A 72,089-nucleotide genomic window follows, 5' to 3' on the forward strand; every position below is an offset into this window, starting at 1 on the left:
CACCCTCCAAACATGTAAAAAGCTGGGATGTCATAGCATTTCCAAAACCACCAGCTAGACCAATTACAAACTCCAGTGAAATTCATGGAACTTTTTTTCATTTCACATATACAGCAGGTTTTGCAGAAAGAAAAAAGTGATGAGTAGAATGCTTGAATTATATAAATCACTTGTAATTACTTGGGAGCATGTTGCAGTCAATTTTTTTATTTCTTTTTTGTTGCCCACCATGCCATGTCAGACAGGTGTGAGAAAGATGTACATCAGCCTTAGTCCTGCCTAAATAGGAAAAAATCTAAGCCAAACCAGGCCAAGAACACTATTAATGGGAACATAAGTAACCCTAAGCCAGTTTCAAACTTTTAAGGTCTCTGCAGTAGGATTCAGCTTGAGTCCTATAGCACGTTCAGCGTAGGACCCAGGTCTGGGCACACACCGCTCTTTGAGTGCCACATCATAGAAAACAAAAAAGGGATGGATGGATAGCTTGAATTAATCACAGCCACTGGTAATTACTCGGAGCTGCAGTCTAGTCCATTGTTTTTTGCCCACCATGTACCTAAGACAAAAGGTTTATAAGGTCGGTCCAAAATTTAGTGAGAGAGCCACATGACTGGAGCATGTGGGCAGGGCCGGACTGGGAACCAAAACCGGCCCTGGCAAAGTGCTCGGCCGGCCCCCCCTCGGGGGGGGGGGGGGGCGAACGCTTTGCCAGGGCCGCTTTTCGGCCGATTTTGTTACAGGGCCGATTTTGCAGCTATGCTGCAAAAACGGCTCTATAACAAAAACGGCCCCCAGGGCCCCAAACCGGCCCCCACCCTTGCGGCCGACCGGGGGATCGCCCGGTGCCCGCAATGGCCAGTCCGGGCCTGCATGTGGGACAGGACCACGTTGAGAGCATGACAGCTGGGGCAGAATGATTCTTTGAGTGCCACATCATAGAAAACAAAAAAGGGATGGATGGATAGCTTGAATTAATCACAGCCACTGGTAATTACTCAGAGCTGCAGTCTAGTCCATTGTTTTTTGCCCACCATGTACCTAAGACAAAAGGTTTATAAGGTCGGTCCAAAATTTAGTGAGAGAGCCAAATGACTGGAGCATGTGGGCAGGGCCGGACTGGGAACCAAAACCGGCCCTGGCAAGGTGCTCGGCCGGCCCCCCCTCGGGGGGGGGGGCAAACGCTTTGCCAGGGCCGCTTTTCGGCCGATTTTGTTACAGGGCCGATTTTGCAGCTATGCTGCAAAAACGGCTCTATAACAAAAACGGCCCCCAGGGCCCCAAACCGGCCCCCACCCTTGCGGCCGACCGGGGGATCGCCCGGTGCCCGCAATGGCCAGTCTGGGCCTGCATGTGGGACAGGACCACGTTGAGAGCATGACAGCTGGGGCAGAATGATTTTGCTCCCGGATATATCCGGGCAATACAGTGTGGGGTCAGGTATGCTCTGTTCAGGATGTTGAACTGAATATATTTAAAGTGCAAGTTGTGGGAACTTTGAGTGGGTACTGCAATATTCATTGCCATTCCGAAACATGTAGTAGGTGTACCAAGTCCCCCGACCACTTTGCTCAAAGAGAGTGCCTAGACTGGTCCCAATGCTGGGGATGAACGTTGTAAATCCACCTGACCAGTTTAATACTGTCTTCCATAATATATAGTGCTTGGCCCACTGCATTTGTGGAGGGTTTCAAATGTTGGACCTGGAACAGGGTACACAGCAACTGATAGATTGGTTCATAGGTTAGAAAGTGGCCGTGAGGAATATCAAACTCATTCAGTTATGAGTGCCTGGAACAAGCGCAATTCCACACCAGTGAATAAGTCTGCCAGTGTGGAGATACCATGTTCAAACTACAACTCCAAGTGTGTGGAAAGGATACAATTGATGGGAGTCAGTAATCCAATGAGGGGGACTGCAGGGAAATATAGAGGCACATGAGAGAAGATTGCTGTTGAGCGGACGCGGTAACGCAGCACAGCATACAGTAATGGGTGGTAACCGGTCAGCAGGATTCTGAGGACAATATTATCGAGTTAAGTCATCCACTGCTACAATCCGCTATAGAGAAGCCAGTTTCCTTCAGTGAGTTACCAGCCAGCCAGCGGGCAATCCATTGAAGCTGAGCTACTAGATAATACTGTTCTAAATTCTGGAGTCCAACTTCTCCCACCTCGACCAAGGGGCACATTTACAAGCCCCTTGCGACACATTTGCGCTGCGGCTGCGTCACTTCTGTGACTCAGCGGAGGCGTAAACCATGCGCCATGTGCGCCTAATTTACAAAGTGACGCATCTAGGGAGATGCGTCACGTTCTAAAGCCCTGCGCCACATTAAACCTGCGCCAGGTTTAATGTATGCAGGGTGGGCGTTCCGTCAGAAAAAGCCTTGTAAAAGTGATGCAGTGAAATCTACAAGATTTCACGGAGTCACTTTTCCACCACCGCTGCGTCAAAACCCTGTGTCTGCTTGAAGCAAGCATAAGGCATGATGCAGCATGTTAGGTATGGGCAGTCCCTGAGCATTGCTGGAGTTGCGCTGATCTTGCAACACGACTGCAGCAATGCTCCGCCCTTACGCCACCAGTTGCGACAAACATCTGTCTATCTCTGCTACACGATGCACCGCATTGTAAATGCGACGCATCCGTGGTGGCGCAAGGGTAGAATTGCGTGTCACATCTTTACTGGGGCATTCCCTGCTGATTAGAAGGGATGCGACAGTCCTTGTAAATCTGCCCCCTAGAGTTTTAGAGTGGTGCGTGCCACTTCTCAGCAGGCCTTATTCCAAACTCTCTCTCTTTCTCTCAGGGGAAGACAAATGGACGGTTAACAAAAAAGTACAGTAAATGCTGGAGGGATGTATGATGTTACAACGCGATCATTTAGATCGCGATACATTGCATCGCTGTTTTTACAACGCAAGTTGGTACAACGACTTGTGCTGTAGGGAGCTGGACTTAGGAATAGTATGATTTACTATTCCAACTCCAGCCTACATACAGTAAGGAAGGGGTTGAAATAGCAAATCACACTATTCCTTAGTCTAGAGCGCCCTCCAGTGCAAGTCGGGGTAACGACTTCCGTTGTAAAAGCAGCGATGTAAAGGTATTGCGGTGTTTGTGCGCGTTGTTAAGGTTCTTTCCCTGCTGGAGAGGTACCAACTTGATCAGGGCAATCTAGCCCATAACAGGGGCAACATTGACCAGAATGTAAATTATGCTCTCAATGTCTGGAGGGCTCTTCCTAAATTGCAATCTCGAAGATCCGCAGGCAAGTGGTAAACATTGATTCCTAAATATTTTAACAGGATTAATTCTTACTTCGATCTGGAGTCTAGCTGCACCTGCAGAGATATAGCATCCCCCACTCAGAGAGGATTTGGACCAGTTAACAACTAGTCCTGAGTCATCCACAAATTCAGTTAGGAGACACGCTATATATTTATTTATTAAGTTTTATATGACGCGAACAAGACCACGAGGATATCATTGTGCCTTACAGTTTAAAGGAAGAAAGGACAAGGGGGTAGTATAAACATCAATTGGGAGACAAAAAAAAGAATATAATACAGTAAACAGGTGTACGCATGTGGGATAAATAAAGCAGAAGAGAAGATCCTTTATAGCTGGAGGTACCATGCTGATAAAAACAACGTCAAACAAACTAGGTATGTCTCCTCCCCTTACTGCAAGAATTTGCTCATTAGGAATCTTTTGGCTTCCAATTTGAACGCCATCGTCGAAGAGAGACTGCCTCCTTCAGTGGCAGAGAGTTCCATATCTTTGGGGCAGCACCGGAGAAGGTTCGGTGACTAGTTCTCTTTTGTTAAGGACGAGAGGTTTCAAGAGGAATGTTAAGGCGCTTCTTGATGCCCTCTCCCCACAAGACAGTTTAAGTTTTTGTGCCAGGTACATAGGAGTATTGAGGTGAAGGGCTTTGTGCGCCAGGACTGCAATCTTGATCTAAATTCAAAGGGTAGCCTGTTGAGAGATTTAAGGACTGGGAATATGTGCTTGTTTCTTTTGGCGCCTGTAACCAATCTAGCAGCGGGGTTCAATGAGGCCCTTAGTGGGGCCAAGGCGTATTTGGGAAGGTCACAGAGAGTAGCACTGCCATAGTCTAACCTTGGCAAGACAAGCGCTTGGACCACCTGCTTGAAATCACTTCTCCCAGGAAAGGTTTGATATTTCTGAGGGTTCTCATCAAATGGTTTGCTCTCTTACATACATTGCTGATATGAGTCTTCATATTCAGGTGCTTGTCTAAGGTGACTCCTAGCGACTTGGCTGAGTCAATGATGATTGGCGTGCAGTTGAAAACAGTGAGGTGAATCAGCCAGAGATCTAGATTGGGGATGTGGTTTGGGGGGGAGAGGGCGGGGGGGGAGATGAGCATTTTGGAGGTGTTGAGTAGGAGATGGTTCCCAGTTAACCAATTTTGAGTAAACGTGAGTATCTAGTTAAGTGAGATGATGCTTTCTGGGAATGAAATTTTCAGATAGAGTTGTGTGTCGTCGGCATACATGTGTAAGCGAATGTTCGTGAAGTTTAGTGCATTAGCTAGAGGTTCCAAGAAAAAGTTGAAGAGGATTGGTGAAAGTGCGGATCCTTGGGGGACCCCCCCATGTGTACTGGAGAGGGCTGAGAGAGAAAATAATTTGCCTTGGCTCTTTGTATTCGGTGACGAAGAAAGAATGAAAACCATTGAAGCACCCAATCTGAGAAACCCATTCTGTTTTGTAGGATGGATAGGAGGATGTCATGATTAACTGTGTTGAAAGCTGAGGAACGGTCAAGGAGGATCAGTAGGCAGGATTCATTTTTGTCTAGCATTTTCAAAATGTCATCCATAACGAGTGTGAGGGCCGATTCGGGGCTGTGTCCCTTCTGAAAACCAGATTGATGCTGGTCAAGAAGTTGGCAAGTCTCTATGTGACTGCAGAGTTGGGATTGCACACATTTTTCAAGGAGTGTCACTAGGGTGGGGATGTTGGAGATAGGACATAAATTATTAAGATCTGATTTGTCAGCATTGTTTTTTCTTAGAATAGGTGAGAACTGGGCGGCTTTTAGGCAGTCGGGGATCGAGCCTTGAGATAAGGAAGCATTCACAATCCTGGAGGCAAGATCTGTTTGAGCATCGCTGATGTATCAGAGATGTATAAGAGAATGTATTTGGCATATTGGATCATGGTGTTAATTCACCAAAATGCCAGGGGTAGCAGATGTGAAATCATATACCCTTTGAACTTAATGATGTCACAGGAAGTGACATTATATGACCTTTGACCTTTGACCCTGCATCATCCCAAGAAGTGATGTCACATAGCCTTAATCCTGAAAATAATTAGCGCTGCTGAATTTAGATATTTGCATGATTAATATTATATATTCTTCTAGGGGAGAACAAAGGGTGGGAGTTTCTCGTCCCTGAGTAAAGTTTCAAAAATATTTGCTATTGCATGTTAATGCACACTTTTCACATAACCTTGCTAAAAAGCCATAGGCTCTAAAAAAACACTCACTAAATATTCAAGCCCTTTCATGGTGTACCAAGGTACTGAAATCTGACAGTCCCCATGAGGTCATCCAATTATGTTTTAAAAATGTCCTAAGGGTGCCTCTTATGTCAAAAATGACCTCCTTTGTTGGACCAGCATTTGCCACGGTGGCACCTTTCACCCAAATATTACATACAACTTGCCAGTGCCAGAATTTTCCTAATACTGCTTCTCCTGCACTATGGAGCTCCGTAATGTCAACAGTTATGTCTAATATGCCAAAGGCCACATTTTGTCATGAATGGCCCTATGACCTTGTCCCATCACCAGCAATTTGCACAGGTGCCAACTATGCCAAGAATTTCCTCCAGGAGGCTAGCACTGCCATTGTTTCATGGGGGCTCCATGCCAAAATGTACCTACAGAAGGCCAGCATGTCAGGTCCAATAGCAGATCTGCAAGCATAACAACACATGCTCACTTATTCACGCTCATTCTATCATTAGCACTGACTTGCACTCATTCATTTTCACCTAGTCTCGTGCACTCACTCTCACCCTGAATCACTCATTCACACTCTCACTCACTATTACTCACTTATACTTACTTGCACATTTTGACATACACTAACACATCAACGATCTCACATACAAACATACATGCTCGTACATATACACGCTCTCTCACCAAAACTCACTCTCACCCACATGCACACCCAACATACATTAAAAACCATTTAAGTTTTCTCATCTAAGATTCCAGTGAAGGTCCAGGTCTTACTGCTCCACTTTTTATTACACCAATAGTGAATAACAAACTATTATTCACTACTAATGTAATACAAATGAACAGAAAACGAGGTTAGAGCCAGACTCTGACACCCCAGTGTTCTTGGCACTGATTTTGCCACATCCGAAGCCAGGGGTTGCGAGGCAGTGCCAGGGGTATCAAGTGGCAAGCTAGGGGTCGCTACAGCAACCCCTAAATGACATCCAAGTATTGGATCTGTGGAGTCTGCTCCTGATCTTAATATTGCATTGCCCTTCCATCCCCTGCACATTAATCATCAGGTGCTCCATCAAGATCTCCTAACATTGCTATATTACAGGTGTATATGTCCTGTACTTAACTTCCCCCAGTCTTCCTGCCAGGGAACTGCAAGCAGGCTATAGTATCAGCTCCTAGACCTTAGCTGTTCTCCCTGAGAACCATTTCACACTTAAGCAGTAAGGCTGGGGGGTGGGGGGGGGGGGTAATTACTGCCACTGGAAGTCAGGGACCTGACAGAACCACCCTATATTTCAAGCGTGGTTACAAATACCATCTTTGTGGCCTGGTTACAGGAAAATACATGTTTATTAATGAAGTTGGATTTGATAAACATTATAGCAGTGTGCAGGTGGTTTTCCTAGTCATTCCCAAAGCCATGCTTTGGAAAGTATGTCTTTTTTCCCTAAGGAAACCTTTCAATGAAACAACTACTACACTATATCCAATGAGATAGCATCTTGAATCTGTTCACTGTAGAGGCATGCTTATTCCATATTTAGCATGCCCCACGTTTACAGATTGTGCACCCTGGCCTTGAGGGCTCCCTGACATTTTTCATGGGTGGTTAAGTTAATGTAAAAAGTAGGCATTTCTGCTTGTCAAAAATGGTTTACTCTGACATGTGTTGTCTGCTATGGCAGTCCCGAAGCCTCGCTTTTAAAATCAAACATGCAGGACATGTGAGGGCACACTGCAGCCCAAATGTGCCATTTGGCATTTTTGCCACTGCTGCTTTTTGCAGTATATTACTGTGACCTTACTAAAGAAGCAGGTATGCCATCTAGAGTTAACTACATTTACAGTATTGTATAGAGAAGAGCAGGTGAGCTTGGTAGTCTTTACCAGACTCCCATAGCTAAAATCAATAATACAAGTACACCCAGTGAGAAACAATTTAGTGACCACACAAAAGGCACACTTTCCTACACCATGTTACACAGGTTTTTAAATCTGTCACTGACATTAACTTATAGCATTTGAAAAATAAATGATAAACACACTAAAGCTCATAGCGTCTTAAAGAAAGGTATTCATTTCTTAATTTGATTTTCATCACACTATCATTGTTTTCAGCTATGTAGCTAATAACTTATAAATATATGTAAGGTTGTGAATTGTCTTGGTCATTCAACATGAAAGCACATAGAAATAAATGAGCTGTTTATAAATTAATACAGTGCTGTGTTACCTTCCGGGAAGGTCTGTGGTGTATAAATCTATGTATGCATACATAGATAGAACACACACACACACACAAACATGTGGATAAATAAAAGATTTGACTGTCAAAATATGTACCTCTATCTTGGATGGCAGGCATGTGTGAAGAGTACTGCGTTGATATGGATGTGGTTCACCTAATGAGCTGGTGGAGTGGATTGGGGCAGATCCAAGGGCATGTGGGTGGCAGTTACTCATTCTGCTTGTGCATAGGAGAAGGGAAGGTGTGTCCAGCATTTTATCATTTTTTGACAAGGACAGCAAAAACACAAGGACCATCCCTGTTTACACCACTACAATTTTAAGTGCCTACATGCGTCTCACCCAATGAAGCTTTCAGCTGGGCAGAGAAACTTTGCAGGGCTTCAAGTCACTCGGAATTGCATGCAATGATCCCTTCAGTTAGGAACTGAATGGATGGGTCGGAAGGTTCTCTTTCCATACGTGATGTTGGCCTCTTTTCCTGGGTTTGGCTTAAAACTATCTTGGGTGAAAAAAAACAAGGCAGGCCTAGTGTAATGTTCTTTTATGTGTGCTGTGGGCAAGGTTCTTTGAAATGTGATCAAGGTACAGTACAGTGCCATCCCAGCCATCCTGCTAGGAATTCCCTCTCCCAGCTACACCCAAGTCGCATTGTGCACTGTCTGGGGCCAATACATATCCTTGATGAGGAAACTATTACCAGGCCCAGGCAGCTGGAAACTTCTAGAAATGCCTTAGAAACATTGGACAGGAAAATGCCATTTTCTAAAAGTGGCATTTTCAAAATATAATCTAAAATCTGACTTCACTGTTAAAGATGAACTCCATTACAATTGATTTGAGTGTAAGCAGCATTCTGCTTCCAATCTGAAGTTAGCACTTTTTAAATGTAATAAGGTAACCCCGTTTTAAGCTATTGGAGAGATAGCCCTCACAATAGTGAAAATCGACTTCAGGTTCAGAGCCTTGAATTGTCTCTCAAACCCCCTGCACTACTACTGCAGAACGTAGCCCTATTGCTATGCTGCGGGTCTAAGAACGAATGCAAAACATACATTGTTGGATTTTCAGCCATTGACAAAGCTGCAAGACGTCAGCTTCAGATCTGATGTGAGAGAGGAAGAGTTTTGTCTACCAGATCTTCATACCTGTAGTATTTGCCATCTAAAACACTTATCATTTTTAGGCTCTGTAGTGACTAGGTGTGGGAAGGCTCACTTGAAGTACCTTAGAGACAGGAAAGGACAATTTTGCTGAGAATTTGTGAGACATTGGAGAGAATGTGAAATGTGTGTCTAGCCCACAATCAAATCGTAAATTATTAACTTAACTATACAGACATAAAAGATACATAAAAAATAACAAAATACATGTATTAATTAAAATAACAATTACTTAAATAATCAATGTAGATAAATAGTTAACAAATGCATATTTAATTAATCTAAAAAAAAGAAAAGAAAAACAATAATTTAGTATTTGAATAACTTCAAATCCTATTCCCCAAGCCATTACTAAATTATAAATGACTAATTATATGCAAAAACATATAATTACATGTCAAAATTTACAAACTATACCTAAAACATTTAAAACAACTACATTAACACTAATACCTTCTAAAACTAATATAACTATAATATGTTATGTTAAAAGCACTTATAAAGCGCGCGTTCACCAGGCGGTTTCATGGCGCTAAAGCATAAAGAAGAGTTTGTGGAAGGCTGAGATTACCTGTTATAGGCATGAGCAAACAAAAAGGTCTTGAGCATCTTTCTAAACTGTCCATACGTTGGACTCAGTCTAATCTCTACCGGGAGAGAGTTCCAGAACTACGGGCCTATAACAGCAAAGCGAAGGCCACCTAGCTTTTTGCGCTTAAAGGAGGGGATAGTCAACCTGTTTTGATGACAAGAGCGTAAGGCCCGGTAGGGAATATATCTTTGAATGTTCGCTGAAACGAAAGCAGGACTGCTACCGGACAAAGCTTTAAAAATGGTACAACCCAGTTTAAAGACACACCTTTTGGCAATAGGAAGCCAATGTAGATTTCTCATTATAGGTGTCACATGCTGCCATTTCGGTTGAGAGAATATAAGTCTTGCGGCTTGGTTTTGAACCAGCTGAAGACATCTGAGTTGGTAAGCCGGGATGCCACAATAGAGAGAATTGGCATAATCCAGTCAGGAAATCACTAATGCTAAGACAACCAGGATCAAAGCCTCCCTAGACAAGAATCTGCTGATCTTCTTTATTCTCCAGAATTGGAAAAATCCCGTTGAGACTACTGAGCGTATCTGGACATTCATTGACAGATCGTTCGAGATCATGATGCCCAGACTTTTAGCTGAGTCTACCGGCTCCGGAGGGTTGCCTAGTGACACTGGCCAAAAATTAGTGTTCCAAGGATTGGAAGATCCACCTGTGAGGATCAACTCAGTGTTATAAGGGTTGAGCTTAAGTTGGTTATCATTCATCCAATCCCTATTAAAAACCATAGTCGATTGAAAGTGGATAATTGATTATGCTGACAAATCAATTTCAAACATCAATTGAAGATCGTCAGCATAATTAAAAGTTCCAACCCTTTGTTCTCTTAAGGATTGAATTAGCGGTAGCAGGTACAAATTAAACAGATGAGGAGATAAAGAGGAGCCCTGAGGAACTCCACAAGTCAATTCCCTCTTGTTGGAAGAAAAGTTGGCCAGCCGCACTGCTTGAAAGCGGTTGCTGAGAAAAGAAGAAAAACAACTTAATGCCAGCCCCTGAATCCCCGCACTTCTGACACAGTCGATCAGAATCTTATGATCGACCATGTCGAAGGCTGCTGATAAATCCAAGAGGACCAGGGCCTGGGGGTACCATTATCAGAGCCTTTTCTAAGTTCATCCATCACAGTAACTATGACTGGTTCCGTAGAATGGGCAGGTCTAAAACCTGCCTGATGGGAATCAAAGATCTTATGCTGTTCAATGAATGAACTCAGACATGTGCCTCCAGGACTTTGGCCAAGTAGGGCAAAAAGGAAATGGGGCGGTTATTACTCAATACAGCCGGATCCACTCCCGTTTTTTTAAAAATGGGAATAATTTCTGCATTTTTAAATTCAGCAGGAACAATCCCCGAGTTAAGTGAATTGTTAAGAAAAGAGAGAGGGTGATCAGGACAAGTGTAAAAAGCTTCTCGAAGGATGTGAGGGGGACAACAATCAGAAGGAGAGCCCGAGACAACTTTATTAATGCTAGAAAAACCTCATTTGAGATCAGAGGAATATGGTACAAATGGCTATCATTCTGACCATTGTTCGAGACGTACATAGGGGGACTAGAAGGAAGAATACTTGCTTTAATAACTGCAATTTTCCCAATAAAAAAGGAGTTTAGGGAGTCACAGAGAATCTGTGTTTGCGCTGGCTTTGGCATAATCTTGTCAGGCTTAAAAAGCTCATCCACAATGGAAAAAATGTCTTTAGATTTGTTAGAAGAGTTAAGAACTTTATCTGAAAAATAGACTTCCTTGGCTCGATTAATCTCCTTTTTATAATCTGTCATTTCATTTCTTATATTCATATTAAATTAATTAAAAAAATTATATACAACTGTAAACAATATTACATATAAAAATATGTCGTAAAACAATATTAAATATGTTAAAAAGGGATATTCTTAACTTCTATGTTTTGCCACTCCATATTTTTATAGTCACAATATTTAAGACTTAATATTCATATCACACAATATTTTGTAATCATTATTTTTGTTATTCACCATAGTAAATAGTGGATGAAGCCATTCCTCATTCTTCCCAATGCAAGCAAAAGACATATGGGACTATTTATCATATAGTTCTACATTTATATGACAAATCATTGCAGACTAATAAGAATTAAATTTAAATCTAGACCTTTCTCTCAAGGAGTATGTCACAGTTTGATACTTACATTGAATCACTGAGATTATTTCTCACTAACGTTTGTATCTTGTATCATCTCAATGCTGATTATACTCAGCTATTCCAAAAATAACCTCTCCTGAAGATCTGTCTTTTAATGCACACCCTTAAGTACCTTCAACTGTTTATGATGCAATAATCTTAATCCTACAAAAATTTATTTTTACTGATATCGCCTCCACATACAAAAATGCAAGGTGGATATTCTTGACTGCAAACTTTAGATTATCAAGTGTGCCAAAATAGACTGAATGTTTACATAAAGATTCTAGCTGGATACATGCAATTAAAGTCGGCAACTCTTAGAGAGACCAAATTTAATTTCAGAACAGGATTTCCAAGTCATTGTTCAATCTTAGGAAATGTAAAGTTTTTCCCAAGGAAATCTTTTCTGAAAGGTATACTTTAAAATTCATTGTACAACCCAAAATTGATTCAAGAAGTGGTAATTAGATCAGTAAGGGTGAGTAAGCAAATTAACTACTTTACTTCTATTTTTCTCAATGCACTACATTGGTTGCCTTGGAATCCAGAAACGTCTTGAAAATGGCCTTTCTAATCAATAAAGATTTTCAATCTAACCAACAAAGATTTTCACTCAAGTTCACCTCCTCCCCACCAACTGGAGGCATACACTCTATCCACAATTCAGAAATCCTTAGCCCTCAGAAAATGCAATACACATTAACTCCGTTCTTCTCAGTCTCGCACATGAGGATCTTGTCACATGCCATCTTCAAAATTGGGATCCTACCGTTATGTAGAACTTTCTTCATTACCCATTCTCTAAAAATTGGTAAAAGCAGCTTACATCATACCACAGATAAGTGTGTCTGAGCCAGCAATCTATAAGCCAATTTATCAGTAAAATGAAAATATCCAATGATTGTTAAAGAACTCATGTTACTCTACATAACCTTGTACAAAGTTTGAAATCTGTTTAACATCTTATGGTATAAGGAGTGCCGCTATGTGTTGTACATAATGCAAATTGAGATCCACCTCTTGTAATATGCTAAATATATTCTGCGCAGCAGCAACAAGAGTGGGGGCAAGTTGCCTGGTTCTTGGTAAGAAATAAGAAGTAGAAATTGTGTTTCAGTCATGCTCTATTCAAAATTCTTAATTCCACAAAGTCCAAAAAATGGTTTGAAAAATAAGTGCAGCAACGTCAGACCTCCTAGGTTGCATTGCATTTAAAATGCAAATTTTAACTTTTAAGACTCACATCTACTCTCAACTGTCTTTTTCTCTCCTCACCCTTCCCGGCAACTTCCCTCATCATTCCCTGTATATATTTACCTTAGGCCGTGCTTCAGATCTGATTGGCTGTTCTTCCTTCAGTTTGCTTGTCAGGCCTTCAAAGCAGAAGATGGCTGGATTTCCTCTTGCTCCCCATCTGCCTCAACAAGCGCCTAAATTATGACCATTTCAGTACTTGGACGTCTCAAAAAAATGAAATTACTTAGATATGCACTTTCATGATGATGGCTCCCAAAAAGTTTACAAAATCTTGGACAGCAATATTTGTGACCTCTCTTTGCTCTGGGTTTACTTGTTATATAATAAATATGCATGTTCAGGCAGACAAGAGCTGGTTACCAGTTTGCATCCATAAGTTGACCAGGATGCATTAAATTGTGTTGTGCTATTCTTGTGATGGCAATCATGTGCCCATATTCAAATATGGTTTAAGCAGGACGGTTTTACTACAGAGATGCTTGAGGCTAGCTGGTAATGTTTCACAACAAGACATCTGGCATACGTGCCTTCTGACTAGTATGTGTAGTCTAGTGCTGGTATTGGAAACAATTTACTCTGGGAAACCATAAATTGTTGGTCAAGTTCTGGCAGTGTAAAAAGGGGTGGAGTCACTAGGAGCAGAGTCATAAAATGTGGAGTCTGGCGCTCAACTCATATATCTACTTTTTTTTAAACTCTGCTGTAAAGTAGTTGTGAAGAAGGACAAACATGATAGTAAATCTGTCTTGATGAAATGGTCACAAACAGGCTGCACTGTAAAATATCCTGTTGTTAAGGCATCTGCTACAGAGATATTTGTGTACCCAGCAATTTTCAGGTGATAATAATAATGGTAAGATAACTTCAGTATTTAATGCACTTGATGGAGAGATCTGTGTTTTGTCTAGTCACAGTTTCGACTATTAAACTAGCACAGAGGGATTATCAACCTGCTGCTAAGCAAATGAGGGAATGCGTAGATCACAAATTTGTATCTTTTGTCCATAGATAAGTGGGCTAATGCTTTTGTCACAGAGATCATTGTTTTACTTGCAGTTTATAAATTGCAATCCTAATATAGAACAGTGACCTATGAATGGACACGGTCGAGCTGCATGCATCGGCTTAGAACCCTATTGTTTTTTTCTCAATTTGTCATCATTCTAAGATTGTTAAAAAATCTTATTAGTACGAACAACCCCAACCACTGCATTACGTTTTAAATCCTGACTTGTTTCTAGCAAGCATGCACTTTTAACATATACTGCCTGTCAGTAGGATATGTGACTCCTACATCTTGTAACCCTCTTTGTCTTATGTAATATTTTCTCTACGTTGAATTGCACACTTGCATGATTTATTGTCTCTGTATAATATGTGTGTGTGATGTAAAATACGCTGAAATCCTACATTGGGGTGATTTGAGCTGTACAAGAACTTCATAAAAATATATTAGTGAGTAGTATTTCTATCATTATGTGCATCATGCAGGTGCTTTTGACATTCTTACAGCACATACATATCTCTTACAAACATGGGTTTAATTCAGTCAAAAACCTGCCTACAAATCATCATTCCTCTTAAGTGCCTGTGAACTGATAATAACCTTACTCACAGCCAGGATGTTACTTGAGCAAAAAGAGGGCTGATGGTCCTTAAAATCAGGCCTTAGCTTTGGGTCCAGCTTGAAGTGAGAGTTAGAAAGGCCGCTCTCTCCAAATGGAAAGCAGACTTAGGGGTCCATTATGATGTCGGGCGGATTTCCACCGCCAGGCTGGCGGTGGCTACTGCCAGCCCGGCGGAGGAAATCCGCCCGACATCATCAGCACAATTCCCCTCCGCCATATTAGGATGGCGGAGGGGACCGTGGCGGTGCGAAACACCGCCCGCCTGTTTTCCGCCCCGGTCGCCTAGCGGCCAGGGCGGAAAACCTGTAACATGGTGGCGGTGTCTTGTAGACAACGCCCGCCATATTACAATGTGCTTTTCACTATGCATTTCCGTGGCGGCAAGGCATGCGGAGACTACCTGCGGGGGCCCGTTGCGGGCCCCCTGGGAGTCCGTGGCTTGGGGGGTTGCACATGGGGGGTACCTATGGTACCCCCCTCATTTCAGAGTGCAACATGGCAGGCACCGCGCGGTGCCTGTCATGTTGCACTTTGAAAAGCAAAACTTGCACTTTTCACATAGCAGCGGGCGGAGATTTCTGCTCCGCCCGCCGCAATTGCAACCATACAGGATGCGCCTGCCTGTGTGGCGGGCGCATCCTAATGCCCTGATCGGGACCCCCGCCCTTATGGCGGGCGGTCGGGTCCCGATGTGATGGCGGGCGGACTAAGTCCGCCCGTCATCATAATGGACCCCTATGTGTGGCGCTGATAAATGTTTCCCACTGTCGGGAAAATTGCACCAGGAAAAATTGAGCATATTTCACTGGGACTGTCTCAGCTTCCAGACCTAGATCAATAATAGCCGTGGGATCCGGGATCCTACCAGATCCAGCTCATTGTCCTGGCCTGCACCAGAACAACCCAATTAGAGTGTGTACCGGCTAAGTCCATTTATTATTTTATCAGAGTTCTGATTATCTTAAAGGTCTCTCTTTACTTTCATATTTCTAGCTAATGCCAACATTTCCCACAGGAGGACTGTGTACTCTTTGCCAGGGTAGCAGGCCAATGCAGTCAAAACTGTGCTGTCTGTACACATAACACATTGTCTTTGATCTTCAAAGTCAATGAGGCATAATTCTTCAATCATTCTGCCCACTTTCCACCAGTGAAAGGCAGATTATGCAGCCACCTTAGTGTGAACACAGAACCATTTACAAGCACTGCTTGTCAAAAAGGCGTGTGGTTAATGGTGTGGGAGGCCTGCTTCCATTTGCGTGGCTGCTAGTATTTGCGTACTTAATATGTGCTTCCTGTTCTGTGTTTGGAACCATTACATTTATTTCGGTTAATGATGTATGTCTGCTCTTGGTCCTTGGTGGGAGGGCGGCGTGCTGTTCATTTTACTGTATGGAATTGCAGTGCAGTGCACAAGGACTCTCTTTTGCCTGGTTGGTTTGTAGGGCAGCTAGTGTGTTTTGAATAACTACAACCCGTTAGTCAAATGTACAGGTTTATAAATTTATTTCCACTATAAAGGGGAACAAATAAACACAGAGCAACCTGGCACACCTTTTCTATAGCTGTGTAGGCGTATTTATGGACTGGAGTGTTCTAGTTCTAGTGTTTTGGTGTGTGGTACTTCTTAAAAGGTGCTGTGGAGTGGCAATTAAAGGTTGTTATGCATAATGTTAGCCTCCGTGTCTTTAACCCTTTTGCTGTGGTGGCAATTCCGTCGCAGCGCTAAGGGGCGGGCCGCACGGTGCTCCGACGCTAGTGTCGGAACCGCTCCATCACACCTCTCGGGTGGGCTGTGCTTGTGACAGAGCGGTTCCGTCACGGCCCCGTGTGAAAACAGCGCCGCACAGGCGGGGTGAGCGGGCCGTGACGGAACCGCTCCGTCACCAGCACAGCCCACCCGAGGGGCGTGACGGAGCGGTTCCGTCACTAGCGTGGGAGGGGTTAATGAAATCTTGATTCTCATTTTACTTTTCTCGGAGAATCACCATTCTGCATTCAGATTCTAATAATATTTCCTCTTTTGACAAGGTGCACATGACTTGTTTTCTGTCCTCACCTATGGAAAATGTGGGTTTGCTATTGTGTTCCTGCGCTCCACTGATTCTGATGAGCAACAAAGCCAGCTGACCGCTTAGGTCTCTCTGAAATCGGGACATTGGCGGGCGGGGCAGGAATTGGAACACAAAGCAGCCCAGGCAATTTTGCCAGACTGCCCCCCTCCTGGAAGGGGGGAATAGGGGTGCAAGCATGAAGCACTGCTGTTTAACAAAGCCGGCCTCCAGCACTGCTGCTTTTGTTACTGGGGACCAATATTGCAGCATTGCTGCAAAACCGGCCCCCAGTAACAAAACCACCCCCACCACTCCAAAACTGGCCCCAAACTTCCAGGCTCCCGGGAAAATGCCCAATGCCTGCTAAGTTCAGTCCCGCCCTGTTAGTGGGCTGTTTGTCTCTGGAGTCCTTGCATTAACCACAATTCCTCAAAACTGAAACAAATGCTCCCATATCCTATAAAATGCATTCAGCTCGACTTGTGTCTCTCTGAAATCGATGCTAATGTTAAAATGAGACAAGCAGTGTTGGTTTTTGACACATGCACAATAGACTGAATATCTGGGACTAGATTAAATACTCTGCACAAGTTCCATTGCAATTTTCTCCCCTATTTTTTGCCCTTTCTCAGATGTGCCTTAACGACAATTGAATAAATTAAGGCCCAGAGTTACAAAGAGTTGACACAACACAGGGCAGGAAGATACATTGTTGCACTGTGTTGCGTGAACTGGAGAGAGCAGAACTGTGCCATGTCTAGCAAGAAGTAGTGCTGTTCTGCTGTCTCCTTGCGCAGGGGCACTTTCAGCTGCCATGAGCCAATGCAGGCCCTCAGAGTTGCAGACAGCATAGTTTTTGTGCCGGAAGCTGTCTAATCCTGCACAAAAACTATGATTTAATTCATTTACACTTTGTATGAGTTTTGCAGAATGCAGAGCTCATGCAAAGAGGAAAAAAACAAGGAAAAATAAAATGATTTCTCCTCGTTACGCTAGCCTCAGGGAGGCACAGGATTTTGACTCAAATCTATGTCTACAATTCTTTGTAGATATGGATTCGCATCAAAATCCATGGGTAGATGCATGGAAACACCCATGCACCACCCATGGAACACCCCTTTGATGACAAGTAATGCAAGACAGCACATTGCATTGCGTTGCCTTACAGTTGCTTAGAAACCAATGCAAATCACCATTTATGTTGGTTTGTAAATTACACCTGTGTTCACTTTGGTGCAATTTAAAAAACCTGCTGACATTGCTATACCTGCTATTGCTGCTCTGGGAGGCAAAGGGAAATGCCACAGGTCCGGGGAAATGACACGTCTATACCGGCATTCCCTCTACTAGGAACTCCACTTTCCAGCATTCCTCGCGGCGCACACACCGCGCACCGCGTTTGTGGCACCAGGAGGTGCTTCAAAAGGGGCCTGAACTCTTGCAGAGCGTGAGCCTGTGTTCACTTTGGTGCAATTTAAAAAACCTGCTGACAGTGCCATACCTGCTGTTGCTGCTCTGGGAGGCACAGGGAAACGCCACCGGTCCTGGGAAAACGACACTTCCATACCGACATTCCCTCTACTAGGAACTCCACTTGCCAGCATTCCTCGCGGTGCGCACACCCCGCACACGTTTGTGGTGCCAGGAGGCGCTTCAAAAAGGGGCCTGAACTCTTGGAAAGTGGGAGCCTGTGTTCACTTTGGTGCAATTTAAAGAACCTGCTGACATTGCTATACCTGCTGTTGCTGCTCTGGGAGGCACAGGGAAACGCCACTGGTTTGGGGAAATGACACGTCCATACCGGCATTCCCTCTACTAGGAACTCCACTTACCAGCATTACTCGAGGCGCGCACACTGCGCACCGGGTTTCTGGCTCCAGGAGGCGCTTCAAAAGGGGCCTGAACTCACGCAACACGGGACGCGCGCTGGCGCACACCTGGGCGAAGCCCGGGCCAAGGGCGGGCCCATCTGTGCCCGGCAGGGACCGGCAGAGACTGGACTGGGCTACCCCTTTTACATTTGGACACTGATAGTAAATGTGGTAAGCCCAAATACTAGTATTGACTGTGTATTTTTAAAGTGGGGTTATGAATTATTGAGACGGTCCACCCCTATCTGTAACGCTGTGTTGTGGGTTTTAGACAAAATATGAGCAAACGCAAGGGCCCTGCTGCTACGCTGGACGCCTTCATCATCAGGGCAGAGTCTTTACTAAACCATGAGCTAGAAATTGCAGAAAGGCATTTATCTCTTGATCCGGCCAACTTCCCTACACATAGGCAACTGTGCTCTCCTAAAGTGATAGATACCCCGCAACCACCACCGTTAATACCCATAATAACGGTCCTAAATGAGGCATCCCCATTAAATTGTTCTATAGCTTCCTTATCTTCAGGGCAAGAAGAAACTAACAATATAACTAGTACGGGAATGGGACTCAGATTGAGGAAGCAAAGTCTGACAGTGGGGAAAAAGGGGGATGATTAACGGGTAAAAAAGAAAAACAACCCCGTTACACAAAAAACCAAGGTAAAGAAAGTAGGGGGGCAGCTCAAGGTGTAAGACCCAACTTCAGCGCAGATGCGCAAATGGTAATGAAAAAAACGGTTGGTACACAGACCGAGGTCAATTATGACCAAAATGACTTCGAATTTTGGAAAATTACCGGGGATATGGAACGAATTATAAAAATGTCCCTCGAATCTGCAAAGGAGGCTATGTTAACTCAGTTCGTGGAGCGCATGACTGACAACTTTAGGTCCTTGGAAGGGAAAATAGAGCAGTTGCACACTGCTATAAGGCACTTGCAGGATAGTAGCAACTCTATCTGCCATACTGCTCAGGAGGGAGGGCTCCAATTAATACAAGACCATCCACCCCCACAATCCCTAGTACCAGAAGAGGTTTGGGCTCCATGTGATAAAAATAATGTATGTATTAGGTGTAACGTGTCTAGGGACACCCCAATGCCAAATTCTAATTCCACAATAAACAACAGGGTGGACAATAGTGAGGGTGGGACACGGGTCACTGTTGGAAATCAAGGGAGCCCAGTTGGTAACCAACATGCACAAACAGTTTATGATAGACCGGGTACCCAATCTGGAAGGGAAGTGACACACAGCCCAAAAGGTACAGATCTAATACCTAACAGTGATGTTTTACAATTACCCCCTGCCACATGTCCCTATGTGTTAATGTTAGCTGGAGTTCCTATTTTAAGAAGAGACCAGAAAGAGACATGGTATAACCTAAGGAACAAGACAGTTGACTGGCTAACAAAATTCAAACAATTTAATGCATTAAAAACTGAAGATATTATTATGGTTTGTATGGTAGGGTAGGTGGGAGAATCAAAGAAAAATATAAATGGTGACTGTGTGGTGATACATTTTGGACACCCCCAGATGATTAGGGATATACTAGACACTAAAGAGGAGACCTCATCTAGGAATAGTCATATTTGTGCCCTTCCATTGGGTTATTCCTATAGACCAATGCCCAGAAAAAACGCCAATGGTATAGACTCTTTGGTTTCACTTTCAAACAGATTTGAGGGATTATCTTCCCTAGATGATCTAGATTGACAACAAAAGTTTCCCCATCATAGAGCGGATGTTGTGGCAACACCTCAGACGAATGACTCCACGGTTCAGCCATTAGACATAGAAGCAAATAGAGTAGAAGCTCTTCAGTGTGTTTTATTGATGGTTGGGACTAATAAACCTTCAAACCAGAAGGGAGCAGGCACCGTTCAGAGCCGACAAGTTTCTTGCACTGAGGTGCACTCAGACACGACAGTAGGAAGTCACTTGTCTACTCTACCCAATGGAAACATTGGGGAAGGGCTATTGTCGAGTATAGAGCTGAGCAGACATTTGGAAGTACGCCTCACCTCATGGAACATAGCGTGATTAAGAAGGAATTCAATTGATATGGCATGGAAAGAATACATAGAGCAGAGTGACATTTCTCTTTTACAGAAGACTTGGTCACTGGAAACACCCCATAGAGTGGGTTTCAAGATGTTCAGTGTGGATGCCAGTCCGTCAGCAAAAAGTAGGCCATCGGGGGGCCTAGTAATATGGATAAGGATCTCCCTTGAAATTGACATTATTCCACTAAATATACCATCTCAAGACATGGTGGGCTTAAAATTGTTTCCCAGGATGATGATGTTTTATATGTAATTAACATCTATAATAGGCAAAGTCCCGCTGACAAAGAATTATTAGTAATAGAACAGCTTGATTCTTTTTTAGATACATTAGGGCCCAAACCGAGGATAATAATTGGTGGCGACTTTAATCGTAATTTTGAACCCGTACTGGGTTTTGGTAATTTCCTTGAGGACGAAGATATGACAAATAACATTCCTGCCATAGAAAGTGATAAGGAGGTAAGATGCACTGTAGCAGTGGCTCAAATTTTGAAACTAACAAAGGGTCACAGTCTGAGAGCATGCAATGGTTGTCTGCCTTCCGATAGACCAAATGCATACACATTCTGTAGAGGCAGTTCTCGGAGCAATATAGATTCTATATAGGTGACAGTAGAGTTTTGGCCACACGTTCTAGACCTAAAAATTGACCCCAGAACGGAGAGTGATCATCGCCCTTTATGGCTGATACTACTATCAAAGTTTTTTCTTCCCACTCAACAGGGCAAAAATGACATTGGTATCACTGAAGACGATATTATAGTAAATATTAACTGTCGAGCTGTGAAATGGCCATACATTCTAGGGAACCTTCAGTCTATGATGAGTATTTATACTATTTTTGCAGACACTATTACACCATTTTTTAATCAACCAGTAGACAAAATTCCAATGTTAGACTTACACACCGTTATGGTAGACGCTCTAACTCCCGTTCTAAGCAATATACACAAAGAGGGAAATGCAAGAACCAACTACCGAAATGACTTTGGAAATCCCTGGTATAATAAAGATTGTTGGGTAGCCAAGAAAGAGCTTATCCAGGCAATTAAAAGTAATAGTCCAACTGCAATAAGAAAAAAAAGGTATAATCATAAGCGAGCCCTGGAACAAGCAAAGAAACTATTGGATAATGATATCTGGTCAGGTTTAATTAGTGCAGCCAAATCTAAGGACCAGGCAGGTTTTTGGAATTTAATAGCCAAAGGGAATAAAACAGGAATGACACCAAAAGATTTATTCCTTGATGAAAATACATGGGTCGCACATTTCTCCGGCCTCTACTCAGAAACGAATGGTGTGAAATTTGTGATAACTAAAGATGTGGAGATTATTGCAAAGGCTGCTAACCTGCACTTTAGTTTAAAAGAAACAATATCGGCAATCGAGGCAGTTAAATCAGGAAAAGCTCCCGGACTTGCTAAAATCCCCGGAGACTTATTAAAACATGATATCGGAGTCTGGGGACCATATATACACCACCTCTGCAATGCGATAGTCGAATTTTCACCAATACCAGAAACATGGAAAGGGGCAGAAACCGTTACAATTTTTAAAAAGGGCAATCAGCATGATCCAGCAAACTATCGCCCTATTAGTTTGATTGATATCACACACATTTTTTTTGCTAGACATATTTTAAGCAGATTAACGGAGTGTATTGAAGAGGTCAAACTATTTTTGAGATATCAAGCTGGGTTTAGGACAAAAACTAGTACAATTGACCAAGTTTTTAGATTTATGTGTCTATGCTGTAAATACATAAACATAAGGAAAGGCAGCTTGTACATTGCCTTTGTAGATTTAAAGGCAGCATTCGATTTGGTACCCCGGAACCTATTGTGGGATTCATTGAAATGCTTAGGAGTGCCAGTCGAATTGCTTGTACAAATAATAAGGCTCCATGATGGAAACTTCGCCAAAGTAAGATGGGGGCCTAGGGAAGAACTTACAAAGGCAATACCAGTGAGAAGGGGTGTACGCCAAGGGTGCGTATTGGCACCCACCCTGTTCTCTCTTTATGTAAATGATATCGCCCAATACTTGGAAGGCTGTAACAATGATTCACCTAAGTTTGGAGGCATAGTGGTACCAGCAATATTATTCGCTGACGATACCATTTTAATCTCGCAAACCCCTAGGGGACTGCAATGTTTAATGGATTCTTTTTATACGTATTGTACTAAGAAAGGCCTTGAAATAAATTCCAGCAAAACTAAATACATGTCAATAAACCCACATAGATCTTTTAAAAATAATTTAATGCTAAATAAGCAGATATTAGAGTATGTGCAAAGTTTTAATTATCTAGGCTTCACATTAGATACAAAACTGGCATGGAAGCCACAACTGGAAAAAAATAGGATAATTTTGCTTCAAAATTTAACCCCCATTTTGAAGAAGCACGGGGCGAGTATCTCAAAGTGGTGTCCCCCGCTCTAGAGGTTTTTAAATTTAAAGCTCAATCAGCTGCTCTATACGGAGCAGAAATATGGGTCCCACTCTGTAAAAATAATTTTGAATTGGGAGAAAATAACTTCCTTTGGAAATTATTAAGTCTCCCAAGCAGGACACCTTTGATTCCAGTTGTCCTGGATCTTAACATCAAACGAACAGACTACCATGCTTTACTACGTCCCATTTTATTCTGGGTGGGGATTTGGTCAGCACCAGAGTTAATTTACTATAAAGAAGGTCTCGAGGAGATCATGAAAATTGACCAAAGTAAGGATATCCCATGGCTCAAACATGTGGCACTGTGGATGATCAAGATAGGCCTGTCTCACTTCTGGGATGAGCCATCCCAGCTGACCATGGCGTGTAGGAAGGTGTTAAAGTCATCCTTTTGGGCCCCCATTAATGATAATGTTTTACAAAGTTCTAGTATGGGAACACTAACATCAAGATTCCTTCTCTTTAAAGATGTAGCACCCTTTGAACCATTTTTAGATGAGGTACGGCCCCAACTAGCAAAATCCTTGTTATTGAAATTTAGATATGGAGTTCTCCAGACAAGTGGCAACAAATCTAGATGGGTAAATAATCACGACAATAGGAGCCGTGAACGGTGTACGCCAGTGCTTAATTTGAGATAGTGGTTACTGGTGGGGGCCAGTGGCACTAATTTTTGGAGACCAGTACTTATTTTTCAGCATCTGACATTTAACAAGAGCAAGAGAGAGAAAAAAAACAAAGCAGAAAGACGGAGGAAGTGAAAGATGGGAAACTAGTCATAAAGCAAGAAAGCAGGAACCTGCAAGGGTAGTTAATGGGGAATGAGTGGCTATTAGTGGATTAGAGAGGCATTAGGGGAATAACGACTACACAGCCTTAGTATTGGGTGTACCAACATTTAATTGCACCGGCCGTGGGCTTCTTAGTGTTACTGTGTTACTTTTTTAATGCAAATTCAATGCAAAGTCTACTGGTGTAATTTTCATTTCATTTCAAAACCTTTATTTCGGTCAATTTCAACCATAAAAGATACATGTTAAAAACTTTTCCATTAAACAATTAATTTTGATACACATGGTGGGGCATTTGGGTACATCTACATTATCCATTCTGAAGATGCCATTAAAAAACTTGATTACTTCAATAAATACAGTAAAACATTTAAGAACATATAAAAGCTAGGCTTTTTAAAGTACCATATTATTTAAAATCCATAAGTCGCCAAGCCTTATATGCATAGTATTCAGCTTTTGTCAAAATTTGATTAATATCATCACTAAGGGGTCGATTCCGATCCGGTAAAAAGCGCTCCGAATCGTCGTACGGAGCGTTTTTTCCCCGTACGAATCGTACCTGTAAACGTCCCGTACGTACGACGAAGTACGATTCGTACCAGGAAGCGTACTCCGTACGAGTCGTACAAGACACCGTACGACTCTAATCTCCGTACGATTCTCCCTCGGAATCCGCTGTACGCGACATCTGTACGGTTCGCGGCTGGTTTTTACGACCCAGCAAGTACGATACGTGTCGGGTACGCACCGTACGATCCTTTTTCTACGGGAGCTGAAAACAGCCGTAAAAGCAGGGTTCGCCCCGAAACAGGTACGGAACGGCCCCCCCGGGTATGGTGCGTACCCCCCATGAACGCAGGGTTATGCACCGTACCCCTGCGATCATGGGGTGTACGAGCCGTACCCCCATTGTACCCCATGTACGATCGGTGTACGAGCTGTACCCCATTGTACGATCGGTGTACGAGCCGTACCCCATGCACGATCGGTGTACGAGCCGTGCACGGCTCGTACACCCATCGTACAATGGGGGTATGGCTCGCACACCGATCGTACATGGGGTACGGCTCGTACACCGATCGTACAATGGGGGTACGGCTCGTACACTGATCGTACAATGGGGGTACGGCTCATACACCGATCGTACAATGGGGGTACGGCTCGTACCCCGATCGTGCAATGGGGGTACGGCTCGTACACTGATCGTACAATGGGGGTACGGCTCGTACACCGATCTTATAATGGGGGTACGGCTCGTACACCCCATGATCGCAGGGGTACGGTGTGTACCCCTGCGATTATGGGGGGTACGGACCGTACGGTGTGTATGTGTTTGTGTGCTTTTCCGTACGACTCGCCCTTACCGGACGTGGACCGTACGAATCGCGTCATCATACCCCGGTCCGGATCGTACTCGTCGGGTCGTACGGCATGTGTACGAGTCGTACGGTATGTGTACGAGTCGTACGGGTCACGGTTTCGGCATTGCAATACGTAGGGATCGCGACGATTCGGACGGATTCACGGAATACGGATCGTACTTCGCGACTCGGACGGACGGGTACGATTCTTACGGAGAGGGCTCCGGATACAAATCGTACGGACGTTTTTTTCCCCGAATCGGAATCGACCCCCAAGAGTGCAGCTTTACCAAATCCAAATTCATCAATAAGTGATCATAGATTAATAGAGTGCGAAGTGCAAAGATCTATAAGAATATTAACTATAATTACATAGTTTTAAGTATTACAGTTTCAATCCAGTGTTGGCTCATATAATATGCACATTGAATAGAAATCTGCTTACACTAAAGACAACCAATTGTGCTGTATCTGTCTTCAGTATACATTCTGCCTCTTTACAATGTCTAACATTTAAATGTTTACAGAGAGGTTTAATCCATCTTTTCCTGGGGATATTGTTTAAGGAACAGAAAAATAATATATGTAAATCGTCTTCCTTGGCCTCTTTTGCGCATAGCGTACAGAAACAGTGCTTAATTTGTAAAAAACTTAGTGCCGGGGCTCTCGACAGGACGACACTAGAGCTTGCACCATCCGTTGCCCCTGGCAGCACTGCCAATGACAGCACCAACACACTACTAATCATTACACTCTTAAAAGTGTGACAGTTCATACTATTACAGGCCCTCTAAGCTATAAGAATGGCTTTGGAGGCAAAAACTAATAATTGGAAATTGAAATTGAAATAATAAACAGAAGTTGTTGTGCTCATACCTAAATTGGCAGACACCACTACCATGTGGCGGACAGACATAAGCGCAGGTGCTGAGCACCGGAAAGCACCGGCACAAATTAAGCACTGCGTGCGCAGTGTACACACACTTTTCAGATATTAGTTAACATTTCTGGTGCATAATGTATGCATGAGCTGTGTATGTTCACTTTACAAAATGTAAATAAAAATACACCTGTGCCTCCTGTCAAATATGTTATATATACCTCTATGTATCATTTGTAATCAATTTTTTTGAGTCATAAGTATGATTTACGCCTGAAAAAAGATTTGTGAATTGCCAAGTCTAGATGCACATCTACATTGTTTGTACAAAAACGTAATATTCCAAACATTATGACATTACGCTGAGTTGTGTAAATATGCAGCTGTTCATGGCAAAGTTACGGCGCCAGAGCAGTGTGAACAACCTGAACGTCGACAGCTGTTTTTTTTCACATAACATGCACACTTGCTTCAAAAATTGACACATTGATGCAATTATGTGTAATTTTGCGTTATGATTCAGAAATTTCACATAATTACGCAAAAGCAAATTGGGCAAATCTTGCCCCCCTAATACTGTTGCATGTAGTACATGCAAGCAACTTTATCTTTCCCATCAGTTACCTCTGGAAGCACCTGCATTCTGCAGAACTGGCTTATAGGCAGTATTTTGTTTCAAGCACAATGTTCTTTTCGAACTGGAATTCTCATGAGAACAAACAGGCTCAATTTCATAACTGAGGCATAAGCAATAAAAACAGTATTCCCTGGGTTACCCTGTGTGGTCTGACAGCGAAGGATTCTGCTGCAGGCCTGCTTGATCTCTCCTTGAAAGAATAATGTCATGTTCCTAGTCCTGTCCTAGCTCTCTACAAATCAGTGTGATCACGTGCCTAAGTGCAATTGGTTCAATTAGGTGTTCCCCATAATGCACTACTGGACAAAATGAAAGTTCAAACATGAATATTCACAAAGGTAATGCTTGAAAGGGAAGGAATCTATTCCTGTTGGTGTCCGCTTATATTACTTACCTTATAATCCCTTTAGTTGTTCTGGCAATATGTAACCCGAGATTACGCCAACTTTCTATAATTTACTCCTGCAGATTTTCCAATACATAGTAGATCAACATGAGTAAATCAAGTGGAAATGTGCATTTTTATATATACTATTTTCATTTTTTCAATTATATTTCCTTGTGGAGGACTATGGTCTCTCGCACTCTCTTGAAATATCGGGTTGTTACTTCTATTTCTCATTCGTTAAAGGCACCTTCTCCTGCCTTTGATAATAGTAAATTAGACTGCATATGAAGGGTGGGAAACTATCTGGAATATGTTTTTGAATATCCAGAGATATACAGGTTTTTGTGTATCAACTTCATTTTAACAGGTCAACCCCTGTGTAACTCAGCCTTTTTTGCCCAACCATAAATGTACAATTTATACTGAAATAATTGAACTTTAAGATTTTTGAAATTCAAGAAATTCTGAATCTGCGAACATATAGAATTATGGATTGGTTGCTGTACATAGCAAGTTTGCTTTCAACCAGGGGCGGCTCCTCCATAAAGGCGGAGGATCGTCACCCCACTGTCAGCAGATGATAAATAAAGCGATAACGAAATGTTGTTATTATTGTTTTATTTATCTCTCTGAGCTGCTTACATTTGTAGTCCAAAGCAGATGCAGTGGGAGGGACGGGGCGGGGCCGGACCATAGTAGGGAGGAATAGTGTGCACTTATATGTTGATAGACGTCAATCCCAAGCCCCGCCCCCTGCATACATTATGCTTATGAAGTTAGCGGAATGTGTCTAACTAATTACTTACACTTACGCATTTACGTTCATGTTCTCATTATGCAGTTATTCACTTATGCGTGTGATATTGTTTGCAGTGTTCTTAGCTTAGCATGTGTGCCACCATTTTGGATTATTCTCTTTACGTGCGAAGTGTACTTGCTCATTCCCCCTCCCGTAGGAATAGGAGTAATTCCTCGTGTCAGCATATATGCATTTCTTGGTTTACTGTAACTGAAACTCCTGCTAGCGAAACTCCTTATCAGGCCGTTCTCATGCGCTGGGGATGTAGCGGCCTGGCTCTGTGTCCTTGGGAGATGATAACAAGTGTTGCTATTGCAGGTGCAGATGCCTCTTGTATGAGGCCATTGTCCACACCTCTGGTGGACCAGTACTTTTCCATTATGGGCGTGTTTTACTCTGTTTTCTCGTAATATAATGTATCACCATGATGATGTGAGTTAGTCCTTCTCGGCACACTCTTAGGGGTGAGGTCGATATAGGGCCCTCTCATATGGGAGTTTGTGGCCTAATAAACTTGTATTGTTTATTCTTCTCCACTGTCCGGCTGACTTATTTTGGGTAACTATAGGAGAGTGAGGTAAGTCACTCAGGTGGATTTGGGCCACGCTTATCAGATGGCGCCCGAACAGGGACTCCGCGATTAGGATCTTTCTCACCCGTAAGTGGGTAGCAGAAGGCCAGAGACCCCCTGGTCGGCACGGTGGGTCCGGGTACCCACTTTGATGCCGAGCTTGGTTCTCGCAGCGCTGCCCCACCCTGCTGATTGGAGGAGGTCTTGGTCCGTGATCCTACGCCGGAGTCCGGAAGGCGGAACCTTGGAGCTGACCGTGTTGGTCCAGCCAGCCGGAAGTGGAGAACGGTAGAAGTCGGGACCGCGCACGGAAGGTAAGTGGTCCGACTGGTGATTGAGGGGCCGGAGTGCTCCGTGAGACCGGTGTGTCTCTGGTGATTGGAGGAGCCGGTGTGCTTCTGGGGCTAGTGTGCTCCGGGAAACTCAGGGCGTGGATAACGCTCTGACAGACTTGATGGAGATTGGGGAACGAGGGTTTGTGAAAAATCCGACTGGATAGTACTGCGGGTTGGTGAGTGGCTTGCTGCGCGAGGATTTTGGGCTCGCCCGAACACCTAATGTGGTGATTTACGGGAGAGCGCCGGGTCCCGCGTGGTGTGGCACCTGCCGATTTGTAGTGCTGCCCGGGAAACGGATTGGTTTCCCAGTCTCGGAACAGCGAGTTAGGCTGTTCAGTCTGCGGTAGTGTCCAGGTTTCCCAGGACTTGGTCGACGGGCCTTGTCCCATTTGGTAACACGTGTTTTAGTACGGATTATGTTTGATTAATATATGCATATGATATTGTGAATTTTTCCCTGTGTTATTGTGTGTTGTAGGATTACAAAATGCCGTGCTTTAGTAAATTGCGGTGTTTCGGGTGTTGTGATGAGGTTTCAGATGTGAGATTGGCTAAGAGCCAACCTGCCCCTCAGGAAGGTTCTCCAAATTTCGACATGTACGTCAAACACGGCTTGCCTCCTATTTTGTTTTCCTCTTTATGGCATAAGTATACAATGGATAATGTGGATTTGCAGTGGCCCCTATTGGGTTCTTTCGATGCAGAAAAATTAGACTATTTACAAGACAAGTTATTTGCTAGACGCAGCCGCCAGAGTATGTTTGATTCTTTGCGAATGTGGCAGAAGGAGGTACGGGAACGGCAGATAAGGGAAGAGAAGGTTGCTCAGAAAAGATCTGCTCAGACTATGGTGCAAAAGGCGAGAGAACACACTAAGAAAGAGAATGAACTGCGGATTGAGCGCGCAGATAGGCGTTTTCGGTTGTTGGAAAATAAGTGCTATGTGGTAAAGGAAGAGGACGTAGACGAGATGGAAGATATTTTGAGCGCTCGACCTCCTCCCCCATATGCACCACAGTCACTGTACCCCGTGCTTGGGGATTTCGCCCCACAGGCGGTGGTTTCAGTTCCCCAAGTCGGTGCCCCTCCCTTGTCCGGTACACCTGCTTCCTCTGCAGGGGGACTTACTTCCCCTTCTACCACGGCACCCTTGCTCCCTTTCTCGGCGGCGAGCCCTGCGTCTGCTGCGCTATCCCCGGTGCTCTCTGCTGGCCCTGCTATCCCCACTGTTTCTGCCAGCGCCACCCCTCAGAGCGCGTTGCGAACACCTGCTAGAGGAGCGGAGGGAGGTCTACTCCATCAGGTACGAAAGTTACTCACACGCGCTACTGTACCCCTAGACGAGAAAACAATGGTAGCTAATCAAGCTTGTCAATGGGCCAGGAATAACATTTATTCATTAGAAGATATTTGGTCTACTATGAAGGATTTTGAGCCTTTAATGCAGCAGCACGCTTTGTGGCACATGTCAACGACCCTGATAACGTTATGGGAGCAGGGGTATGGCGGTGAGGCACCGGCGATTCTTCGCGATATTAAGGCTCATGCTTACAGGGCTAATACTGGTGCGGGGGAAGTGCTCCGTAGTCTGAGGTATTTGTTGGAATACAGGAATGAGCTAACGGTAACAGGTGAGACTCACTTCCCGGGGATACATCCAATGCGTGAGGTACACCCTATATTTCACCCTGAGGTATCTGAAATATTAGACCCGACCACCTTGGCAGTAACGAGACCACGTGTAGATGCTCATTTCCAAGAACAATGGGTGTATACGCCCTGGAAAAGGAGCGAGGTATTAGCTCTGAAGGCGCAGTTACCCGACTCTAGAAAAAACCCAACGGCTTATTACAAGGAATTAACAGAGGCAGCATCCTCAACGGTAATGACGTTAGCAGATATTGAACTGTTTTTCGGATTATTGGTCCCCGTGGATGTGTGGAGACAGGTGAAGGGTTCGGAACATAGAGAGGAGTTAGGCGGGACTTGGGCAGAATTTACTGATTGGGATAAGGAACGTAAGCCAGGCGAAAAACCGAAACCTGAGATACTAGCATTACCCGGGCGCATAATTAAATATATGCATTCACTCATTCCTCCTAAAAAGGTAGATTGGGATAAGTTAACAGCTTGCAAACAGAAAAAGGATGAGGCAGTTTCAGATTTCTTTACTCGCTTTGAGGACACGTTTATGGATTTTAGCGGGCAGGATATCTCTCAAGATGGCGGGTTGCGTCTCTTTGTCAATAGATTTGTTACGAATCTACTGCCAGAAATATCAGCCCGACTGCAAGCGTCTGAAAGTACATGGACAACATCTACCCCCTCAGGCATCTTAAGCATGGCCCAGTATTATGAGCATAGAGAGAATGAGAATAAAGACAGGCAGGAAAAGAAGGCGAAAGATTTGAAAACGAAGGTTTTGTTGCAGCAAGTAGCGAAGGGCAGAGGACGGGGAGCCCCGCCCGCGTCAGGTGGTCGAGGAAGTAGTTTCGGGAGGGGAGAGAGAAGAGAGCGTTTGGGACCCAACCAGTGCGCTAACTGCAAACAGGAAGGGCACTGGTGGAAGGATTGTCCACTACTGCGGTCCCAGGCTGGACCTGGTAGGGGACGAGGTCGGGGAGAAGCGCCTAGAGACAATAGGCAGTCTGAGGAGGGTAGGAGGCCTGGAGGAAATTATTTTGACGGAGGAAGGGATAGGCAGCATGTTGAAGGAAGGGATAGACAGTTTTACAACGATGCGTACGCCGAGGATGATTTCACTGGATTTTCTTATAACTAGGACAGCGTAGGGCAGAGTGAGGGACCTGTTTCTGTGGATGTTGATCAACGTGGGCCTTATGTAACGGCAGACTTGTCGGGATCTCATCAGAAATTTTTATTGGATACAGGCGCTACGAAAAGTTCTGTAGCACGTTCTCAGGTTCCAGGGGCAGCTCTGTCTGGCAAGACTAATGTTTCGGTGGGGTTTTCTGGTACCCCGGTGATTAGCCCCATCTCTAAGCCATTGACACTTACGATTGGCCCCTTTACTGTTGACTCCCCTTTTCTTTTGACTTCGAATTGTGGTGAGAATTTGCTGGGTTTGGATCTGTTAAAAAGATTGCATGCTACAATTTACTGCTCTCCGGATGGTGTGTACCTTACAATGGGTCCTTCGGTCGCGCATGCGCAGCAATGTTTTTCAAAGGATGAACCCCTCCCAGTTGAATTCAGGGATGTCCCTCCGAGCTTGTGGGCCTGTAGCGATACTGATGTGGGTAAGATGGACATTGCACCGGTGTCCATAAATGTTAAGGTGGGAGCGAAGCTGCCTCGCATACCTCAATATAAGATTTCTAGAGATGGAGAGAGGGCTCTGTTGCAGATTATACAGGATTTGATCGGATCAGGGGTGGTTGAGGAGACAGACTCTAACATTTGTAATAGCCCGATACTCCCGATACTGAAAAGGTCCTCAGGTGCCGAGGGTGAGAATACACCTGATGTCTATCGTTTTGTGATTGATTTACGCCATGTTAATAAAGTGGTTGAGCCTCAGTACCCAGTGGTTTCTGATATTACTACCATTTTGACTATGATACCTCCGTCAGCAAAATATTTTTCAGTATTGGACCTTAAGAATGCGTTCTTCAGTATACCCGTACACCCAGATAGCAGGTACCTCTTCGGATTCTCATTGGCCGGACGCAGTTTTAGATTTACGAGAATTCCTCAAGGTTATACAGAAAGCCCCAGTATTTACAGTCAAGCATTAAAAGCACAGTTAGATGATTTGGAGCTCCCACAGGGCAATGTCTTGTTGCAATATGTGGACGATATTCTCATCGCCTCCGACAATGAGGAGGGATGCCGAGAGTCGACAGTTAAATTGTTATACCATTTGGCTCAGAAGGGACACAAGGTGTCTCTCCCTAAATTCCAATATTGTCGACAGGAGGTTACTTATCTCGGTCACCTCCTATCGAAGGACGGGAGAAGGCTGACACCAGAACGCATCAGGGCAATAACTAACATGGCAGTACCTAACACGCAGCGAGAGGTGCGCGCATTCTTGGGAATAACATCGTACTGTCGTCAGTGGATACCTAATTATGCTTTACTAACGAAACCCCTGCTGTATCTGACCACGAAAGAAGTGTGTGAGCCCCTACCTTGGACACCTGCATGCCAGGAAGCGTTTGAGTTGTTGAAAACTGCTTTATGTTCTGCACCCGTTTTGGGAACACCCAATTACCAGAAGCCTTTTGTACTCTATGTGCACGAGGCGGAAGGTTGCGCGTTGTCTGTCTTAACACAAGATTTTGGAGGGAAGCAGAGACCATGTGCTTACTTCTCTGCAATGCTCGACAATGTGGCAAGAGCGCTTCCGAGCTGTCTAAGGGCTACAGCGGCTGCTGCAGTTTCGATAAGACAGTCGGCAGGGCTCGTACTGGGTTCAGCTCTTACGGTAATGGTACCACATGCAGTGGACATTTTACTAAACAGAACACAGACGCAGCATTTAACTAGCGCTCGTCTGACAGGATATGAGATGACATTATTTGCCCCACATGTGACGATAAAAAGATGTGCTACCCTGAACCCAGCAACACTGTTGCCCCTCCCTTCGGATGAGGAAACTGGTGAAGTACATGACTGCCTGTTCCGAACGGAGGAGGAAACAAAAGGGAGAGTAGATTTGACGGACAAACCCCTAGATAACCCTGACGGAGAGTTGTACGTTGATGGGTCCTGTTTTAAACTAACGGACGGCACCACAACAGCAGCATATGCAGTGACAACATTACACACAGTGGTGGAGACTTCTAGAGTCCCGTATAACTCAGCTCAGGCCGCAGAGATAATAGCGTTGATGCGTGCATGTGAACTGAGTGAAGGATTGGATGTGAACATTTATACTGACAGCCAATACGCCTTTGGCGTAGCTCATAGTTATGGAAGACTGTGGGCAGAGAGGGGATTTTTAACATCACACGGACAGCGCATCCAACACGGCCCATTGATATTGCGCTTGCTGACGGCTCTAACGCTTCCCAGAAGGCTGGCAGTCATAAAGTGTAGCGCACACAAAGCAGTGGTTGATGATGTGGGGCAAGGAAATGCGTTTGCAGATCAGACGGCCAAAGAAACTGCCAGGAACAGACTCCCGCGAATGTTTGTGGCTGGACCGGCTAGATCTGTACCAGACATTAATATGTTTTCAGATACTGTACAGAGTGTGCGAAACATACAGGAGAAAGTGACTGAGGAGGAGCTGAGGGAATGGAAGAATGGAAAGGGACAGCTGGATTCGGATGAGTGTTGGACGGATGTGACTGACAAAAGACGATGGTTGCTCCCAAATGCATATGTCCTTCCAGTGGTGACGATGGCCCACGGACCAGCTCACATAAGCGCTAAAGGAATATGTAAATTATTAGACCCCGTATGGAGTAATAAGAACATTTCCAGGGTGGCCACACGCATGGTACAACAGTGCATGATTTGTCTAAGACACAATCCTGGGAAGGGAACACCTGTCCCTGTGGGTAACTTTGCACCTCCAACATACCCCTTTGAGGTAATACAAATGGATTACATTGAAATGGAAAGAGTGAATAATCTTAAATATGTACTTGTGGTGGTGTGCGCATTCAGTAGATGGGTGGAAGCCTTTCCAACAAAAGACTGTACAGCCATGTCGACAGCTAAAATGTTGATCAAGGAATACTTCAGCAGGTTCGGATTACCTAGGGTGATCTGGAGTGATAACGGTACCTCCTTCAATGCAGAACTGATGAAAAATATATGTAAGGGATTGCAAATCTCTCAAAAATTCCACGCAGCCTTACACCCACAGGCGGCGGGTTTAGTTGAAAGATTTAATGGTACATTGAAACTGAAAATGGCCAAGATACAGGAAAGTACTGGGTTGCGTTGGCCAGACGCTCTTCCCCTTGCTCTACTCTCCACACGAGTTACAGTAAATTCCAAGACGGGTGTTTCTCCCCATGAAGTTGTATTCGGCAGGCCAGCAAATGTGTGGGGAGTTCCTAGACCTAAATGTTTCTCAGAGATAGAATATCCTATGTTGACAGACTACTTGTATGCCTTGACTAAAGATCTTCATTCTGTTCACCAGCAGGTAGCAGACACACTGAAACCGCTGCCTGAGGGGCCCGGTCACGGCATCAACCCAGGGGACTGGGTTGTCGTCAAGAAGTACCAGCGGAAGTCCTGTTTGGAGCCCAGGTGGTCTGAGCCGAGGTTGGTGCTGCTCACCACCCGCACCGCACTTCGAGTGGACGGACGTAAGGCGTGGACGCATGCCTCTCATGTGAAAAAGGTTCCACTGCCTTTACCCTATGATGCCTGGGTAAGAGGTGGCATTGCAGATCACGAAACAGAATCGTTGCCTAAGTATCTCCCTTTCTCTGATGCTGTGTTGATTGGGGAGGAGCACGACGACAAAGCACGAAAGCCAGCCCTGAGTACGAGTAGCAAGGCTTCCATCGGTCACGGTGCTCCGGTGACCGAAGCCACCTCCTGTCCGATTGATCCACCAATTCTGTTTTCAGATCACGAAGTGCGAGGGAGCACTCGCTATAACTTGCGGCCCAGGAAAGAGAGGCAAACGAATTGAGCACTGGAAGAAGGGCTGAGATAGGGGCAGGAGTGGACTGAAGTCGATAGGTTAGTGTAGCAATAGGGATGGACTGCTGAAAGGAGCCCTGGTGCACTTCTGAAGACATTGTTGGATGGAACATTAGAGTCAAACGTGGGCCCAAGTTTAGTGCTCCTGAGTCACTACAGTTGTGTGACTCCGTCGAGGGAATAGGGTTCGCGAAGCTGAAAGCCTGCCTATGAGGCTTTAACGGACATAGGGAGAACAGCCCATCGAAGGGTGAAGAACCCCTCTGGCCGGTTTTGAAGTGTCTGAACTTTTAGTAGTGTCCTTAGTTTTCGGAACTTTTAGGATATCCCTTGCCCCGTTCTTTAGCAGAAATGTACCCTTTTGGTCGTCCAATACTCGATGAGGAACAGCCTTTTGCTGCTCCCCGCAGGCCGGAACCAGATTCACCATGGCGTGCTCTATCACGAAAAAGTAAAATTGTGGTTATTGTGGTGCTCATTATTGTCTTCCTGATCATGCTTGGAATACTGTTTTTCCTAGACAAAGCTTACCCAGTCCACAAGATGGTTCCTACCCCTTCTCCCTTACCAGAGCATAATATGATTACTGTTGATTATGGTGAACAATGTATGAGAAAAGGTTACCGTGATAATGTCTTCATAAAAACGTTACATCATGCACACGCGGTATACAATGTGACAGATTGTTGGGTATGTGGGTTGCTTCCTTCTGCAGCGTATAAGAAGGACAGGTTACTGGCACTGCAACTGACCCCTGTGAATAGCTGCGTGGGCTGGTACACTTTAATTGGTAGGGTAAAGTTTTTTCAGCAGCCGGACTCTCTTACCCCACGACTCCCTGACAGTAGGTCTACATTGACGATGCGCGTTCGCCCTTTGCCTCCCTCATCCCTTGGACGGTTATTTACTGATGGACGTTTTGATCAAACATTCCTAAAGACTTGCTCGAACAAGTTGGACAAGTTTCTGGTACCTAATGATACTGATAAAGTACGAGAGAGTTTTCTACAGTTAAACTCCTCTCTAGCATACCGACACCCTCCCACTACGAACAGTAGTGGTCATTCTTTAGTGCCCCTAGCAGTGGTGGGACCCTCACCTTATTTCTGTATACAGGGTAGAGGTCCGATAAAGGTGGGTGATAGTGTTTGTAATGTGACCACCTCGATTAGGTTGACCCTTAGCCCTTCGCTTGTCACTCCCCCTAATGTCTACTTTGTGTGCGGTGATAACGGGTACCTGTGGTTGCCTGAGGGTTGGGGTGGGACATGCTACCTGGCGTATTTACTTCCTCCTGTTTATGTAGCACCTTCAGATTATCACAAGACACATAGGAGGTTTGACGCGGGGCAAGAACAGCGAAAAAGGAGGGATCTTCAAGTTGATGACGTCGATCAGACAGACACCGCTGGGCAGCAGTTTAATGACTTTTCTAAAGGTCTGTTGCCATTCTGGGGCCCTATTTTTAATAGTAGATCCATTAGACGCCTTTCACGGGTTATGGAAAAGGTAGTGAACACTGAAGCTGATATCGCAGCTAACATGTCACTAGAGATGCAGGCTATGAGATTATTTACGATTCAGAATAGAATGGTTCTTGACGTCATCCTGGCAGATAGGGGTGGAGCTTGCCGCGTCATCGGGACGTCTTGTTGCGTATATATTCCTGACTCCGCCCCGACTGTTAACTTGGCTGTGCAGAAACTTCATAGGTTGGCTGCTGAACTCCATCAAGATAATGGTACCTGGTCCTTACAGACATGGTTGTGGGGTCTTTTCTCTTCCTGGGGTTGGAAAATATTCATGGTCATTATAGGTGTTGTAGGTTTTCTACTGTCATGCTGCCTCTGCGTTTATTGCCTTCCTCCCTGTTGCTCCATGTGTGCCAGCAATTTGAAGAAGTCTACGAAACGATTGAAACAATACCCTGCTGTTGAGCTTACTGATGCGAATTGGCTAATACTGATTCATGATGATGTTATGGTTTAAGTTCCCCTGCCCATAGATTTTGCTGTAAAGGCCCTCCTTTTGGTTAATAAATGGAAACAAACGTGTTAGCCACAGTCCGCTAAAAGGAGGGCACTGATAGACGTCAATCCCAAGCCCCTCCCCCTGCATACATTATGCTTATGAAGTTAGCGTAATGTGTCTAACTAATTACTTACACTTACGCATTTACGTTCATGTTCTCATTATGCAGTTATTCACTTATGCGTGTGATATTGTTTGCAGTGTTCTTAGCTTAGCATGTGTGCCACCATTTTGGATTATTCTCTTTACGTGCGAAGTGTACTTGCTCATTCCCCCTCCCGTAGGAATAGGAGTAATTCCTCGTGTCAGCATATATGCATTTCTTGGTTTACTGTAACTGAAACTCCTGCTAGCGAAACTCCTTATCAGGCCGTTCTCATGCGCTGGGGATGTAGCGGCCTGGCTCTGTGTCCTTGGGAGATGATAACAAGTGTTGCTATTGCAGGTGCAGATGCCTCTTGTATGAGGCCATTGTCCACACCTCTGGTGGACCAGTACTTTTCCATTATGGGCGTGTTTTACTCTGTTTTCTCGTAATATAATGTATCACCATGATGATGTGAGTTAGTCCTTCTCGGCACACTCTTAGGGGTGAGGTCGATATAGGGCCCTCTCATATGGGAGTTTGTGGCCTAATAAACTTGTATTGTTTATTCTTCTCCACTGTCCGGCTGACTTATTTTGGGTAACTATAGGAGAGTGAGGTAAGTCACTCAGGTGGATTTGGGCCACGCTTATCAGAGTGGTGTGCACTTATATGTGCGCATGTCAGTTTGGCTGGCCATTTTAGGCCGGCCAAACAGACAGGTGCATGTATGTTTCTCCAACCCAACGGTGTTCACAGCCGGAAAATAACATAGGTTCCCATGCAAACCAGGCTGCTTAGACCAATCCTGGTGCTGCTATCATGCTAGGTATAGCATGAGAGCAGCCTCTGGATTGGGTGGGGAGGCTGTGCTTTCAGGCCCATCAACGAGGCGGCAGGGAGTGGAGCGGCAGGTAAGTGATTTTATGTATATTTTTTATTTCCCACCACCTCCCCCCATTTGTCATAAAAAAAGCGAGCGAAGCCTCAATGTGTGTACGAGGTTCACACAAAAGAGTTAAAATATTTCTTGCCTGGGGCCCCAAAAATATTTAAGATGACATGTTGTAGAGAGACAAAGTCAGAGCTAAGCAGTGAGTTAGAGAGGTTTAGTTAGAGAACAGAATACACAGTCAAATATAAAGAAAGTTCACTCTACCAGGGGGTCCCTTAGTGGGGACCCTGGGCAATTGCCCAGTTTTTGCATGCCTTAAAATTTCTCTGAATACAAGAAACACATTGAGCCAGATGTATCAACGCTTTCGTGGTTCAAAGTCACCAAAAATAATGCAAACCGTTGGAAAGTGTTGATTTATTGAAAGATTTATTTGCACTGGGCAGTTGCTTGATTTGCATCAAATAGGCATCCCATTGGTGGTACATTGGCATTCCTACGAACCAATACATGGTTTTTGACGCAAAGTTCTGTCTGGTAACATTTGTAGATAGGTGTTGGACTTGGCCCTTTTTGCAGGGTCATCCCTGAACTTTTTGCCTTCGACCTGTATTTTATCTGACCTGTTTTTGTTGGTTTTATGACTCTGGGCACCTTACCACTGCTGATCAGTGCTAAGGTGCATATGCTCTCCCTATTATAAATTAATGTTTGAATTAGTAAGTCCATGATTGGCTGGTTTGGTTTACCTGTCAGACCCCAGTACAGTGCACCAGGAGTGCCCAGGGCTGGTAATCCAAATGCTGCTAGTGGGCTTGCTGTACTGACTGTGCCACCCACAGAAGCAGCTTGTAAAAGTTTGTCTAAGGCCTGCCATTGGAGAGCCTGTGTGCAATCTGGTACTGCCATGCTGACTGGGCAAGTACACCCACTTGCCATTCCCTAAACCTTCCATTTTCTTCATATCAGACACCTCTATGGTAGGCCCAAGGACAGGGTGCATTGTAAGTATAAGGTAAGACATGCCCTGGTGTGTGTGGCATGTCCTAATAGTAAATTACAGCCATTTTCATTTTTCACTATTGCAAGGCTACCTGTTCTCCCTAGGCCAGAATGGGCAGGTAGATTATTACATTTTATAGTCCTAACTGACTCAGGGAACATGGTAGAAATTCGGGTTTATTATGCCTGTACTCAGAATGAAAAAATACATTGTTTAGTGAAGTCGGTTTTAACATTCTTTGTTTGAAAATACCACTTTCAGAAAATGGGTATTTTCTTGTCTAACTACCCAAGCCTGCCTCTGCTAGGTTGTGTATTCCTTGTCTGTAGTTTGAGTGACAGGGCTGGGTGATTATGAGACAGGGTGAGTCCGCCCAATGGTGAATAGAGAGATCTGCATCTTGATGGGAGGGAGGAGTTGCACCTGGGACCTGAATAGGGCTGTGCCTGCCCCCTCCAGTGCTGTCTCCACCTCCTGTGGGGCGTCTGATGTTTCTGCCTCGCACTGTGAAAGGAAAGAAGAAATCATGTCAACAGTGTGCCCCAGGGCTGTGCCTTTCCTCCACAATGCTGGCTCCACATCCTGTGGGGCGTCTGATGTTTCTGCCCTGCACTGTGAAAGGAAAGAAGGAGTCATGTAAACAGAGTGCCCCAGGACTGACCAGAACTAGTTTGGACTAGTCAAAGGCCCCTCTGCCTCAGAGGACAAAGGATTTTGGGGTATAAATATTGGGACCCTGATCGCAAGAAATTAGATCACTTTTGGACAAACACGAAGAAACCTTTGCTGAGTAGTGGAACCAGATGAAACTGAGGAGAGACTATCCCTAAGCTGAAGTGCTGCTTGGGGGATTGGCCTGCAGTGGTTGCCTGACTGCCAAAGAGAGGAGAAAGGGACTTTGTGTACTTTCATCAACTTGTAAGGATCTCCAAGGGCTTGGAACAGAGCCTGCCTCCTGCTGAAGTCTCAGGGACAACAGACTTCAATCCCCAGCTTCCCAGAGTTCTTTGGAAGTGCCTGCTGCTGTTTTGGGCCTTCTGAGTGAATGCTTGTCGCAAGGAGCTGGAAGCGCGACTCAAGAGAAATAAGCGTGTTGCCGTCGCTGCTGTTGCCGTCACATCGTGGATGTCGCCACTGTAGCTGTCGTATTGTACTGCATCAAGAGAAGCATCTCGCAATGAAGAGGAAGCGTGTCGCCGTCGCTGTGCTGCCGTCGCATCTTGTATGTCGCCGTTGTAGCTGTCGTATTGCACCACATCGAGAAAAACGCCTCGCATCCACGGAGAAGCGTGTCGCGGTAGGAGCTGCTGCCGTCGCATCTTGAATGCCGCCGCTGTAGGTGACGTATTGTGTGGAAGCGTCTCGCAACGTCAGAGAAGAGTGTCACAGCCGAAACTGTTGTCACTTGATTACTGTATGTGGTCACAAATGCTTTACACACTGCCTCTGAGATAAGACTGTCTACTTGTGCCAAGCTACTAAGGGGGTGAGCAGGGGTTATTTTAGGAGTGTACCCCCTTACCCTGACTAGAGGCAAGGATCCCTATTTGTCACAAGTACCTACCTCTGCCAACTAGAGACCCCCAAATCTAACAATAGGGCTTTGCACCAAAAGAATGTGCCCCTCGAGTGTTTTTTTTCCTCTAAACTTTGCTTCTGTGGTGCAATGTACAGCACATGTAGAAAGTGGGAAATGTTTTAAAGTATGTCTAAGCCTAGTATTTTGCTCTGGAAAGATACATTGCCAATTCAAAACCTATGCTGAGCATCAGTCACACACCTTTGCACTATGGTAGAAAGGTGTGTGCGTGGTGTATGGCAGCCTAATTGTGCACCAGTGCTTGGAAAAGAGCAGCAGCGCCATATTTTAGCAGTTGTGCTGCTCTCCTGCTCTCTCACATAACCCAGCACAGCAACTTTGGTTGCAGTTGTATCGCATTGAATATTAGTAAATTTGCCATGGTGTCCTACTACTGTCCTACCACTGTCCCCTACCACTCTTTATCAAAACACTTCCCTCCCCCTTCCAATCACAAATAAAAATACCTGACATACTGCAACTTTCTCCATACACCCTTATTATTATTCTACCCACACCTTCAGTTCCCCAGTACAAAAAAGTACATGTGTCCTGCTATCCTTCCCATAAACGCCCTGGAATGATGTCCATCACCCTCCTACCCGAGCCAAAAAATAAGCTGGCATTCTGCCATCTCCCCAGCCTACCTCTTCACTCTTCCTCTGTGTCTGCAGCTGCACTATCCAATCTCTGATTCACAAAGGGCCTCTGCACTCGTGGCGGAGGCCCCGCAGTTGTGGGTAAGTCTCCGCACTTAGGCGGAATCTCCGCAGTCTGAATTCTCATTGCAAACATTTCCTGGAGTCACCGTGCTCAGGGCGAGTCTCCAGAATGAGAATTCTCTTTGCAGAAATTACGCCAGAGTGCGGAGACTCCACCACGACTGCAGGACTTCCATCGTGAGTGCGGAGACTCCACCATGACTGCGGGGCCTCCACCGCAAGTACGGGGAGTCCACCATGACTGCGGTGCCTCCACGCATCTGTTGGCGCAAAACTGACTCATTGCTGGAGTTGCTCATGAAAGTGACGCAACTCCAGCAATGTGCCACAACAGATAGGTGATTCCCATTCAAAAAGCCCTGCATCATTCTTTACGCCTGGTCTGAGCAGGCGTAGGGATTTTTAAACAGTGAAGGCGTAGAGTGACGTAGTGAAATCTTGTAGATTTCACTGCGTCAATTCTACATGGCTTTTTGCGTGGGAACACTCATCCTGCATACATTTTACCTGACGCAGGTATAATGTGACACAGGGCTTTACAACATGACGCATCTCCTAAATTGCGTCATGTTGTAAACGTGCCGCAACATTCACGCCACCGCTGCGTCACAAAGGTGATGCACTGACGGCGCAAAGGTCACGCAATGGTCTTTTAAATATGCCCAATGGTTTACAGCACGCAGAACATTCTGATTCCAGATCATTGGAAGTTTACTTGTGTTCCGACGTCACTTACTGTTATCGCTGTATTTGATGATAACTTCCTGTACTTCGAAACAACGAATGAACATTAAAAAGTGAAACGTACATCGAGAACTTGCATGAACTGTAAAGCTAATGCTGCAGCCACCCACGGCCTGGATTTAATGCTATGGAGAGGTCATTGATTTTGATGAGCTAACAGTGTTAAAATGTTTTGTAGACTATTTACTCTTATAAATATATGAAAAACACTGTGTGCCCTCGGATTTTGATGAGTTTGCGAACTGCAATGTAGCACCTGCATTAAGCTTTTTGAAGAATATTTTTAATTTCACGTTAGGATTTTGTCTGGTCCGTTTGTGCCACCCAGTGGACATAGCTAGAATACCTAGTATTTTTCAGTTGATTTTAAAGCTGGTTGTGAATGTCTCGGGTGTATAAAGACATTCAAAGAATTTATTTTTTATTTCTGATTTAAGAGATTTACTAAACCTACAACCATAAACTCAGCATTACAGGTTTATATAAGCTTTCTAGGTCGTCTTATATTGTTGGGCTGATTTTTTTTAGCATTTGACAGATTGCATTACTTCTGATTTTCTTTATTAATTTTTGTTGCCTGTAAAACGATCCAGTTAAGGAGGCTGTATAACGATGATATCTGGGGTGGTGTTTTATGTAACCTTAGGCTGTGCTCCTGAATACAAGTTTAGTTGTTATTTATTGCACATACTTCAACCGTCACACCTCACCACACAGGCACCCAAGCATTCCATTCATCTCCATCACAACAACATTCCACTCAGAACACTCACACTGTCTGAGCAGCTAGGAACCAAGGTAACAGGGGAAAGGGGGGACCCAGGGAGAGCCAGGCGCGAGCCGGTCTCTCCCTGGGTAGGTTCGCGCGAGAAGCAGGAAAGCAGGTGTGGGCTGATTAGGGAAGTGATATAAGGGGGTTAGGTTGGCAGTGGCGTAACTGCGTAGCGGGAGGCTAGTAGGGAGGTTTGTTTTGCGGCGCTCGTGTTTTACCTTGTGTCCTGGGGCATGGAGGAAGCGGCGGAGGTCCGTAGGGCTGTGAGGATCCTTTGTGAGGCGGGGCGCGAAGACCTTCTACGGCCGGGTGTTCCGGCGGAGGCGTGGGTCGGGTTGTCCCGCCCCCCTCGCAGGGCGTCTGAGGGCGTCTCCAGGGCAGTTGAGGCCTGCCTCTCGCAGGGCCTGGAGGAGGAGCAGGACGGAGACGCGGCTATGCCGGAGGACGGGCCTGGGCCGGTGTCGCCCGCCGTCGCTGTGGAGCCCCCACTGGATGCCCCGGGTGCCCCGCTGCAGGTATGTGCTTTGCCATTTATTCTTGCTGACACGCGCGGGGCGCCCGGGGGGAGGAGGGGTCGCTCAGTGGGCGGGCAGGCACCGAGCCCCAGCGGGCTGGTGCGGGGGAAGTCGGGGTAGCCTCCGGCGGGCCCAAAGCCCAAGCGTGGGAGGAGCCTGGAGGTGCCTGAGCATGCGCAACCCCCCCCCCTTGCAGCGGTGCCCCCTGCCCCCCCCCCTGCGGTTCCTCTAATGCCGGCCGGGGCCTCGCCTTACCTGTGGCTGAACGGGCAATGTTTCCTGCTCTCCCCCGCTGTGCCGGGGCCTGGTACGGCCCCTCACCTCTCTTTTGGTTCCCCACCCCAAGGTGGGGCTGATTTACGGCCCTTGCCGGACGCGTTACCTGTCTGCCCCCTCCCTGAAGCCCCGCCACCTGCTGCTGTTCTTCCCTCTGCGGGTGCTGCACCCAGTGGGCTGCCACCCCCGCCTGCACAGTCTACGGACGCTAGTGTGCCTGGCCTGGGAACTGCCACCCCCCCTCATTTGGCTACGGGTGGGAGGGGTTTGCTCCATGGGGGGGCGCACGCGGGCCCTGGTCCTTCCCTGTTCCCGGTCCCCAGGGGTCGGCCGGGTGGCCGTTTTGGGTGTCCTGAGCCTGGGGCGGTGGGTGGCCATGGTTTGGCGTCGGCGACCAGTTCCTTGGGGGGTGATGGCGTTTTCGTTTCCAGGGAGCCTGTTCTGGGGTCCTCTTCCTTTTCTGGCTCGAGCGGCCGCAGTTTTCGTCCGGCGCCTTCGGCTGGGCGGCTGCCGGCTGTTTCTACGGGCCCGGGAACTGTCCACACGGCTGTTTCCAGTGGTGGGCTTCACGGGGGGCTATCTGGAGCGGATAGCTCGTCTACAGCTTTCAATGTACACAGTTTTCAGCCTGTTGATTGGCAGTTTTATGATGGGGGTATTGGTGATGGGGCTATGCCCAGTGGCAGTGACCAAGTTTTATTTTCTGATGAAGCTTTCTGCGGTAATTTTCGTGAGGAGGATTTGGAGGAAGGGGAATTGAGAGACACTAATGTTGGGCTTTTGGCAGCACGGGCCCAGGGGGGTGGGTTGGGGCAACCCCCTGTCTCTCGTGTTTCGCAGGAGTCTCGAGCGGACCAGGCCGGTGTACGAGGGGCAGTGAGTTCTGGACCTTCGCAGAAGGAGCGTGGGGCTGTCACACTGCAGTCGGAGCAGTTGCCCAGAGGTAAGGATGGGTGGTGGTCTGTGTGGCAACCTAGGGAGAGTCTCCCTGTGAAGAGTACAAGGTCTATTGGTACGGGTGATGGGGTTGTGGTTGAGCGAGTCGCTCTGGCACCACGGCTTGAGCGGCCTGTATTTTCGAATGTTTCTACGGGGGATGGGGTTGTGGTTGAGCGAGTCGCTCTGGCACCGAGGCTTGAGCGGCCTGTACTTTCGCATGTTTCTACGAGGGATGGGGTTGTGGTTGAGCGAGTCGCTCTGGGACCGAGGCTTGAGCGGCCGGTATGTTCGAATGTTTCTACGGGGCAAGTTGCCAAAGAGGTTTCTACTGCTGGGAATGGTGGAATGGTTGCCCCACAGGTGGCGGAGGATAGTATCCTGCCGAAAAAGTTGCCTTATTCTGGGGTGGGAATGCCTTTGGGGTCTCATTTGTCCGAGAAAACGAAGAATCTGATATGGTCTGGGGCATTTGTGGATGTTTTTCGACTTCTTCATAGAGATATTCAGGCAAAGGAGGGGTCGAAGGAGGAGGAACTAGAACTGGCGAGGCGGCCCCGTGTTCCGAAGTCTATAGAGAATTGGACTTCGGCCTTTCTGATTTATGCCAGTGTTTATTGTCAACGTCATCCTGAGAAGGCAATTGCTATGTTTAAATATGCAGATATCGTCCGCAAGGCTCACAGTTCTTTTGGTGGCTTTGCATGGTTGTCCTATGATGACGAATTTCGGGCCCGCATGAGCGCTTTCCCCGAGCGTTCGTGGGGTGAGGTTGACTCCGAATTATGGTTACAGTGGATGGCTTCGGCAAATCCGCCTGCTACGACCCACACGGCTAGTGGTCAGCCGGTGCATTATCGGCCCTTTTCAGCTCGCCCCGCTCAGTCTGGGGCGGGGGTTTGGGGCAGAGGTCAAGCAGCCGCCACTGGCACTTGCTGGCACTTTAACCGGGGTTCCTGTAACAGGCCAGCTTGTAGGTACAAGCATGAGTGTTCCCAGTGTGGGGGAAAGCACTCCCTCACCCACTGTTTTCCTGGACAACGTTTGGGCGATCAGGGACGAGGTTCCGGGGGTAGGGGACAGCACCAACAGCCTGTTTACAAGGGCTCCTACTCCTATTAGGCAGACGGTTCTCGATCTCTGGCTGGTGGATTATCCAGATTTTGATGCCGCTAAGATTTTGTCTTGGGGTTTCAAAATTGGTTTTCGGATTGGATATCAGGGACCCAGGGTGGGCAGGTGGTCGGACAATTTGAAGTCGGCGAAGGAGAGTCCCCATGTGGTGCGGAAAAAACTGGATGCCGAGCTGGCGGCTGGTAGGATTGCTGGTCCTTTTGTATCTTGTCCTCTGCCTGACTTGATTGTTTCACCCCTGGGCGTGGTGCCCAAGAAGGCGGCAGGAGAGTTTCGTCTTATCCATCACCTGTCCTGGCCCGAGGGTACCTCCATTAATGACTTCATCGATCCGGCCGACTCGAGTGTTGCTTATGCCTCGGTGGACGATGCCTTACGGCTCGTGCGCATGGCAGGTGTTGGGGCATTGCTGGCGAAGAGCGATATTCAGTCGGCTTTCCGGCTTTTGCCCATCCATCCTTGGGATTTCAGTCTGTTAGGAATGCAGTTTGATGGTTGTTTCTATGTGGATCGTGTGTTGCCTATGGGCTGTTCCGTGTCCTGCTCCCTGTTTGAAACTTTCAGTACCTTCCTGCAGTGGAGATTCACTTTTGTTACTGGCCACGTCCTGGTCTGTCATTACCTTGATGATTTTCTTTTCATTGGGGAAGGTCGCTCCGGACAGTGCCAGTCGGCTTTGACCAGCTTTCAGGCCCTGGCGGAGGAATTGGGTGTTCCTTTAGCGCCGGACAAGACTGAGGGCCCATGTACGTCCCTGACTTTCTTGGGGATTGAAATTGACACGCTGTCTATGGTGGCGCGATTGCCTGCAGCAAAAGTGACGGAAATGTCTGACTTCATCCAACTGGTTTTGAGGGAGCGGAAAGTAGTTTTGAGAACTGTCCAGAAGCTGTTGGGGTACCTCAATTTTGCTTGTCGGGTTGTTCGGGCGGGCAGGACGTTCTGTAGACGTCTGGGTCTGTCCATGTCCGGTGCGAGCCTTCCCCATCATCGGGTACGCATTACCACCGCTGTCCGTGCTGATCTGACAGTCTGGCTTCGTTTTCTGCAGGAGTTCAATGGCGTGTCCTTGTTTTTTGCGGATGAGGACATGGTGTGGCAAGTACAGTTGTTCACTGATGCTTCTGGGGCTCATGGCTTCGGAATCTTTTGGGACGGTCGGTGGTGCGCGGCCGGCTGGCCGGCGCTCTGGCGGGACCAAGGTCGTAGCATAGCATTTCTGGAGCTCTTCCCACTGCTGGTTGCTTTGTATCTGTGGGGGGATGAGTTTCGGAATCGATCAATTTTGTTTCATGTGGACAATTTGGCAGTTGTACATCTTGTCAATCACCAGAAGGCTCGTGATTTGCGGGTGTTGCGACTCCTGCGCGCATTCATGCTGCGGTGTCTGCAATTAAATATTGTCTTTAAAGCACGGCATGTTCCTGGCACTTCTAACTGCATCGCTGACTCTTTGTCTCGATTTCAGTGGGCCGAGTTCCGCAAGTTAGCTCCTGGGGCGGACCTGGAACCAACAGCGATCCCACAGTACGTATGGGCCATGGGGGATTGAGGGTTCACCAATTAGTCGAACATTCGGTGGCCGCCTCAACGAGGCGGGGGTATGTGAAGGCTTGGAGCGAGTTTCTGCAGTTCGGTAAGGAGTTGGTGGGCCCGGCTGGGGCTGGTTGGTCTGATGAACGTGTTATCTTACAGTTTGTGTTGCATTTGGCAGACAAAGGTCTATCGCCCACTACCATTTCGGGCAAGTTGGCTGGGATTTCTTTTTATGGGCTACTTTGGTGGGGGAGGGATCCGGTTGGGGGGGTGTTGGTTCGTAAAATGTTGAAAGGTTTGGCTAGGCTTCGGGCTGGTGGTCCGCAGCTTCGGCAGCCAGTGACTTTTGAGTTGCTTCAGTTGTTGTTACCAGAGTTGGAGTTGTGTTGTCATGATGCTTTTGAGTGTGCCAAGTTTCGTTTGTGTTTCATTTGGTTGTTCTTTGGGGCATTTCGGGCTTCGGAATTGTTGGGGTTACGGGGTAAGGTAGGCATGACTAGCAGTGAGGTTGTGTTGGAGAGTGACAGGGTGCGGCTGTGGCTGCGGGCATCCAAAACCGACCAGTTGGGGAGGGGTAAGTGGGTGTTCCTTGGCAGGAGTGGTGTTTCTGCTTGTTGTCCGGTTGGGGAATGGGAAGTGTTTGTATCATCTCCACATTTTCTCCAGGGGTCTATATTTTGTCATGTGGATGGTAGTCCCATTGTGGCTTCCCAATTGCTGGCTGTCTTGCGCAAAGTTTTGTTGCGCTTGGGGAAGGATCCGGTTCAGTTTGGTACCCATTCCTTCAGAATTGGTGCGGCGACGGAGGCCGCTCGTTTGGGGTGGGACTGGTCCCAGATCAGACGCATTGGTCGTTGGCGTTCCAAGTGCTGTGAGAAATATGTGAGGAAATAGTGAATTGTTTGGATTGTCTAACATTTCTTTCTCTCCTAGGTCCTTGGCCGTCGGCCCCCGGAGGCAAACGGAGGGTTTGGATACTAGGGCACTCTTTTATTAAACGTGCAGCTTGCGCCGCTGCCACTCAGCTCTGTGGGAGATCGCTGGGTCTCAACAGCGCGGAACATGAAGTCTCCTGGCATGGAACAGGGGGCATGCGGTGGGGTGGGTTTTTTCCCGCCTTAGCTGCTTTGGTTTCCCAGTGTTTGGGGGGCCCTCCGGATCTCTTGGTGCTCCATCTTGGCGAGAATGACTTGGTTTCTCTCTCTGGGTTAACTTTGTTGAAACTCATGAAGCAAGATCTGGAAATTATCAAAACCACATGGGTGAGCACCATGCTGATATGGACTGAGTTTGTGCCTCGTCTGCAGTGGCGTGGAGCAAGGAACCATTCCGCCCTTGAAAGGGCCAGGAGAAAAGTGAACAGGACAATGCGACCTTTTTGTCATAATTTGGGTATCTACTGTTTGAATCATTATCATTTACAGGTCTCGGAACATCATTTATTTTGTGAGGACGGTGTGCATCTCTCGGCTTTGGGTATTTCTTTTTACCTTTTAGAACTCAGGGATTTGATTAGTAAGGTTCTTCAGGTACAGTTATGGTGTGCTCCTTCCTGTCCTTTTGGTGGGGCAGGAAAACACTAAAGGTTTTCCTGGGTGGCGGGTTTTTGGTAGTGGGGGTGGGCAGCCTGGAGCGGGTTGGCCATCCTGAAGGGTAGTGTGGGTAGGTTAGGGGTAGTAGATAGGAGTTTCGTTCTGGGTTTTGGGATTCAGGTTTTCTAAGATCATTGTAGAGTTGGTTTTGGTAAATAAATAAATAATGAAATGTGTTTCGTGAAAATTATGATGCACCTGTCCTAAAATAAAGTGGCCTTTTTTGCTCCTAAAAGAGAGATGTGGACAATGATTTCTTGCGCGAGGGGGGACCCAGGGAGAGCCAGGCGCGAGCCGGTCTCTCCCTGGGTAGGTTCGCGCGAGAAGCAGGAAAGCAGGTGTGGGCTGATTAGGGAAGTGATATAAGGGGGTTAGGTTGGCAGTGGCGTAACTGCGTAGCGGGAGGCTAGTAGGGAGGTTTGTTTTGCCCCACCCACCCTCCCTCTTTTTCTTTTCCATTTGGGTGGGGGGTGTTTTTCTTCTGTGGTACCCTAGGTGCTGCTCCTTTCTTGGCCTGCCACGGTTAGGATGGGTGCCTTTGTTCTACCTATAGGCGGGTTTTTGGTAGTGGGGGTGGGCAGCCTGGAGCGGGTTGGCCATCCTGAAGGGTAGTGTGGGTAGGTTAGGGGTAGTAGATAGGAGTTTCGTTCTGGGTTTTGGGATTCAGGTTTTCTAAGATCATTGTAGAGTTGGTTTTGGTAAATAAATAAATAATGAAATGTGTTTCGTGAAAATTATGATGCACCTGTCCTAAAATAAAGTGGCCTTTTTTGCTCCTAAAAGAGAGATGTGGACAATGATTTCTTGCGCGATGCATCAATACCTAAGCAAGATATAACATAACATGCAGATTATAGTGTTTAACGCCCCAAAATCCGTATGGTACGACCAATACGTACAATTTCCCCAAGCTAAATTTCGATAGGTTTGACCTGCCGAAATTTAAAGAAGGTTGAGTTATTTAACGCATCTGATAATTATCGGACGCAGTAAAAAAAAACACTACTCATAACTCATGTGTGTAAATAGGGTTTTAGGCCCAGGTCAGAATCAACTGACCCACTTGTAATCGAGCCCTAAGTAGTGTAACCATTCTTACTCATTCAAATCATACCTTATTACTAGAAAGCAGTGACACTATTATGATCTGCGCAGGTGTGCACCACGTGGAAAGGAGGACACGTTTTTCAAGGAATGAGCCTGTTGGTAGTGTTGCTAATAAACAGGCATAGAGACTGTTCTTTCATAAATTGTTTCCCAGTAGCATAGACCTTTTTCTAGAAAAACAAGTTTAGGGAAACCAGAGGTCTAATGCTGATTACCAACCTATTGGCTTTGTCAATGCTCATTTTTTTTTGTTTTAATGTCTTTGTGATTTTTTTTAAATAGCCTTCTGTGCACAACAATGCAGAGGTGTCCAGCTTTGAATGTTTTTAATAATAAAGTTTTACAGAAATGTTCAAACGGAAACTTTCAATGATGGCCGTTTGTGTGCGCCTGCGTGCATGCTTGTGCGCATGGTGCATTTGCATACGTATGAACAGGTAGATTTCTTTAAATGTTTTGTATTTAAGTTTTATGGAAACGTTCAAGGTTTGTCACATGTGCAAATTATTTTCTCTTCGTCCATCTTTTCTCTCCCCAGTCATTACTAGAGAGCTTCTCTCCTGTTGATAGATACTCCAAGGACAAAAAAAATATAGGGGCATATTATCAAGGGGGTTTATCTCCGCTTTTTTGGCTTTAAAAGCCAAGAAAGCGGAGATAAAATTATCTCCCTATTACCTAGCTAACGCTAACACCAGTTAGCGACAGCTAGTAGGAGATAGCGACTTGGGCCCCACTTTGCATGCCAGTGATATTTATCACTAATGACATGCAAAGTGGGCATGCCAAGATGTTAGCGACTGGAAACAGTCGCTAACATCGCTATCTCCTATTACCAACTTTTGGAGATATTCGCGCTAAGCGCGAATATCTCCAAAAGCTAACACCTGCCCTGAGCAGTTCTTAGCCATGTTATCCAATGGGAGGTGGATAACATGGCTAAGAGCATTAGCTCGGTAATGCATGAATATCGCTGACTTTTCAGCGATATTCATGCATTGCGGCCGTTTTTTATCGCATTTGCGATAAACCTTGGTAATACCAAGGTTTATCTGCGATACAAATCGCCGCAGCTCAGCGGTAAAATTTTGTCTCTAACCAAGCAATAGCGATAATTATCGCTATTGCTTGGTAATATGCCCCATACATTCTAGTTTCCGTTCCCTTCAAGATGGTGTGCATCCTGACCCTTATTATCAATATAAGTAGGAAGTCCCTTCCCTTCCTTTCCCCTTCCCCCTCCCCCTCCCATCCCTCTTCTCTTCTCTTCTCCTCTCTTCTCTTCTCGCCTCACTGGTAGAGCGAGAAAAATCGCCAGTTTTCTGTCCAGTCCTTGTCTGCTTCCACTTCTCCACTGGACTCAGGTTCCTTACTTTGGTGGTGCATAGGCAAGCAGCATTGAAGATGGCCACCTCCCCATGAGTTCCAAGAGGTCATGGTGCTTTACAACTGCATACAGCATATTTTCTCATGTTGGAGACTCTATATTTTGGATCTCCATGGCACTCGAATGTCCTGCACAAGAACACTTCAACTGTGAATGCTTTATTTTAGTTTGTTTTTTTCTGTGACTCCATGATGACAAAAATGGCTTATTTATGTACTTTGACATGAATTCATTTGATGAGTAACTCACTTATTCATACTCTCCTCTGCAGTAACTGTTTAACAGTATCGTCAACCTGCCTGTCTCAATAACCCCAATATTTCCTTTTCTCTCATCTCCTAAATATGAACAGCCAGTTTTAGGAATTTTAGCGCAGTGCTCATATGAACTGTATGACGTTCATTCCACCCTTATTGAATGAATATTTTACCATACTGTATCCTTTTTATGTACCACTGAGGTGGTCTCAAGTGTTTCCCTCTAATTCCTTTCACATTGTTGGATTAAATTGTGGTGCATTAGATATCTATCCATATTTCCAACTAGTGAGATACTTTTATCACGTTGAGCATATTTTCTTCTTTGTTATCCAACTCTTGTCAATGGGCAGATCAAACGTTTTAGTGAAAATCTTTCACACTAAATTTAATCACAAGAAGATGTTTGTGAAAACCTAGCTAATTTTTAAATCTTTCTCTTCTGCATGTGGTGCCAAACCAAAACAAAATTCTCCTCCCTCTCTGAACGCAGCTTCTAACAATCTTGGCTATGACAAGATTCTTGACAAAATAGGAGAATTGCAACCTCTTATGATTACTACCAATGTAAAACTGCAGCATATTGCAGGCAAATGGGTATTAAAGGGGAATAGACGGTCACAAGTGGAACTATGTGTCAGTGACATTCAGGATTTGACTTCCAGAATTTCTAAAATGGAACAAAAAAATGTCAGCTTCAAAAGCACACTGAAGACTTGGAGAACAGAACAGGAAAAATATTTTATGTATATATAGTGAGCTAGAAGACGTTGACGGTGATGACATCATTGTCGTCCTCGAAAGGTCTTTTCCTGATCTTCTTGATATTTGTAAATCATCCCTTCTTAATCTGCAAAGAGCACATCAAGTGGGGAAATTATGCATTGCTAATTCAACACCTTGAGGTATTATCTTTCTTCTTTTTAGTTTGGACATAATATCTACATTTCTCAAGATTTGTCCAATGCAACTAATACTAGAAGAAAATAATTTTTAGCTCTTTGTCCAATGCTCAGATATTTCTGCATTAAAGATAGCATTTTACATGCCTGCTTGTGTAAGATTACACACAATGGTTTTTTCTAGATCTTATAAGGATCCTGTTAAATTGAAGGAGTATTTAATCCATCTCCAATGGCTATGGATACACTCCATTTTAAATCTTGAACTTCTCTGTGATTCTTAACCTAAAAATGTTGTATTGTAGTTCCTATTTATACATTATTGTACCTGGCTCTCTCTGCAGGGTCGCCCCCAAACTTTTCGCCTTCACCCCTCCTGTTTTCCTGAATTAGTTTTTTATTGTTTTAGAACTCTGTGCACTTTCCTACTGCTAACCAGTGCTAAAGTGCTTGTGCTCACTAACTAAAACATGGTAATATTCGCTTACACCTGATTTGTATATTTAATTTACTTGAAAGTCCCTAGTAAAGTGGTATACCATATACCCAGGGCATGTAATGTAAATGCTGATAGGGGCCTGCAGCACTTATTGTGCCACCTGCTTAAATAGCTCCTTAAATATTGCCCAGGCCTACTATTGCAGCCTGTATGTAGTTTTAGGCTGCAAATTCGACTTGGCAATATATCCCCCACCAAACATTAAACTCCCCTTTTATTGCATATGAGTTACCCCTAAGGCTGCCCGAGGTAGCTCGTGGAGCAGGGTGCATTGTAAATAAAAGGATGGGCATGTACTTTTAAGTTTTACATGTGCAGGTAGGGAAAAAAACTAAATTAAATTTCCCTAATGTGAGGAATACCTCTCCAATTGCATAACATTGGGTTGCGCTAATACATTTAATAAGTGCTAACTTCTGATTAGGAACAGAAAAGAAAAGAATAGTAAAGTCAGATTTTAAATTACAATAGTGAAAATGCCACTTTTAGGCATTTCCCTATTAGGTGTGCATGGATAAACCATCAATTAGCAGAATTGAGGGTGGAGGACATGTCTCTGCAGCTTTGTTCATGCAGTCAGCATGGAGCCAGGGCAGGGGAGTCAGGAAACTTAATGCACTTCAAAGGGATTTGTCGAGGAATTTCTCCTGCTTCAAAGGAGGCACCATGTATAAAATGATGAGCCTCATACCCACTCTTCACTATACTCCTGGACTTGTGGATACTACATAAGAAGGAATGTTGTGCTGCTCTGCTGCCAGGATTGCTACCTTGCTACCCTGTTACTGTGGTGTCCTTCTGCCTGCTGCCCTGCTTACTGAGAACGAAGATAGGACTTGCACTCTTCATCCCAAGCTGTTCTCAGCAAAAGGGACATACCAAGCTCCAGAGGCATCTCTGCATCTCCTCAACTGACCTGCTGTCTGGACCTGCAACTGGAACTACCTGAGTCCATGCTAGGCTCTGCTGGAGTGAGTTCCCGACCTCCAAAAGTTGCCCTCAGACCCTGGACCCTTGCTGTGGCATCAGTTGAGCTCTCTCATCAAGAAAAGGAGAAATCCTGAAATGTTGGAATCTTCATGAATGCAAACAGGCCTACTTGTGTTGAGATCTTGCCACCCGCACTGACTGCCAAAGTGAAGATCCGGTGAACCCCGCTCTTCGTGCTACAGCAACTACCAGTGACCACCGGCAACGTGAGAACTGCACTTCACACTACAACATTGACAGCATGTAATGACTGCCAGTGCGAATCTTTAACAATGACTGTCTGCGGCACTCCATGGGATCTTTGTGCTACAGCGATGCCCGGCCTGCTCTTTGTGTTACAACGATGACCATCCTTGACATTCTCCCTCCCAATCATGGCCCCCTCCACCTCAAACTGTATTCTTCACTCTAGATTTTGAAAGGAACTCTTTCAGCGGTGCTCTGTCTGAACTTGTGACTTTCACTCGACCCAGCATGACCAGATAGTTGCGAGTGGCGCTTTGTGCTTTTAGGAGCTTTACTTATCTGAAATCTTTGAAATTGAATATATCCAGTTCTATTGATTGGATTTTTGTCATTTTGGTGTCAAATAATGTATTTATATTTTGTCTATTGTTTAAATTGGTGTGGAATTTTTCTTGTGTTGTTTTTTAACTTTATTACTGTTTGTGTGCTGCCTGAATACTTTACACATACTCTAAGTTAAGCCTGACTGCTTTGTGCCAAACTAACAGAAGGTTAAGCACAGGTTAATTGAGTGACTTTTGTAGTACAAATTACACTATTCGAAGCACACACAATTCAAGTCAAATAATAGTATAATACACTTGAGTAATGTCAAAAAGCAATGATAAAGACTCTGTATCTTCTTCAGTGATTTTATTCTATCCACTTCTTTTAGCCAACGTGTTTTGTCGCTAAGGGATGTCACCCCTATGACTTCCTCAGGGCTAAAAGTAATACAAATGGCAATTTTGTAATACAAGCAGAAATTACATATTAAAGAACACAAAGCCTGCCATCAATTTTGCCCTGTGCAAGAAAACCACAGTGTAGTAGAAAACACCAACATATGTTTTAAAATGTTCACAATAATCAAGTATTCAGTGCATTTGCCGCTATTTATAAGCATGCCCAGATTTGAGAGACTTTTGGTGACATCTTTTAAATTTAGGAAATATACAGATCACGTTATAAGGATTTGCAACGCCCCTATGGTGTTGTGATTCTTAGTTTTAGCCATAGCTTGTGATTATTCAAAAATTACTGATCACACATGTTAATGTTTAAGTTAGTAAGAGATGCCCACTTTCTCAGAAGCAAAAAGGGATTATGCCTGGAAGAATAGAGAACTATGAGACATAAGATTAGGAGTGGGCGGTAAACTCCCACGTGGCATTCCAGCATTAAATGCATGAGCGAGAAAATCAAGTTTCCCGGCGAGATTTCTAAATGCAGGCGGTCAAACCAGCTCGCTACAGCTCACAAGGAGAAAGCTGCTATTCACGTTGAGAAAGCTGCTGCTCGAGCAGAAAATATGCATGAGTGGCAGAAAGAAGCAGCGCCTCCTTGCACTCTGCGTGGTGCCGTTTGAGCTGATTTTACACCAAAAGACAAGCTTCGGGCACTAGAAATCAGTGCAAGCAGAACGACATACTAAATCTCCACCACTCACAGACTTCCGCAGAATCTCCTGGAGTTTTTAGGTAACTCCACGGAACTCCATGGAGTGAAACTCCGCGAGTTCTGTCCCAGGCCTACAGCTTGAAGCTGCACCCGCTGCAATGTTAAAGATAGAGGATGTGACCGCCAGGGTGGCGGTCACATCCTAATCTGCACGGAGGGAACGCCGCAGCCCATGCGGACGTTCCCTCCTCCTCTAGGGTCGCGGACGGCCTCAAGTCCGTCCGCGATCCTAATCGACCGCATAGAGTGGCATTTTAAGGTACAGTCCCCTAATTCAGGGTTGCACTCTTCAGACATAATTACCTCCTCTAGGAACGCCAAATCATTTGAAGAAGGGCAAAGCTGCAAGATACACAGGGCACATGGAACATTCCCACAGTGACAGTAAACAACACGAGGGCAGAAGCTAGAGAACTCCTAAAACTTTAAATTGCTTCCTGCCATACAAGAAAAACTATGTGGTGATCAAGGGTGAGATCACAGAGGTTCCAGAAGCAGTTCCAGTGCTTGCAAGTTCTTGTGGGAGTTCGGCGATCTCAACGTTTAGGTGGACAACATGCTTTTTCTGGGTACAACCAATATAAACATGCCAAGCTCTTTTTAATGGTAAACAGCGTCCAAGGTTGAGAGATAAGAACTGTCTGAAACAGGTCTCCTGCATTATGGAAACCACAAGCGGGGAAGAAGTTTGATTTGTACAAAGTCCCTATGAGCTCCTGGTTCACATAAAAGAAACAGTCATTTGAGCCAACAAAATGAACCGTGTCCTTTTAGTACTGCGAAAAATAAAAATCCCATTGTGTGTCTCTGAAGTATGCACCACTCACTGGTGACTTCTGCATCATCATTCACAGTTGTAATTGATCCGGAAGGTGAAAAGGTGGTCCTCCCATCTGGAGCTGAAGACTGCAATGTTCTGTAGATAGAGTGCAGATAGAGCGCAGGCTGGATACAGGGACTGGATTAGTCTAGCTGAGAGTTGAACCTTATATGATTGATGGAAGGCTTCATGCCCCTCGGCATCTGTTCTAATCAGGGGCTGTGTGGTGCTGTGATTCAAATCCTTTGTTGAGTTGTGTCGTTCTGCCTAGATTCGGATCAGGAGCTGTGACGGATGTGATTTCCTGGGTTGAGTTGTACTGCACTGTATCTATACCAAAACGGCTTCCAATCAGGAGCTGCAAGGGCCTGTGATGCGAAGTCCTAGAGCGAATTGTGATGCTCTGCGTTACACTGCATCCATTCTGATGAGGTCATCAATCAGAAGCTGCAATGGGCTGCTATATGAGGTCATGTATCCAGTGCTTAATTTGTAAAATCATAAGTACTAGGGCAGAAACCTTTGCTCAAAAGCTGCTGCTAGTACTGCAAAGGTGTGGTGCCAAATACCATGGATGCATAATCTTGCTTTCCCCTCATGCAACTTTAAATTATGACCATGCCCCCGCTGCCCCTCAGATTCATGCCTACATGTTCTGTTTTGTACCTGCTTTCTTAATTTTTCACTCTTTTTTCCTCTTTCTCTTTCTCCTTCTGCTTCTCCTTCTGGCCCCATTTTGTGTTTGTCTCTCTCTTGTTCTGGGTCAGAGTTTAGTGAGGAAAAATAAGTGCTGGTGTGGTGCCCTATATAAGTGCTGGTGGGCCCCACATGCAAGCATAGTCTCGAATTAGGCACTGCCTGCGTCGAGCAGCATGGCACTTCATTGGATTTGAGGGGACCTAGAGTTATGTTGAGAGGAGCTCTGAGGCCAGCAAAGGGTCCAGGACCTGGAGAGCACCTCACTCCAGGCAGAGGCCAGCCACACGGCTCAGGTAGGTCAAGTTGCAGGTCCAGGCCGGTCCCATGGAGTAGGTTGTCTGGGCAGTTGCAGGGAGGCTTCCGAAGCCTGTTGTGTCCCCCTGTAGCTCACCAAAGAGGTTAGGTCAGTCAACTAAGTCTTGGAGTCACTCCGGTTAGCCTGGGTTGTAGGAAAGCTGGACAAGTTTTCCTTCTCAGACAGCAAGGCAGTCATTCAAGCAGATGGGCAGTCCTTCTTATGTAACTTCCATAGGTCTAGTAGTGTTCTGGCGAGTTGCTATGGATGTTCAATATTTATACTTAATGCCAGCATGTATGTGGGGGACTCCCTTTCCTACCCACACATTTGGTTCTGGAAAGTTCAACCTGTGTCAAGGCTCCAAACTTTGTAAGGTTGACAAAAGACAGGGCAGGCCTAGTGTCAGATTTATTTGTGCCCGCAGGAGGCTAAGTCCTTTGAAATGTAAGTGGGACTGGATATGGCTCTCCCAGTCATCCTGCCAGGATGGTCCATCCTGTCCACACCTAATCCCCCGCTTTGAGCTACTGTCTGAAAACAATACACAAACCCCAAGAGCCATTGATAGATATGTTACCCAGGGCACTGGCAGAAGACACCAACAGTTAGGGCAAGAAAATGCCACATTTCTAAAAGTGAAATTTTCTGAGTTGTGACTGAAAGTCGAACTTTACATTTAAAGAGGATGTTAAATTACAATTCATTTGAGTGAAACAGCATATCTCTATCTGTTCCCAAACCAAAGTTGTCACTTAAATGTAATAAGGTAACGAATTGTTAGTCAATGTGAGTTTTAGGCCTTGGAACTGTGAAAAACGTCTTTAGGAGTTTGTCACTACTTTAAAAGTTAAGCACACATGTCCTACTTTTTAAAGACAATGGGGCTTATTTACAAAGCCTTTGCACCAGTTTTGCGTAATGTTTAACATGGGAAAAGTGACACAAAAGTGGCGCAAGGGCCCTTGTAAATCTGCTCCAATGCCCCTTGCCCTATGAGCCATTAGGGTATACCTTGTGGGTGACTTGTAAGTATTAAAAGGGAATATTTAGGCCTGGAAAAGGATTTATGTTGCCAAGTCAAAATGGCAGTTTATAACTGCATTATAGGCTGAAGTGGCAGGCTAGAGATGTTTTCAACGGCTTCTTTGGAGGGTCACACAATGAATACTGTGGGCTCATTAGTTATTATATGCAACAGGGGCAGCTCAAACGGCACCAGGAACCAGGAGCAGTACTATACAAATTTACAACAAGGGTTCCAAACAGGGAAGTTCAGGAATATTGATAATCAGAGTTTCAGCCATTGATAGTGAGCAACAAAAACGAAATCCAGAAATAAACAGAAGAATGGGCCCACCTATTAATATTTTCCAAAGAAAATGTTATGTTCACATTACTCATTAACAAATAAAAGAAATGTAAAGTTATAGAGAATAAGACCTCAGTGCTCAAGTGATCACACAGTGAATACAAAGTTGTACAATATACAGTGTGTAAAACAAGAAGGCGACAATGGAAGATATCATTAGTCTTTTCAATGAATGTGATAATTTGATTTCCAAAAGTATAACTCAATTCTAATTGTCGGAAGCATGGATACCGTTTCCACCCAAGGGAATGAACAGGTCATCATCAAGACAGTCGTAGAAAAGCTACTGACTGAAAGACGCTTCTTTCAGTCAGTAGCATCTCTTCAACTGACACTCCTGAATAGGCTGAGTTTGCCAGACACCAGCGGGTTATTTTGTAATCAGTTTTTTGCAGGCCCAAGAAATACAGGCCATTATTCTGGTTTTGAATTTGTTAAGTTTTCGCACGGGCTAAGCCATGAGCTTTGTCATCTAAATTATCCCTGTCCTGAAGTTGCCCCATTCATTCCCATTCCTAAAATTACAACTTCACTTACACACACCCACAGTCAGTAACAGACATGTATGCATACACATATTCATTCGCAGATACACTCACATACACACCTACACACACCTCTACACACAGTCCCTCACTCCCGCTCCCACACACATGCACAAACACCCACACTATTAGACCCACACAAACACGCCCACCCACATACTCAGTCACACAAATGCACACATACACAATGACACACTCGGTTTCACATACACATAAAGATACGTACATACTCTCACAGACATTTCCTCTGACACACACTCTCAAACTGAAGTACGTGGCCCTCTAAGTGCCCCACGGGTTATTTCCACAATCACCTGCAATGCCTTCCCAAACGGTCAGTCAGTAGAGAATACACACTTACCTTATTAGTAGCTCTCTGCAGAGAGAGCCCCGGTCAGACCTACACCCTAAGATGGACGCTGAGGGGACTGCTGCCCAAAGCGCGTTAATACATAATAAAGTTTTCTCGGGACCTCAGCTAAACCCACGATGGAAAAATACCGGTCGAAGCCGGGCATGAACAAAGAGGGTACAGAGAGATGAGCTAACACCTGCCAGATGGGTGTATTATCAGTGCTCCAAGGCCAATGTGTCGGGCTTCAACGTCTCTAACGTGGGAGAAGAACTACACATAGAGAAAGGAATATATGAAAAGAACATCTATTCATTAGCAGATCCGACTTCAACCTTGTGGAGCAAAGAAAGAATAATACCGATATCCAGTTTTTCAGTTCTGCTGAAGCAAGCGAAAACCAAGTGAGGCCCAGTGTGGCTGCGGCCTAGACAGACTTCTATTAGTCGCATATTACAACATGGAGGTGCACAAGCCAATAAAGCTTGCATGCCGTAAGGATAGCTCAGTGGGTTTCATAATGCTAATACAAATGGCGTCTATTTAGCCACCTAATGCTAACTTATATAATAGACATGAATGCATACTATAAAAGGAAATTCAAAACCTAATAGACCCTCCTTTTAGCAAAGGAGGCTAAATAAGCTTTATTGCTATCCGACAGGGTCTTTACAATTCTAAAGGGGGGGAGCTAGTGCATAATCATCTATATAGCAAAATGCATCGTAAAGCAGATATACAAAAGTATGCAAATATTGTAGCAATCTGATAATCAAATATTCCCTCATCTAACAACATTATTGACTGAATTTCTTGCAACATCATAGGTGAATATTTATTGTCTTGCGTCAACCTCACCATGTTGGAAGTAAGTTTCATGGCACAGTACGTGCAGCAAGCTGGAAAACAATTGAGGCATAAGCAACAGGTGAATACAACCCCTGCAACAGCTAACAATAAGAGAAATATCTTCCAACCCCATGAAATTAATAGGTCCCAGAACCACCCTGTGAGAGACCATGATCCATTATCCTGGCAGACTAATCAGTCGGAGCAATATCAGGAATGTACACACAGCAGCTACTGCCAATGACCCTACATGCTCCACCCCTATCAGACAGTATGACATCTAAAACCATCTGATTTTGGAGTGATACGAGTCTCATAGCTTGGAGCTTGACTGTTATATTGGTGCGTATACCAGCAGTAGTATTAACCCTTTGGGTGCTGGTGACGGAACCACTCCGTCACCAGCCATGGATGGGCTGTGCTAATGACGGAGTGGTACTGTGACGGCCCCTCCATCACGCCTGCGCAGCAGCGATTTCGCACCTGCGCTGAGCGTTCTATTGAGTGGGCGGGGCCGTGACGGAACCACTCCGTCACAAGCACAGCGCGCCCGAGGCTCGTGAACAAGTGGTTCCGTCACGAGCATGGCGGAGCCGCGCGGCCCTCCCTCCCCCCTAGCGCTGCGGCGGAATTACCGCTGCAGCCAAGGGGTTAATGACTCCTTCAACTACTATAGCTAAGCAGCGTATGTTATGGCTATTGAACAAGGGACCCCAGAATGGCACAATACCTTTCATTATGTCAGTGAATTGCTGTAGTGAAGTATCTGTTTGATCAATATCATCTACATTGACCACTCTTTTGGCTCGGTGCATGGAGCCATCCCTTCGATATAACCTATGATCTTTGTGGTATGTGGATGGTGCAATATAAACAGGAGGCAGAAGGAAAGAAAGATAGCACTGACCAGACCATCCCCAAGGGAGCCAAGTATACGCTTGCTCCCCACAGATAAAATACACATTCGGTGGCGTCAATAAAGGTGGGCTACTAGTCGTTTTCAGCTGGTAAATGTAATTACACTGGCTTCGCCCCACGGAAACAGTTCCTATTCCCTGAACACAGAAACTAGCCATTGTATTTATCACGGGAACAGGCATGGCTTTATCCTCAATGATATTATGCTGTTGAAAACATTTAAAGTATTCAGTAATGTTAAATCCTTGAAAGTCTGCTACTTCATTTCTTATCCAGGTAACATTTTCGTGGACTGTGAAAACGTTCATGCAAGCATCAGGGTATAGCATAACCTCCGTTCCATCTTCCCTGGGGGTATATCCCTGATGCACCACAATATACTCACATACACAATGACACACAAATGCACACATACACAATGACACACTCGGTTTCACATACACATAAAGATACGTACATACTCTCACAGACATTTCCTCTGACACACACTCTCAAACTGAAGTACGTGGCCCTCTAAGTGCCCCACGGGTTATTTCCACAATCACCTGCAATGCCTTCCCAAACGGTCAGTCAGTAGAGAATACACACTTACCTTATTAGTAGCTCTCTGCAGAGAGAGCCCCGGTCAGACCTACACCCTAAGATGGACGCTGAGGGGACTGCTGCCCAAAGCGCGTTAATACATAATAAAGTTTTCTCGGGACCTCAGCTAAACCCACGATGGAAAAATACCGGTCGAAGCAGGGCATGAACAAAGAGGGTACAGAGAGATGAGCTAACACCTGCCAGATGGGTGTATTATCAGTGCTCCAAGGCCAATGTGTCGGGCTTCAACGTCTCTAACGTGGGAGAAGAACTACACATAGAGAAAGGAATATATGAAAAGAACATCTATTCATTAGCAGATCCGACTTCAACCTTGTGGAGCAAAGAAAGAATAATACCGATATCCAGTTTTTCAGTTCTGCTGAAGCAAGCGAAAACCAAGTGAGGCCCAGTGTGGCTGCGGCCTAGACAGACTTCTATTAGTCGCATATTACAACATGGAGGTGCACAAGCCAATAAAGCTTGCATGCCGTAAGGATAGCTCAGTGGGTTTCATAATGCTAATACAAATGGCGTCTATTTAGCCACCTAATGCTAACTTATATAATAGACATGAATGCATACTATAAAAGGAAATTCAAAACCTAATAGACCCTCCTTTTAGCAAAGGAGGCTAAATAAGCTTTATTGCTATCCGACAGGGTCTTTACAATTCTAAAGGGAGGGAGCTAGTGCATAATCATCTATATAGCAAAATGCATCGTAAAGCAGATATACAAAAGTATGCAAATATTGTAGCAATCTGATAATCAAATATTCCCTCATCTAACAACATTATTGACTGAATTTCTTGCAACATCATAGGTGAATATTTATTGTCTTGCGTCAACCTCACCATGTTGGAAGTAAGTTTCATGGCACAGTACGTGCAGCAAGCTGGAAAACAATTGAGACATAAGCAACAGGTGAATACAACCCCTGCAACAGCTAACAATAGGAGAAATATCTTCCAACCCCATGAAATTAATAGGTCCCAGAACCACCCTGTGAGAGACCATGATCCATTATCCTGGCAGACTAATCAGTCGGAGCAATATCAGGAATGTACACACAGCAGCTACTGCCAATGACCCTACATGCTCCACCCCTATCAGACAGTATGACATCTAAAACCATATGATTTTGGAGTGATACGAGTCTCATAGCTTGGAGCTTGACTGTTATATTGGTGCGTATACCAGCAGTAGTATTAACCCTTTGGGTGCTGGTGACGGAACCACTCCGTCACCAGCCATGGATGGGCTGTGCTAATGACGGAGTGGTACTGTGACGGCCCCTCCATCACGCCTGCGCAGCAGCGATTTCGCACCTGCGCTGAGCGTTCTATTGAGTGGGCGGGGCCGTGACGGAACCACTCCGTCACAAGCACAGCGCGCCCGAGGCTTGTGAACAAGTGGTTCCGTCACGAGCATGGCGGAGCCGCGCGGCCCTCCCTCCCCCCTAGCGCTGCGGCGGAATTACCGCTGCAGCCAAGGGGTTAATGACTCCTTCAACTACTATAGCTAAGCAGCATATGTTATGGCTATTGAACAAGGGACCCCAGAATGGCACAATACCTTTCATTATGTCAGTGAATTGCTGTAGTGAAGTATCTGTTTGATCAATATCATTTACATTGACCACTCTTTTGGCTCGGTGCATGGAGCCATCCCTTCGATATAACCTATGATCTTTGTGGTATGTGGATGGTGCAATATAAACAGGAGGCAGAAGGAAAGAAAGATAGCACTGACCAGACCATCCCCAAGGGAGCCAAGTATACGCTTGCTCCCCACAGATAAAATACACATTCGGTGGCGTCAATAAAGGTGGGCTACTAGTCGTTTTCAGCTGGTAAATGTAATTACACTGGCTTCGCCCCACGGAAACAGTTCCTATTCCCTGAACACAGAAACTAGCCATTGTATATATCACGGGAACAGGCATGGCTTTATCCTCAATGATATTATGCTGTTGAAAACATTTAAAGTATTCAGTAATGTTAAATCCTTGAAAGTCTGCTACTTCATTTCTTATCCAGGTAACATTTTCGTGGACTGTGAAAACGTTCATGCAAGCATCAGGGTATAGCATAACCTCCGTTCCATCTTCCCTGGGGGTATATCCCTGATGCACCACAATATACTCTAGAATTGCTTCGTAGTCCGCCTGCGTCATTTTCATTGAGTCTGCATAATAGTGCATATAAACTATGGACAATAACTGAAACCAAGCCTCACAGGTGCCTAAGTAAGATAAAGGCATAGAAATTAATAGATCATTCTTTATGCGTAACGGAAGGAAGTAGGCCACATACCGAGCACTCTGTGCCATTAGTTGTGCTATGCACATGATGGCGCTTTTGAAGAAAGGCATTCTGAGTGTATGTTTGTCTATGTCTCTCTTTATGCAGGCCAATGTAATGAATGAATGCTCTGCTGGCACTGTGGTGGTCCCTATCAGAATATCTACAGGATGCTGCTCCTCCAGATACCAAACTATTCAAAATAATGCAACCATCAGCACCAGAATGAACACCACCACCACCACCCTGCTTCCAGTGGATCAATTAGACCATCCAGGCCCATTCTGCTGTATCGGAGAAGCCATTAAAGGGCGCTCCTCTCTTACTGTTTAACGACCAAATGGGTACATAGCTAGAAAGTATTTAGGGAAATTCAAAATCTGCTGTACAACCAGCCAGAGGGGTATTTTTCTTCCCTGTGTCCATCAAAGCCTCACAGGCAGTCTTCTATTGTTCATCAACGTTGTCTCCCACAATGGAGCTGCACACTTGCAACACAATCGCGGCCCGTGCTGTAGACAATCCTTCATTCAGGATAAGGTAACCACCCTCTGGGGCAAACACCCTCAAACATCCTGTCCAGTGTTCTAGACAGTGCACCAATACTTAACTATGAACTAAAGCAGATACCAAGAGCACAGCGCCTGCACCCTAAACTCAAGTTTTCCCTAACTCCTGTGTTGGCCTGCTGATGCACTGTTTTTCCGTCTGGGCCGCAAATTGTACCTAGTGTGCGCAGGCACTTCGTCGTCAACAAACAAAGGTAAGAGCTCACACTCTGCTGGGTAATTGCACTGCAGAGCTGGGATATCAGGGGTGGCCCTTATCTCAGGGGGTACCGCCTCAAGCACGATCTTGTCACTCTCCTTGTCGGTCTGTGCCCCACTCAACCGGGTATCAGAAAAGGGAACAAAATGAGGGACCAGCTCTCCTTCCTGGTCAGCGACCCCGTCTTTCACCCAGGAATCATACGGGAGCAGCAGAGGCACCCTCTTTACATGACAGTGCTTCAGGCCATCCACCTTCACAGCTGTCCTAGTGGCCAAAAGCACCTGGGTGGGACCACTCCACCGCGGCTCCAAGCAGGACTTGGGCTGAAACTGGCAGACCAGTACGTAGTCCCCAGGCTGGATCTGATGTCCGGGACCCTCTGGCAATGGTGGTAGGGTGGCAGATATCTGTTGGTGAACAGAACGGAGATCTTTAGAGAAAGCATTCAAATAATCAATCAAGAGATGATACTCTATTTCTGAAATATTTCTAGGTCTGGGAACACCCCAAACATTAGCAGGGCAACCGAAGACCACCTCATAGGGTGACAATCAAGTCCTGGAATGTGCAGTCACCCTCGCTAACATAAGTGATAGAGGTAATGCATCTGGCCATTGTAATCCTGTGCTTTCTAGAATCTTTGCTAGTTTCAATTTGAGAATGCTGTTATATTTCTCAACTAGGCCGGCTGACTGTGGGTGGTTTGCTGCATGAAATTTTTGCACAATTTGCAAGCCTTTGCACACCAAATCAATCACTTTAGCATTGAAGTGGCTCATGTTGTCACTCCAGATAACGCGTGGCAATCAGTAGAATGGGAAGTACTCTTTCAGAAGGGCTTTAACTGTCGCCACAGCTGTGTTCTCTTTAGTCGGGTAGGCCTCCATCCAATCACTAAATGCGCAGACTACCACTTATATGTATTTTAGAATGAAATCCATCTGGATGACCTCGAAAGGAAAAGAAGGCAGTGCAAAATTACCAGCAGATGTAGGGGTGCCTTTTCCGGGATTGTGCTTCAAACCGACAATAGAATGTCTCACCAAGTGTGCTGCAACTTTAGAGATATTCTCATTCTGCCATACTGGGTCTAGCAATTTACAAATACCCTTCGCACTAATATGCAGCGGACCATGAGCCATAGTGACCACAGGGAAAACAAAGGCATTGGGTAACAGCCATCTCTGTTTTCCTGACAAATCAGTCCAACATCCATCCTCATCCAAGCATCCTATCCTCTCCTCCTACATGTCTTGGTCGTCTACAGTAGCTTCACTCTGTATTTCCCGTACACTTTCCACAGTATTCTCAAATATCCCATTATTTGGGACCCATCTAGCAGGACCTGCCACAAACATTTTATTCATCTTGGGTCTGGCTGTCTCCTTGGCTGTTCTGTCTGTGAACGCAGTACCTCTTCCAACATTATTTGTGACACATTTATGGGCACTACACTTTATTTTGGCCACTTTTGCAGGAAGGGTCAGGGCTGATAGCAGTATAAGTATCAGTGGACCATGTACTATTGTTTTTCCTTGTGACATCAGGAACCCTCTCTGCCCATAGGCGCCCAAAATTATGAGCCACCTGGAACGCGTACTGGCTGTCGGTGTAAATATTTACAGTTAATCCTTCACTCAACTCACAAGCCCTTAGGAGTGCAACTAACTCTGCTGCCTGGGCCGACTGGTATGGAATGCGAGACGTCTCAACTACAGAGTGTAAGGTGGTGATTGTGTAGCCTGCAGTGGTGGTGCCATCCGGTAGTTCAAAACAAGAGCCATCGACATATAGTTCCCCTTGGGGGTCAGATAAGGGAACATAACTCAAGTCTACCCATCCCTTTACCTCCTCTAAATCCGAAACAGACAATCATGAACATCATTGTCCTTTCCTTCTGAAGGGAGGGGTAGTAACGTGGCTGGGTTCAGAGTAGCACATCTTTTAATGGTAATGTGTGGAGCAAACAAAGTCAATTCATATCCAGTCAGACGTGCAATAGTAAGATGCTGTGTCTTTGTCTTGTTCAAAAGCGTATCCACAGCATGAGGTACCATTACTGTGAGATCAGTATCAAGGACGAGCCCTGCCGTTTGTCTGATAGAAACTGCCACAGCCGCGGCAGCTCTCAGACAGCTCCGGAGCACTCTGGCAACGTTATCAAACATAGCAGAGCAATAAGCGCTGGGTCTTTGCTTACCACCGAAACCCAGTTTTAGAACAGAAAGCGCGCAACCATCCGCCTCATGCCCGTAGAGCACATAAGGCTTCTTTTAATCAGGAGTACCAAGCACAGGAGCAGAGCAAAGCGTAACCTTTACCTGTATGAAAGCTTGCTTGCATGCAGGTGTCCAAGGCAGGGGTTCATGCACTTCTTTGGTGGTCAGGTATAGAAGGGGTTTTGTTAGTAAGGAGTAGTTGGGGATCCAATGCCAACAATACGATGTTATCCCAATAAACGTGTGTACCTCGCGTTGAGTCTTGGGAACAGGCATATTAGTGATGGCAGCTCTGCGCTCTGGGGTTAGTCTGTGTCTCTCCTTCAACAGTAGGTGACTTAAGTAGGTGACCTCCTGTCAACTCAAAAAACAAGGGTGTGGAGGGTCGAGGGGAATATTTAACGACCTGTCTACTCACTCCCCTAACCTAAATATATAACACACAGAAGAGCAGACCAGGTCTGGAGATGGTGTGTGTCCATACAAGCGACCGCGGAGCAGTTGGATGTAGATGCAGGCGAAAAAGCTGTTGAGTCACAGAGGTTTGGGTAAGTCCCATCAGCCCACCCAAGTGGTGGGATTTCATCATGTGGGAATTGGTAAGTACTCAAAACCTCGCCCGACCTAATAGTGCCGGGAAAAATCAAAACTTCATGCATACCGTTCCTCAACATAATGATGTTAATAAAGTGCAGTGCTCAAGTGATCGTGATAGATAAAATTGACTACTGAGACTCAAGAAACATTCAGACAGAAGTCCAGGTGTCAAAAATTCATTAAAAACACGCCGAGTAGTTGAATACTAATACTACCCTATGGCGCTAAGCAAGATGGTCGACATGTTTCAGCCTTTAGGGGAACTACCCCGGCTTTCTTCAGGACCTGTCATATAGAATTGCTACTGCAACTAACAGTGATTTGTGATATGAAGAACAGTAAAAAATGTACTTAGGGAGAGTTACATATCTACCAGGAACTTTGCATTCCAATGTTCGCTGGGGGAAGAGAGACATGACTTCTTCCTATCGGGAGACAAAAAATAACATAACAAAACAAGACAAAGTCACCTACATACATCCGCATGGGTACACAATCACCTTATAGACACACACCTGCGTGAACACTTTCTATTCCGCATTACTAAAAAAAGGGGCATAATAGCTTCATCACACAGAGGCATTTCCTCATAGTGATACTCACCCAGCTTTGTGTGGGTGACGACCTCACCTCACCCGGCAACCGCTCGGGAGAATGAGGCCCCACTCTACAGTGTAGAAAGGAGACATAGTTAGAACACACCATCTTCTATGCCCAGCCAAATTGCTCTACACCTATAAGCCAACAAACGTGTGATATAGACCTATTAATCAGACCACCAGGTTATCTGCACAGAGGCTAGCAATGGGACAATCAGAGGCTACACACACCTAGTTATCTACACGTGCCTCAGACCGTCGTGAACACACTCCTAGGTACCTCTAAATTACCACCTATCCAACCCAATAAAGACACTCATCGAATGACAAAAAGTTAAGTGTAAAAACGATCCTAACTAGAAACCCACAGTCTTTTGACAAATTGTGGACGATATTGGTAAGGACCCCTACATATCCATATTTGATACCCATTAGGAGGAACTTTGTTGAGTACCTATCATATGAAGGCACGATCTCTAGAATATGAGAACAGTCTTGGCTAATTACGATCATAGTAACTGCCAAGTAAAAACCAGTAAGAGCAGCAAAGACATCCAGCGTCTTACCTGTCCGTCGGTGCCCCTTGTTCTGACCGAGCGGAAGTGGAGGTGTTTGTAATTCCGCCCGCCTCCTCTTTATAGAAGGACAATAATTGGTTAATGAGTCACGTGGGACTAATGTCGTGCTAAGCCTTCAGCAGGCCAAGCTGTAAATATCCACAGTTTGTGAGACATCCACAAGCATAAAAACGTGTCCCGAGGGAAATCTGGAAAGCGCCGCTAGGTCAGTGGACCGATGTGCGGGTCCAGACGTGTGCAACTGCGCAAGCGCGCAGCATGGGCCGCTGTTACCTAACGCATGCGCAGTTGCAGAAGGGGCCACAATGCCGTATTCATTGTTATTGTTTACAAAGCCCCCATTCCAAAACACCACACTATGCTGCCAGTGATAGAAAATGAGCGCCACTAACAGGGAACGTGCATATCGAACGGGACGTGTTTGTTAGTCCCATTGGTATCATCGCTTTGCACGCATGCCCAAGCCATGATCACTGTTCCCTGGGTACATACACACTACAAGGCAAACAAAATATTTGTAGGGAATAGCTGTGTTTCGAGTGCAATAGCAATGACTATGCCTCAGGAGCAATAAGTGGTTCTTAAAGCTGCGTACACCGGAGTCACTGTGTGTTAGAACATTACTGGGCCCTGAAGAGGGACTAATATTGTTTAAAATGTCCATCCATGATAAGTAAAATATTTTGGCTGTATGCCAGTTATGTGATTGATGTGATGTAATTATCAACAAAAATCAAAGAGATAGGAATGGTCTGTACAGGGTGACAATCACAATTAAGTTGGGTGAGCTACAATTGTAAACAAAGATGCGTTTACATAACAAACCGATACGCAACTGGAAGTTGCTCAAAATACTCAAAAAACAAGGGTGTGGAGGGTCGAGGGGAATATTTAACGACCTGTCTACTCACTCCCCTAACCTAAATATATAACACACCGAAGAGCAGACCAGGTCTGGAGATGGTGTGTGTCCATACAAGCGATCGCGGAGCAGTTGGATGTAGATGCAGGCGAAAAAGCTGTTGAGTCACAGAGGTTTGGGTAAGTCCCATCAGCCCACCCAAGTGGTGGGATTTCATCATGTGGGAATTGGTAAGTACTCAAAACCTCGCCCGACCTAATAGTGCTGGGAAAAATCAAAACTTCATGCATACCGTTCCTCAACATAATGATGTTAATAAAGTGCAGTGCTCAAGTGATCGTGATAGATAAAATTGACTACTGAGACTCAAGAAACGTTCAGACAGAAGTCCAGGTGTCAAAAATTCATTAAAAACACACCGAGTAGTTGAATACTAATACTACCCTATGGCGCTAAGCAAGATGGTCGACATGTTTCAGCCTTTAGGGGAACTACCCCGGCTTTCTTCAGGACCTTTCATATAGAATTGCTACTGCAACTAACAGTGATTTGTGATATGAAGAACAGTAAAAAATGTACTTAGGGAGAGTTACATATCTACCAGGAACTTTGCATTCCAATGTTCGCTGGGGGAAGAGAGACATGACTTCTTCCTATCGGGAGACAAAAAATAACATAACAAAACAAGACAAAGTCACCTACATACATCCGCATGGGTACACAATCACCTTATAGACACACACCTGCGTGAACACTTTCTATTCCGCATTACTAAAAAAAGGAGCATAATAGCTTCATCACACAGAGGCATTTCCTCATAGTGATACTCACCCAGCTTTGTGTGGGTGACGACCTCACCTCACCCGGCAACCGCTCGGGAGAATGAGGCCCCGCTCTACAGTGTAGAAAGGAGACATAGTTAGAACACACCATCTTCTATGCCCAGCCAAATTGCTCTACACCTATAACCCAACAAACGTGTGATAGAGACCTATTAATCAGACCACCAGGTTATCTGCACAGAGGCTAGCAATGGGACAATCAGAGGCTACACACACCTAGTTATCTACACGTGCCTCAGACCGTCGTGAACACACTCCTAGGTACCTCTAAATTACCACCTATCCAACCCAATAAAGACACTCATCGAATGACAAAAAGTTAAGTGTAAAAACGATCCTAACTAGAAACCCACAGTCTTTTGACAAATTGTGGACGATATTGGTAAGGACCCCTACATATCCATATTTGATACCCATTAGGAGGAACTTTGTTGAGTACCTATCATATGAAGGCACGATCTCTAGAATATGAGAACAGTCTTGGCTAATTACGATCATAGTAACTGCCAAGTAAAAACCAGTAAGAGCAGCAAAGACATCCAGCGTCTTACCTGTCCGTCGGTGCCCCTTGTTCTGACCGAGCGGAAGTGGAGGTGTTTGTAATTCCGCCCGCCTCCTCTTTATAGAAGGACAATAATTGGTTAATGAGTCACGTGGGACTAATGTCGTGCTAAGCCTTCAGCAGGCCAAGCTGTAAATATCCACAGTTTGTGAGACATCCACAAGCATAAAAACATGTCCCGAGGGAAATCTGGAAAGCGCCGCTAGGTCAGTGGACCGATGTGCGGGTCCAGACGTGTGC

Source organism: Lissotriton helveticus, chromosome 10, assembly GCF_964261635.1.
Source record: "Lissotriton helveticus chromosome 10, aLisHel1.1, whole genome shotgun sequence".
NCBI classification, from domain to species: Eukaryota; Metazoa; Chordata; class Amphibia; order Caudata; family Salamandridae; genus Lissotriton; species Lissotriton helveticus.